Here is a 72,089-nt window from a genome sequence, read left to right on the forward strand (position 1 = left end):
TCTGACTCGCAGGCTCAGATTTTACTTACAGCACAGTGCGCTCCTTTTCTCTCACTCCCTGTCAGATATGGCCCCTCATAGCTTCCGTCTCATGTGCTCCCCCTGCTGATCCCTGTCTGCTCAGATACCCCTCCCCTTGTTGTTAGTGCGGGGAAATTCATTGGCGAGGGGGAGGAGTAATTATCAAAGGGGTGACAAGCGGAGCGGATTGCAGCAGGAGCAGGTATGCTGGTTTTCTGTGTCAGTCCTTGCTGGCTGACAGGCTGATTGTAGCTCATTCCCATTTAACCAGTACTGCTCTGGTGCTGCTTCAAAATTCATTGCAGATGGGGAGAGACTAGCAGGAGGGGTGTGAAGCATCTTGCACTGACACAGTCTGACTTTTGACTCCCTGTATCTCTGTGTCCACTCTGTCTAACCCCCTCTCTGGTCTCTCTCCATTCTTTCTCACCAACTCTCCCAATTTTCACATAACCTCCCTCTTAACTTACACACCCCCTCCCACCTCAGTCTCCAGTCCTGATTTAAGTTTCCCTACTTCCTTGGCCTTTCCCCTATGACATCACCTGTGGCAGGCAAGAAGGCAAAGGCAGAACAGAGCCAGACATCTTTGTAGATTATAATGCATAATGTACCCCCTGCTATAATTTATAAAGATATTAGAAGTCACCTCGGAGTTATGTGACCTGTATAAAAGCACTCGGCCTTCGGCCTCGTGCTTTTATATGGTCACATAACTCCTCGGTAACATAATATCTTTATAAATTACAGTAGGGGGTACATTATCCACTATATATTACACAAAAGCCATGAATATCTTATAAATTATATCCTTATAAACGGTGAGTTCTGATGTCATCAGTTATAAAGGTGAGTTCTGGTGTCATTTCTGTCACATGACTCACTGAAATTTGTGTATTATAATAAATAAAGTACCTGCAGTTGCAAAATATGAGGATATTAGAAGACACACACACACACACCTATTGCTGAGGGGCCTCAAACCTTATGCCCCAAATGCTGCACTCACTCGTTTGCACACAAAATGGCAAATACGACAAGAGAGCAACCTGTGTAGAAGGGATCAGTCAAGAAGAGACTTACGGGTGTTGACGTCTGTAAGCGCAGCCACAAACTGAAGGTATTTCTTCATTAGTGTAGTTTGGTCGACCACGGTGGGCCCTGCCGGAGGTACGAAGGCCATTTTTCTTGGAAGTTTTTAGTTACAGACACAAACAGAACTCAGTTGTCATCTCACCTGCAAAGAGAGAGGAAAGTTTTATATCAGGTGAAGTTCTGTAAATCTTTACAGGGAAACAAACATAAGAAAATGAGAATAGATAAACTCCATGGAGAGGGGGTACAACTTATTGTGGGTCATGGCTCACAAGCAAAAAATAAGAAAAATAAAAATCTTTCCTTTCTGAAAAGGCACATCTCACTTAGTGGTTGAAAAGGCTTTTAGGATGAATTAGTATAAGATAATATAGAGGGCCAAGGGCATGATTATGCTCTTTCATGTTCTCCTAAAGCCATAAAATGCACCAGAACTCTTTTCACGGACTGTGACTCAATGTGCCCTGACTATGGACCATTTAAAGGGCAAGTCAACCACAAAATAAAAATTCAGTGCTATTAAAGTTATGTATAATAACAATTGCTATTGAAAGAGGCATTTGTTTGACTCCTGGTTGTAACTTTTTAAACAATGTTGCAAAAGTCTTAGTTCCCCAACTGGTTTGTTTGACATTGTTTCAACAGTCTGAGCCACGAAGACAGAACAGAAAGGGACAAACACTGCTTTCAATAGCAACACATACACACATAACTTGTTCACTTAGCGGAAACATTTAGTGGATACATTTAGTGGATACATTTAGCGGATACATTTAGCGGATACATTTAGCGGATACATTTAGCGGATACATTTAGCGGATACATTTAGCGGATACATTTAGCGGATACATTTAGCTCTGTCCCTGCTGTTGGGAATCCCTGGGTTTCATTAAAGGCAGCTGTTATAATTGATACAATAGTTGCTAATACAGCAGAGATGCTGCTGAGAAATGTATCAACTAATGTAGCAAATTGTAACAGTTCAGAGTCTGCACCTGAATTACTGAGTTGTCAGACTGAAACACCAGAGACACGAACATTAAACTTTAAACTTAGACTTTGTAAAAACAGTAAAAATAAATAAATGGAAAGTAGTTGAAAAAACTTTTTCTGGAGAAAATTTTGAAAACAAAGTGTTTGGAACGTGAACAACTACTTTAAACAACATAGAAAATTGGTAATGAATGTATATTGCAAAGTGGCTTAGAATGATCTTTTCTTGTATTGGGCAAAACATTATTTTTTGGATTGACATTCCCTGTTACCCTCATGCGGGTTTATTCCAGTTATCTGTACTGAAAGCATAGCAGCTGCTGCTTTTCATTAATAAATAAAAAACAACAATTCGTCCCATTAGGGCAATGGAAAATGGCTCATCTCAGCGATGCAAGCTTGTATCTCAATTTGTGGATATTTTTTGGGTCAGTGGAATGTTGCTTTAAAACACTAAAACTACAATTTTTGAGAATCTATCACCTGATCTATGAGCACACAAGTCCAAGATGACCATTTAAATAAGTGCGGAGTGTTTCCAAGGTTTTATTGACTCCCCAGACTTCGGCAGACTTCAGGAAAACAAATCGCCTTGTGTGCCTTCCCCCAGGCGATTTTCATTTTAGCCGGCGGAGGGCAGGGGGCAGTTCGGGGGAGATTGTCGCCCCGAAGAATCATCATCATCATTTATTTATATAGCGCTGTCAAGATACGCAGTAGCAGGGTAAACTATAATAGGAGATTTGTAGCTGGGGCAACTTATCTCCCAAAATCTGCTCAAGTGGCCTGACCCTAAAGATTAGAGGTAAAAGTAACAGCCCCACTGGCAGGAAGTAATTAGACTGATTTTCCTAAGTGATTTATATTTTTTAAAAAAAAAATCAAATGTCAAAGTATTTTTTTTGAAAACTGCACACTATGGACTTGATTTGGGCATTTCAATTAAGCTTTAAAAAGGACTCTGCAGCGAAGAATCGACTTTCTAATACCGTAATTGGACTTCCATTTGATGTGAAAGGCTTTTGGGCAGGGTTTATGGGTATAAAGGTGATTGAGCACTTGATTCTCTATCCTAAGGAAGGGAGGGTTTACCCCCCCACATGTTGATACTGTTGATGTCTAAATAAAAGGGGTAAGCTCCCCAACTGCAGGAAAAATAGCGTGTTTGCTGATCCATAAAAATCCTACTGTGCCCGCATAGCTGGACATCAGTGGGGTAATAAATTGCTCAAATATGAATATTTAGATGGCCTGGAAACTGAAGAGGCCATAATCTGATCAGGGCACCGGAGCAATCTGAATTGCATGTGGCCAGGTATAGAAACTTCATAAGATTGGACCCAAAACTAGAGCCTCAAATGGGCTTGTGGTCTAGTTTGGACCTGTTCATTTCGGGAAACTAAAAAAAAAAAAAAAACAGCTTATGACCTTATTGATCAGATGTCTAAGAGGACCAGCAATCTATGCCATGCTTAAAAATATTTTTCTTTATTTACTCCTCGAGCTTTACTAAAGCCTGTCATCACAATTGGAACTTTTTTGGAATTTTTTTTCTGATAATGCTCTGAAATATATCAGCTATTACCAGTTTAGAATGTGTGCATACAGTGCTTATATGGGGGCAGGAATATGAAACCAATTTCTTTTTAAATCATTCATTGAAAAAAAAAAAAAAAGAAAAAAGAAAGAAAGAAAAATTAGAAACAGGGTTGAAAGTGTCATTATTTGCAAGTGGCACTCAGCTCTGACTGGCAGGTGTATCCATTGATCAGTCAAAGCTCAAAGGCTGTGCAACAGAGGAAAGGCAACATGAACACACTGGAGAACAGATAGTAAACTCTGCATGGAGAAGTATCAGGGCTTTGGGAAGCCTGAAAAAGTCTTATAGAGCTAAAAGCTGATTACATATAGATACACAAAAGACCTTTTACAGTATGACATACCTTACACAACCATTGCAAGTGCGTATTTACAATGTGCCATATTTCAGTTTGTGAAATTATATATTTAACTCCATTTCATTAAAGCGGTTGTTCACCTTTAAATTAACTTTTAGTATGATGTAGAGAGTATATTCGGAGACAATTTTGCAACTGGTTTTCATTTTTATGATTTGCGGTTTTTGAGTTATTCGGCAGCTCTCCAGTTCACAATTTTAGAAATCTGGCTGCTATGGTCTAAATTACCCTAGCAACCATGCACTGTTTTGAATCACAGACTGGAATATGAATAGGAGAGGAGTAATACAAAGTAGCAATAACAGTAAATGTGTAGCGTTACAGAGCATTTGTTTTGAAAGTTGCAAAGAAGAAGGTAAAACAATTTTTAAAAAATGAAGACCAATTGAAAGGCTGCTTAAAATTGGTCATTCCTACTAAAAGTTAACTTAAAGGTGAACCACCCCAGTAGGGATGCACCGAATCCACTATTTTGGATTCAGCCAAACCCCGAATCCTTCGCGAAAGATTTGGTTGAATACCGAACCAATTCCGAATCCCAATTTCTCCAAATTCCCAAATCCCAAAATCTCAAGACTCTGCCAACAAACAGCTTCTGTTTTCTTCTCTTCATTCAGATATTTATATTGTTAAGGTTTTTTAAATATAGTTATAGAAGTTCTCTTATAAATCAATATAATATTTAAGTAATATTTTCCATGGAACAGAATTGATATTATGGATGTATTGTAGATCATAATGGGTCAACATCACTAAAAGTAGACCCCCGCATAAGTAATGTATGGGCACTCCTGATCTACAACAACAGAAATAGAAAGCAATAAAACATCAGCATACAAATGTTAGATTGACTCAAAGGCCGTCTCCAATAGACTGCATTTTATAAAAAATAATGCAAATTTTTAAAAATGATTTCCTTTTTCTCTGTAATAATAAAACAGTAGCTTGTACTTGATTCTGACTAAGATATAATTAATCCTTATTATAAGCAAAACCAACCTTTTCGGTTTATTTAATGGTTATTGTTTACATGATTTTCTAGTAGACTTAAGGTACGAAGATCCAAATTACGGAAAGATCTGTTATCCGGAAAACCCCAGGTCCCGAGCATTCTGGATAACAGGTCCCATACCTGTACTAAAAGTTCATTTAAAGGCGAACATACCCACATTGTTGGATCCACTTGTAAAGGAAGGAATACCTAATATGAATGAACTAAAAGTGCATTTGTAATGGGAAATATAAACATCCTGTGTTTGAATGACTCTAATTTTGAACGAACATGAACCCAAATCACATTTTGTAGACCCTTGCAATTAGAATAGTTTACGGGTCCAATGCAACCTCAAACCACATCAGAGTTGAGAGAAAGCGAGACGCAAATATAATTAAAAGACCAACTGCAACATCCATTCTCAGAGTCCCTCTGACAGGCAATGCATATACAGGTATGGGAACGGTTACCCAGAATGCCCAGGACCTGAGGTTTTCCAGACAACAGATCTTTCTGTAATTTGGATCTTCGTACTTTAAATCTACATGTCAGAATTCCTGCCATAAGCTTAACCATGAGATCTTACCTTCAGGCAGTAAGCTACAATCAACAGGGCCCCTGTTTATCCCCTGTATATTTTGTATATTTGTATATTTCAGTACAGGTATGGGACCTGTTATTCAGAATGCTCATGACCTGGGGCTTTCTGGATAACCGATCTTTCTGTAATTTGGATCAGCATATTTTATGTCTACTATTAAATCACTTAAAACACATTAAAGAAACCCAATAGGCTGGCTTTGCATCCAATAAAGATTAATTATATCTTAGCTGGGATCAAGTACGAGATACGGTTTTATTATTACAGATATAGGGAAATTTTTTTTTAGAATTTGGATTATTTGGATAATATTGAGTCTATGGGAGATGGCCTTTCCATAATCCTGAGCTTTTTAGATGACACATTTCTGGGTAACAGATTCCATACCTGTTACAGTATACTGCAACTAGTTATAACTACACTTGGGGGCAGATTTATCAAGGGTCGAATTTCGAGGGTTAAAAAAACCCTCAAATTCGACCCTCAAAGTAAAATCCTTCGAATACCGAATTCGAAGGATTTTAGCGCAAAAGGTCGAACGATTCGAACGATTTTAAGCGATCGATCGAACGATTTTTATTCGATCATAAAAAGTGCCCAAAACCTATATACAATGTCCCCATAGGCTAACATTCAATTCAGTAGCTTTTATTTGGCGAAGGATTGAGTCAAAGGATTTTTTAAAGGGACAGTACTTCGATTATCGAATGGTTTTTACTTTGAATCTCTCGAATCATTCGATTTGATCGAAATTCGAATATTTTTGGATTCAAACTATTCACTCGAGCTTAGTAAATCTGCCCCTTGATGTCCATTTAGTGGACCCCTCTAGTCTCCGTCCAACCATAACCCCTAGCATCCAATTCAGATTAGGGGGGGGGGGGTAATGGAAGTTGTAGTGCAATAATATAAGCAGCATTACTGCTCAGAGATCCTTGACCTGTCAGCATAATAACATGGAGCTTTACAGCACAGGGACTGAATGGAACACATAGCAGCAGCCATTGGCCATATCCACAGAATTGCCTGTATGAATAGAGAGGCTGAGCAGCAGGAATGGCTGGGATACAATGGGTACATGCTACAGCTGGGGCTAATGAGGCCATGGAATGAGAGGGCACTTTCCCTGGGGCACCTTAAGAGTAGATCTAAGCACAATGGACTGGTTATATTATATATTCTCAGGCTATATTACATTAGGCACACAAGTGCAACCTCTAGCACTAGCTGCACTCACTTCGGCTGTGAGGGGATGATGGGAGCTGTAGTTCTCCAACAGAAGTTCAGTTTGTGGGCCTGGATGTATGCCCTATGTGCTATGTGAATGTATCCCCCTTTAAATAAAGCCTCTGCCTTCTCCTACTGCCCTGGGTTCCCTCCATTCCTACAAATGCAGCCATCCCATTCCCACCTGGGATTAAGCCTCAGACAAAAAACAATCCCTCCAGCCCTGAACTCACAGCGAAACCCAATTGCACCTTATTTCCCAACACGCACCGGCATTCTACGCTCGCAGCAGCTGCAACTCACCGCATCCGCCACCTCCCGCTCTGCAGTGGGCCCGTTCCCAATCCCATCAGCCCTCGCGCCAAGAAGCCTCCTTTACAGCAGCTGAAAAAAATCGGCATCGCTACAGAGAAAAACCCCAGCCATAAATTGCGACCGCGTCTGATTCAATGATTAAAATGCCCCGTGTCCTTAAATTGGCTGGATTAACGCGTGATACTAAGGAAAATTGCCATGGACTATTTTGTAAAGCGCAGTGATACGGTTATTATGACCATAGCTTTCGATGGTCTTCTGACGTCACTGTCGAGCGTCCGCGCTTACATACGAAAACAATGGGTTAGATGAGATCCGCTTCCGAATCAAGTGTGGTTGAGCGGCTTTGTTAGAAGAGTTTATCATGGAAAGGAAACGTGTATGCAAATTTGAACTAGAAATGTAAAATATAATGTACCTAAATTATCCATGTGGCTTTTTATTTTCCACCATCCTGTGTAATGATCAAATGGCATGTGAAATGTAATATTATGGTGCTTTCTGATGTCAGAATTTCATACCCTGATATAATTACTACCAATTAGTTATTTATATATATATATATATATAATTATATAATTATTATTTTTATGAATACAATTATTAAAATGAATGAATACAAATGATATACACAATATGGGCAAAAGAATTAAGAACTCCCATCGAAAATGACGGTTGCAACTTTTTCTGGCAAAAAAAAATTCCTGCCTTCCTATATTTTTTGGTTATCAACTTCCTACTTTGCCTCTGCTCCCCCCCTCGTTTGACTGTAGCAGATAATATTCATTTTTATTAATTTTAAAACCAGCACCATATATTATTCATTATTGCTTACAAGATTAGGGAGGGTTTTCAGCAATCCTATATGTCTCCTTTAAAGGAGAAGGAAAGGCTACAATTAAGGAAGCTTTATCAGAAAGATCTATATAAATACACCAGTAAACCCTCAAAGTCCTCTGTCAAAAGAAAAACTGCATTTGTTTCCTTCTATTGTGTACACATGGTCTTCTGTATCAGACTTCCTGTTTTTAGCTTAAACCTCCAGAGCTAGGGATTGAGCATGCTCAGTTTGCTCCTGTCCCCTCCCCTCCCTGCTGTAACCTAAGCCCAGAGCTATGAGTGAGCTGGGGAGACTCAGGCAGGAAGTGATGTCACATCAAGCTAATATGACAGCTGCTATCCTAAACAAACAGAGAGCTTCTAGAGCTGCATTCTGCAGAATAAATATAGTGTTCTAGCTAGCACGATTGTGGCTAATCTATTGGCAATCAACTGCTTTGATAGCTTTCCCTCTCCTTTAAAAGTTGCTGATTCGTTGCTAAGGGTCACTTTTATGGTGGCAGCATTGTTATTAAATGAGGATTCGAAACATGTTCATTAGTGAAGAGCGAATCTGTCCTGAAAATGCATTGAAGAATTGAATGGGTGTCAAAAAAAAGTTTTTCGTGCTACAGTTTGTATACATTGTTTATGCCTTTGTCTTTGTGACCTCAGGGTTGTGATTGGCTATTCCCCTCCTACTGTGCTTCTGGCAGGTACTGTTAAGACACGTCCACCCCCTCATTTGAAACAGGACAGGGACTGTAGCACATCTATAGGGAGCTCCAATAAAGAGGCCATTTTAGAAGATAATGATAATTTTTAGCCCAGTGTGAAACCACTACCATAGATTATTCATTATTGCCTACAAAATTGGGAGGGTCCATATATCCTATATGTCTCTTTTATAGTTTCAATCCTTCTCATTTCTCCCTGAAGCAGCTCTGGGAAGGGAAGGGGGGTCACCGACTCTTTAAACAGTTCTGATTTGATACCTTGAGTTGATACATATCTTGGCTTAAACCCTGCTGAGCATAATCCTTGAATTTCATTAAAGGACCAGTAACATAAAAATGTGTTTGTATTTAACAAAAAAAACACTAAGACACTTTTAAATTCACAAAGTCTTTATTAAGAAATAACTTACCGATTTTTCGCTTGCACTCCTATTCAGAAACAGCGTCAGGGCGACGATCCATTGTGCGGCACTCGATTTCTCCTCCCTGGCTAGAAGGCAGAGAGGAGAAACCGAGCGCCGCACGATGGATCATCGCCCTGTCGCCGGTTCTGAAGGGGAGCGCAAGCGGAGAATCGGTTATTTCTTAATAAAGACTTTGTGAATTTAAGGTTAGAAGTGTCTTGGTGGTGATTTTTTCATTAAATACAAACACATTTTTGTTACTGGTCCTTTAAAAGCAGGTTATAATTGATACAATAAATTCCTAAGAAAATACTGAGAAATGTAACTAATGTAATGTAACTAATGCAGCAAATTGGACCAGGTCAGAGTGCACAAGGATGGCTGAGCTGCCAGACTCAAACACCAAAGAGAGGAAACATTATTTGGAAAAACGGTTAAAGGGATTGTCCTGGTGTTAAAGCCTGGTCTGTACAGAATAAGTCTGCAGAGATGGTAGATGAAGAACAGGACTGGTCTGCACAGAGCTCTGACCGTAACCCAAATGAAAACCTGTGAGATGAATTGGATGATGACCGCAAGCCAAACATGATCCCCAATGGAAGTAGATCACCATCTATGTTCCTTAATCTAGTGGAAAGCCTTCCCAGAAAAGTAGAGGCTGTTGTAACAGCAAAGGGAAGCCCAACTTATTATTCTTGATACTTTTGGCCATATAGTGTACAAATTCTGATACTTGAGGTAATAAGGGCCTTGCTCACTAGAGCATACAATCTAAAAAGGCAGGAGGTTAGAAGACACAAAATGTTGCAATGGGTAAAATAAGTCCGCAAACTGATAAATGTGGCAACATCAGGGCACATCAGTGTTCTGTGGGCCCTAATTTCTGTTCTACTTTTATTCCACCCACAAGTCACCTTGCGGTGCCCATACTCCATTCCTATGCCCTACCTCTACTCAATTACACCAACAGTCCAAAAAGGACTTATGGGGCACCAACCACTGTCTGGCACCGAGTATTGTGCTTAGCAGGTGGAGTGGCATATGGTTTATGGTAAAGGAACGCTAGGCTTATTGACCTCACATGTATCTAGGGTAGACAACTCGCTGGTATTTTTCTAGGCCATATGTTAAAATTGACAGATAACATACAGAACAGAGATGGGTAGGCCTTGCTCAATAGACCATACAATCTAAAAGGAAAGGGGGTTAGAAGACTCAAGATGCGGTGATTGGTAAAATAGTCAGAGTCAGCAAACTCAAACTCAAAAATGTGCCAACCCACCTTATGCCACCAGAAACCTCAAACAGTAAGCATTATCACATTCATCAAATATTGTACTCTCTATTTAGTACTAAGGGCCAAAGTGTTGTTTCAATCTATGTTTTAATCTTTGTTTAAAACATAGAAGCTTTCAATTGTTATTAGGGTGATAATGTGTAGCCCAATATGTGAGCCCAGGGTTTTTTTTAACCTAATTCCAATTGGCTAAGCTTCTCTAAATTGTTATTATTCTCCGCCTATGATTTTGAAGTGTGAATCTAGCCCTCCCACCTAGAGTCAAACTGACCTGTCAGGGCACTACATGATTCTTCATGGGTCCCCTAGGGATATATTCCTATTTTACGACTTCAGAGCACATTTAGCATTTGAGGGGCTGAGAATCTCTGCTCTCCTGGAGAAAATTGTTGCATTTAATCTCTAGCACATTTTTAACCTGTGTATATGTGGCAACATTTTTTATTAGACTGTAAGCTCTTGTAGCAAAGCCAGTCTTTTTATTTTTTTCTGATTCTCTCTTTATGGGGAGTCTATTATTATAAATGCAGGGGACCGGTCACTACTTATTAAACGTGATGCGTTGCATGCAAAGAAGCCTGTGGGGGACACAAAAGCCGTTTATTGGAAAGCAGTCATCTTTGTGTAGTACCGATAATGTTCCTATAGGGGACAGGAGAACACCCGGTAAGCCCGATGTGCATAACAGTGACTTGATGCTTTCATTTGCTGGAAGGAATCTCATTGCAACCCACACCTTGTATCTTGCTCTGATGGCTTCGGCCTTCATCCCACGGTTCTCCAGCTCCCTACTGCTGTCTCTTCTGATTTGTGTGTCACCTACAAGTGAGTACTTTGCTTATATGTCCATTCAGATTAGGTCCCAGACTCCCAGGGACAACTAGATGCCCTATTTGTTCAGAAAGGGCAGAACTGCAATGTAATATGCAATGTAATAAGTAAGGACTGAAATAGATATAGATGATGATAAAAAGTTATACAGATAAAAGATAGATAAATAGATAGATAGATAGATAGATAGATAGATAGATAGATAGATAGATAGATAGATGATAAATGGATAGATGGTAGATGACAGCGAGAGAGGGGGATAGATGATAGATATAGATGATGATAAAAAGTTATACAGATAAAAGATAGATAAATAGATGAGAGAGAGAGGGGGGGATAGATGATAGACAGGGGTGATCCTGGCCTCTCCGCCACCTGAGGCAGCAGCATTTGCTGCTGCCCCCCCTCCCCTGGAAATTCGATCTTAAAGTACCAGTAGCAGCATTTTTGCTGCCTCTGGTACCTAGTGGGGCGCTGCCGCCTGAGGCGACAGCCTCAACTTGCCTCATTGGTGAAGCACCCCTGATGATAGATTATAGAACATCTATAGATTATAGGTGATGATAAATAGTTATACAGATAAAAGATATATAGATAGATAGAATGATAGATAGATAGAGAGAGAGAGAGAGAGAGAGAGAGAGAGAGAGAGAGAGAGAGAGAGAGAGAGAGAGAGAGAGAGAGAGAGAGAGAGAGAGAGAGAGAGAGAGAGAGAGATAGATAGATAGATAGATAGATAGATAGATAGATAGATAGATAGATGATAGATAGAATGATAGATAAATAGATAGATAGATAGATAGATAGATAGATAGATAGATAGATAGATAGATAGATGATAGATAATAGATAGATAGATAGATAGATTTAAATAGATAGATTTAAATAGAGATAAATAGAGAAAGAGAGAGAGAGAGAGAGATAGATGGAATATGGTGACAAGCTTGTGCCTGTAATACACGCAATCATCACCCTTTAAAATATAACCATACAAATTGATGTTGGTATCTGATGACTTTATATTTCTTTTTTATAAGAAATAATATGATGTACTTACTACAGTAAACGATGAGGCTAAAAGATGTAACATAGTAACATAGTAAGTTAGGTTGAAAAAAGACACACGTCCATCAAGTTCAACCTTTTAACTTTTTTTAACCTGCCTAACTGCAAGTGTTAAATTTGGAAATCCAAGTTACTCCTGGATGGTCCCTTCTCGTCTTTAGGGCAAGATCTAATGTGACTATTGCCTCATGTGGAAGTTAGGGCAACTTCAGAAAAATGCCAGTGATTCACATTGTAGCTGGCCGGAATGCAAATATAAAATATCTTTATATTTGTATTACTTTAAAACACTTTAATTTTTTGATGGTATTGTTTCTTTAAATAAAACTCATGGCTTCTGCTCAGCCGGGACAAAGATAAGAAATGTCTCAACTAAATGTATCAATTTAGAAAAGTTTACTGGGTCTGCGACCCCCCCTCCCAGAGCTGCTTTAGAAAGACAAAACAAGGTGAAAAATTAAACTTTACACTTCAATATTAGAAAAATGGTCACACATAGAAAAAAAAAGTAGATCGGAAAAAAATCGTTATCTGAAACCATCTGAACTGAAAAAAGTGTTGGCAGCTAAACGGGTTGTTCACCTTTAAATTAAACATTTAGTATGATAGCGACATTAATATTTGCAGTTGTTTTTTTTTGTTTTTCAGTTATTTAGCTTTTTGTTCGGCACCTCTCCAGCTTGGAATTGTAGCAGCTATCTGGTAGCTAGGGTCTTGTTTGCCTTAGCAAACAGGCAGGGGTTTAAATGAGAGACTGGAATATGAATAGGAGAAGAACTGAATAGGAAAGTAAGTATTAAAAAGTAGCAATAATAATAAAATTGTAAGTTCACCGAGAAATAGTTTTTGGCTGTCGGGTCAGTGACCCCCTTCCCATTTAAAGGCTGGAAAGATGTAGAAGTGGAAGCATAATAATGAAATATAATAAACGAAGACCAAATGCAAAATTGCTAGGAATTGGACGTTCTATAACATACTAAAAGTTAAAAGTCACTGCAACTGCTGTTAACCTATATAGTTAGGGTCTCCAACCTGCAACTTCAAGTTGATTTTGAATTACATCTACTTGTATCCATAGTAGCTAAAGGTTGTAAGTTTTGCTAGAGAATACTGGAAGGTGTAGCTTTATGAAATAGGGCACACAGAGGCTTTTTCACTACATGCCCAGTCTGGGCAGAACTTAGCCGCATACACAGAGTTATTTGATCACAAATTATTTCTCTATATATATGTAAATATGGACTGATTTCACCCTCGCTCTGCCTCACACTGGTTACTCTCATTATACTGTGTTTATTCTAATAATGTTCATGGAGTTTATTCTAATAAGGCCAAGAAAGGGGTTAATGCATATCAAATGGAAGAGCCTCCTCTTTTCCTTTAAAGTGGACCTGTCACCCAGCCACAAAAATCTGTATAATAAAAGTCCTTTTCAAATTAAACATGAAATCCAATTTCTATTTTTTATTAAAGCATTCATAGCTGTTATAAGCTCATTTAAAAATCTCAGCTGTCAATCAAATATTGTCTGCCACTCCTCTATGCCACGGGCATAGAGGCGGGGCAAACAATTACTTTCACTTTCCATTCAGCACTTCCTAGATGTCACTGCTCTCCACATATTCCCCCGTTCTCTTTACCATTTAAATCTGTAGCCAGGGCATGGGGATGGACATAAGGTCCCCCATTCTGGTGCATAAACAAGATTCTGAGATTATGCAAGGCTTGTCTTAATAACAATGCCCACAAAATGGCTCCTGCCTGCTTGCTATAATTTTGAAATCCCAGACTGAAGGAAACAAGATTCAAATAATTTATATAGTGTAATTAAAGTTCATATTGCTTGACTAATGTGATAAAATAGGATTTTGAATAATTTTTTTTGGTGACGGGTCCCCTTTAATATTTGGAAGGGTGAACTTGGCAGCACTGCTGCCTTGTAGCTCTGGGGTTCTTGGCACCTTAAATTGCAAGCTACACTGGGGCAAGCACTGAGGTAAAAGCTCTGGGTAACATGTTAGTGCTTTATACAGGAATGGGATCCATTACCTGGAAACCTATTTTCCAGAAAGCTCCGAATTATCGGAAGTCCATCTCCCAAAGACTCAATTTTAAGCAAATAATTTAAATTTTATGATTTCCTTTTTCTCTGCCGTAATAAAAAAGCACCTTGTATTTGATCCAATCTTCAATATCATTAATCTTTTTTGGAGGCAAAACAATCCTATTAGGTTTAATTAATGTTTTAATTTTTTTTTTAGTAAAGTTAAGGCATGGAGATCCAAATTATGGAAAGATCCTTTATCCAGAAAACCCCAGGTCCAGAACATTCTGAATAACAGATCCCATACCTGTAAAGGTATAAGGGATGATTAATCAATGTTTAATAAAACATTTTTGGTCCATGTGTTACATTTCTCCTTGGTTGAATTCCTTTTGCTAATTCCTGTTTCGTTTCAGGTTCCTATTATGTGCTGGAGATTTCCACGGATGGTCCTGTAACATCAGGAGCCCAAGCCTATGTAAATGCCACCTTATTTATAACCAATGGAAGTGCAACTGTAGCCACTGACCCCAAATTCTATCATTTTCACTGGATGTACTCCCCTCTGCTTCTTACCCACCAGTCAGAGAATGAATCCAGTTCATCCATCACTGTGCTGGGAAATGCCCCTGGAAACTATTCCATATCAGTCTGGGTAACAGAGAGGCATTGCCAGTCATGTCAGCCTGTTGCTAGGAACAGCACATATCTCAACATTACAAGTAAGTCTTCTGTAAAAAGAGATGCACCTCTTGGTACTGCCACTGGGGATGAACCCGCTGTTCTCCTCACTGGGTTATAGCCTCGGTGCTATATTCCTAAAGCTGCACAATGTTGGCATCAGGAGAATATAAGAAAAGCACACACTGGTATATAATAGCTGGTGCCCTGAGTTTATCTACTGTTGCAAATAACATTCAGCCTCCCATTTATTAACATACCTGTAAATCTGGAGCAACCAATACGACATTTGCTTCCATTATTCTAACTGCAGTAGACTGATTTAAAGGAGACATATTGTTTGAAAAGTATCTATCAGTGCATTTTAGTCCTGTAAGTATAGAAAGAATGTGCTTAAAAAAGTATTGTTTCTGATTTATTGAACATTTCTGCAAAAAAAAATACTAGTCCCGCCCATCTGTTCCACTTCCTGCTGCCTCCTTTCCCAGGCTGTGCAGGGGAGCTGGTGGCACTCAGCACACTGTACTGTAGGATAGGAACCAATCAACAGCTAGGCTGACCTGATAGAGAACTGAAGCCTGTCTTTGCTTGTGTGACTGCAGGGCTGTGATTGGCTGTCCCCCTCCTGCTGTGCCTCTGCCAGGGAATGTTAGGACATGCCCTCCCCTCATTTGAATGTAACAGATAATATTGATTTTTAACCTGAAAGAAGAAAAAAAGAGAAGTTGTTTACAGCTTTGCTTCACACATGCCTCTCATAATAACTAGACATTTGGGCCCCACTCTTAAGACAACCTAAGGTGTAGGACTCTTGTGGGATTGTGGAGCAGGAGGAGAAAAAATCCTCCTGTCTGTCAGATCTGCACACCACCCATTAGCAGCCGAAGGGAGAAATTGCTACCTCATTCAGCCAGGAATTCTTAATACAAAAAGGAAAGAGTTGTGTGATGTCCATACTTTATGGCCAGGCATGTGTTTTCCAAGAACTGGATATGGAAAAGCTATCTCAAAGACAAATATACTGCCTCCATATTGGGTTGATCTGTGTTTTTAGGGGAAGGAATTGGAGCTGGTGAGGATGGTGACAGAGAGATGCTAACTCTTGTTACATTCATCTACAGATTCTATAGTTGGGAATCTCGCCGCCAGCCAAGCAGAAGGCACCAATTCCTCCATCAGAGATGGCTTTATTGAGGCCACGGACTCCGATGTCTATCTGTCCTTCAAGATTCATGACCCAAGTGACTTTTTTAAGTCAGCTGAGTTCAGATACATTTGGACACTCGGGGATGGGTAAGTCCATGAATACAGGCAAATAGGGTCAACTAATTTATTATTCACTGATACTCTGTTGTACGTTGGGCTCCGGTGAAAGAAAACTGACTAAATTCAATGTGAACATTTTCCTTCCCATGCAATGGCCACATTTAAATGGAGAATATATGTTAATTATCAGTAGGACTTAACAAATAGGCAATGTCGGAATTGTGCACAGATTGCCTATTTCCATTAATACAGAAAAGTTGAAGCTAGCACTGGCACGTTAGGCAAAAACTGAACCTATTTTAAAGCTGTGGGGCTTCACTAGCATAACAACATAATATGTTTGTGTATATGCAATGCATTCATTTAACTTTATCTTTGATCTAGAACTGAACTGGTGATGGCTGATCCATACGCTCACCATTACTATTCTAGTCCTGGGAAGTACAAGGTGTCTCTCTACATAACCGCTGAGGTCCCAAGACGTGGTAGACAAGCAGAAAGGAAAACAGGCAGTTTTGCAGTGGAGCTGACCTTACTGGGTATTCATTTTACTGTACTTAACTTTTGTTCTTCACTGACACCATTTCTTTATTACTTTTAATATCTTTGTTGATTTTTGTAGCTGTTATTTTTATAGACAGAATGCCCCAATGCACAAAATCATGACCCTTACTGCTCATTCAGTAAGCATTTGCATTGAGGGTATTCCTGTCCTGTCCTCTCCACATTAAACCAGTGGCATAACTAGATGTTACTGTGCCCCACAGTAAATTCAATTTAGGGCCCCAAAACATTGGCATGTTGACCTATTTTAATAAGATGTTGATGTTGCTTGTTACTTATGGCCTTCCTGGGTCCCCCTGCAACCACAGGGTCTTCCCCCTCTGCAGTAATGCCCCGAATCTTTGATTGACACAAGGGAGCGAAAGAGAGGATATGTAGGTGCCTTCCACTTCCCTCCTCTCTGGAATAGGGCTTTTATAAGCAATCCATTCAGGAGTTTAAAGGAATGCACTATTAACTGATGTGTTTTGAAAAAATAAATTTTCCCATGACAGTATCCCTTTAAGAACTTGTGCTTGTGTAAGCTGACGGAGGGCTTTCAGCTGTTTTTCTCACTTTGCACCCTCATCACTGATGCAGTTCCTTAAAAAAGCAGGAATGTGTTGGTAAAACACGTTAACCCCCTTATGTAATAAAAGGCCCTAAGGCACTAAGTTTTCCCAGGAGCAGTAACACTTAGCAACCAATAAGATGTTTGCTTTTAAACAGGTAGCCAATAAATGCTGATTGGTTACTATGGGTTACTGCTCCTGGGCAAATTGAGTGCCTTTTATTGCATTACCCCATAAATATAGCAAACCCACCCACCCTGTGGGAATGGATCAAGGTATGTGGCAGAAGTGTTTTAGGGGGGTCTGTAGGAATGGCCAACAACTCAATGGATCTGGTTCCTAGAAGATTTACATCTCAAGGTATTCAGATCCCTCCTGATAACTTAGAGCATTATTTTTGTTATTTAAAAAGCTCTCAGTCATAACTAGTCATATAGAGGAAACCACCTTATAACGCAGTTACATGCAGATCACAGAAATACAAGGTGTTGCCCTATTTTCCCCCTTAACAATTTGAAAACATTGCTAATGTTGTAAATAAAACCTACAGACAATACATATCATTGGTTTTGTGTTTTCAGATGCCCTTAGAAATATCACTGTCGTTGGTTCTACAGACGCCACTGTTAGGCTCAAGTACAACGTGTCGCTTCATTTCTTTGGCAGGTAGAAAAATGGAAAAAAAAAAATATATATACATTAATATTGGGAATATTGGTCCATTAGGAACTGCTCTTGAGACCCATGTTACAGATATAAATGCATGCATATTTACAGCGCAGGTTCCTTGTAGTTCAGAGACACCAATGTAGTGTTGAGTAGTTGTCCTCTCATGCTTCATGCAGTTGTCTCATTTTGATTGGGTGAAAATTTCTTGTTCTCCCAGTATCACCAAACTCCCTCCCAGACTGTTGCACCGAATGCATGCACTATACCGTGACTGGTTCTATGCAGCCCCCATGATTATGCTAATTTGCATATGCATATTAGGGTTCGGAGTTTGTCCAGGATTTGTACTAATCCTTTGTATTCAGCTGGATCCTTAAATTGTGGATAATGAGCATCTCTATTTGATTCACTCTCCTTCATATCTTCTCCCTCTTTGGTCTGCGTTTTATATGTTTGGTGTCTAGATAGAAGTAAACATTTTCTTTTAAACATTAACCATGGCAGAGAGACCATTTTGAAGAAATCCATAACGGAGGTGTTATTTCAAGATCCTCCTGATCCATACAAATTAAGTTACACCCAAATAGATTTATGAATCTGTATATCACGAGTCATTGAGTTGTGCTTCCACCTCTTTGCCTCAGTCGGTCGAGGGAAAGATGGAGCACCCAGAATTGGTCAACCTGTTGTGCCATTTGATGCCCAAGCACTCACAGCAAACACTGATGCAAGTTAACTCTGGTACCCCATTTACAGCACCCTACTACTGATTCATGTGTACAGGGCGCTCACTTTTCCAAGACCCATCTCATGCCATGCACTTTACTTCCCAAGCACTTTACTTCCCTACTTTACATCCCTACATCAAATGGGATCCCACAACCACAATTGGCATTTCCAGTAACGAAAAATCCCACAGTAACTGAAAAGCAGAAGGTTTTGCAAGATCACAAGATTACATTTCTAGAAGTAAAAAAAAACGAAAAAAACTAATGGGATATGGCAGTGCTTGTTACAGTCACTATTGCAAAAACATTCATGACAATAAGAAAGTTTCTAACTATAATCAATGAAAAATTCAGAGTTATTTTAAAAGACAGTGGGGCTCATTTATAAACACTCGCCAAATCTGCACCTATATATATATATATATATATATATATATATATATATATATATATATATATATATATATATATATATATATATATATATATATATATATATATATATATATATATATATCTTTAATAAAGGGTTGGAGGGCTTACAGGGTTGTGAAAGGTAACTCATAGTATCATAGTACAAGTTGATGTGTGCAATTAAAATGTGCATCGTGCCTTGCTCTTAACTCACTGTAAAGTTCTGCTAATATATATAGATGTTAATGCAGAATTCTAAAAATTAAATTAGCAGAAAGATATAAAAATGCAAATGATCTGTCTGTTTTGTCTACCCATGTTCTTTTAGTCCCCCGCTAATGGTTTGCTGGCTAATTAAATCAGATTGCGTGTCCTTGGATGGACACGAGTGCCCCCTAGTGGAAATTAATGAAACCACTTACAGCATCGGGCATGTATTTTACTCTGCTGGACATTACTGCCTGAGTGTCAGAGTGGAAAATCAAGTCAGCACCCTACAGAATTACCATAGTATCACAGTATATTCCACAAGTAAGTAATGCCTTTGCTGGTGGGAGATAAAATGTTTTTTTGTTTTTTTTTTATAGGCTGCACTGAGTTTGAATGTTTAATGGTTTAAATAACCATGGTGTCATAGTGTTGCGTGTATGAATGGGACAAGGAAATTAAATTGTAGGCTCCACTCCAGCCACAGCAACTTGATGCAGTCTTGCAAAACATTTATTATCCCCTGCTAATGGTTCTACTGAATGACATGCCTCCTGCTGTTTAATGTTGAAATATGTGTGTCCAGTTCAATATGTATGCATTAGTATGCAGCATTGCCTTGATGAATGGTGGGGCCCCCCTATATCTGCCTGGCCATGCTAAATCAGCCACCAGTCTCCTTAAACCTCACCTTCAATCTATCCAACCCCCACACCCTTTATAGGAAGCTCCAGCCCAGCAGTCTGGGTCCCTTTATCTGATTGGACCCTTGACTCTTGCCTGTCCCAAGAGTGTCTAAGGATGAAGACACACATAGCTACCAGTAGCAGCTACTTGTTGTGGCTACAAAATACCCTGCCATAGGCAATACTGAGAATCGCCTCAACTAAAACAATCGTAATGTCTTAGCAAAGCCAGTTATCACTATTAATAACTTTTGTAGACAAGTAACTGCTACTAGTAGCTTTGTGTCTTCACCCTAAAATTCCTATGGACTGCTTTCTAGTTTTTCTAGTTATTTTCCCTTATCATAGGCCGAGAAGAGCTAAATCAGCGGACATTCCAATATAGCTGCTAGCTAAGGAATATTTTGCATTTTCTTGGTCCACTAGAGAAGAGCCCAGGTTACTACAGACTGTAAAGTGGCTGATTCTGTACAAGCTACTGCTCTCTGGGGCTGATTTATATTAATCAAATTCTCAAATCCTTATGCTAATTTAATACTGTTTGCTTCCTTACTTAGGTATTTACCCACTATGGTTTGTTTTGCCCTGCTGTGCGCTTATCACAACAACCATTGGTTTCATCATCTCCATCCTACTCAAATCTGGCGGCAACAGTTCACAACATAAAATGCCAATTGAGGTACGTTGAAGAGTTCATTATCACCCTATGAGCCTCTCTAGCCACCAGGTACCCCCATTCTGTGCTTCTTTGTCTCCCTTGAAGGCATTATACAAGTTTAGAATCTTTTATTGTCTTGTTTGCCTCCATTAAAATTCCCCATTCCTTCTTTACTTATGGTTTCCTTCCATGTGTCTTTCTCATTTCTCATTTCTTTGAACATATTCTTTTCAGTGTTTGCTGGGAATAATATGAATGTAAGTTTTGCTCAAGAAATTGTGACTGCAGTGTACTTTGGCGTGTACAGAGGATTTGGAACATCATCATTAAAAACAAGTGCTGCTTGTGTGTGCCATTCTCTGCTTGCCCAGTGCTGCTTGTGTGTGCCATTCTCTGCTTACTCAGTGCTGCCTGTGTGTGCCATTCTCTGCTTGCCCAGTGCTGCTTGGGTGTGCCATTCTCTGCTTGCCCAGTGCTGCTTGGGTGTGCCATTCTCTGCTTGCCCAGTGCTGCTTGGGTGTGCCATTCTCTGCTTGCCCAGTGCTGCTTGGGTGTGCCATTCTCTGCTTGCCCTACGCTACCTGTGCAATGTAAGCCTGTTAGGGGTTTGTTCTTGGGGTTATTAGCATTTGGAAATTGTTGTTAAGGGCCCCTAAGGTGTTTAATCATGTGTTGGGGGGTTGTTGTATTATCCACAGGGGAGGATGAGGCATATGAATTTAAGGGTATGTTTTAACATGACTTCAATTTTTCACATATGAGTGATGAGGGATTTCCCTGCAGTTTGGTTTTTTGGTGTGCTACCACTGTTAATGTGGATATGATCTTAAAAGTTCTTGTGGTAACGTTGGGGTGGTTTACAGTGGGTGTGGTTTAAAAGGGGGAGTGGCCAACACTGACTTCTATTATCGGCCCTCCACCACATAGGCCAGTAAAATTTTGGTTCTCGGTACCACAGAAGTTGGACAGCACTGCTCCAAATCAAATTAAACCATTGTCTGTTACATCCTTAAGTAATGTATGGGAACCATGATCTTCTCTACCTGCTTCTGACCTGTGTGGCACTAAATTCATAATATGTAGCTATATAACTCACTAGTATTTGCAACCTCTAGTTTTGCTTCACAGTGAATGTCATGTAGTATTACCTAGTTACACAGTGGGTTCAGCAAACTAGAAGGGCCATATTGCAAATCCACATACTCCTGTAGACTTGGGTGTTGGTTCCTTTTTGAAATGGAAGTTGAAGAGGTTGTCTGCTATTTAATACTCAAGCAATTGTAGATTGGAAGTGGTTGTTCTGATCTAAAACTCAGTGTTATATTGGGCCTCCTAGGGCCCACCAGAGAACCTGACTCTTACTCTAATTAGATGTAAACAGTGCTAAATCTAATAGGTGCCATACAGACTTATGGCAGAAAAAGGAAAGGCTAGATGGGACCCACTAGGGCTGAAGCCCACTGGGAGATGCTGCAATACTCAGGCAGGCCAGCGTATACTATAAGAGTAAAATGTAGTTGTCTGCCAGTATCATAACGATCACTGGCCCAAGTGCAATCGCAACCCTGATAGTTCCACCACTGGTGTCTGATCTTCTGATTTTAATGATTTTAACTTGGAGTGCTTAGTTTCATCGTGAGGCAACTTTGGGCGACATCGGAAAATGAAGAGCTCCTAGTGCCATCCTTTTCAGCGATTTGCATTCTAGCCGGCGGAAAGGCAGTTCAGGGAGATAAGTCCCCCAGAAGAAGAGGAGATTTGTCGCCAGTCGACTAATCTCCCCGAATCTGACTGTGTGTCTCTGCCCTAAATCTGCAGTGAAATCAGAAGGATTGCTAGACTATGTGTCTTTTTCTCTGTAGAAATCCTCTAACTTCTGTGTAGTCAGGAGGGGGCGAAGCAAATTAATAGCAGTATTGGTTACTAATGATGTTGCTAAATATAACACCCATCTATAATTATTTTGTTCTGCAGCCATTTATGTTTGATTTCCACGTATAGTCACGAGCCAGCATTGCCTGCTAATGGCATTACCTACTATATCATAGTGACGGGGAAAAGCCAAAAGCTTTATACTTAGGGAACAATAGCAAATTGTCTGCCTTTATCACAGAGAAATTGTAGTGTGCTGCTGATTGCATGGTTTGTTACCCGGCCTAGGATCTGTGGAACGTCCAACACAGAGTACACTATTTAACCAAAAGGCTGAGCATTTGGGCTCCTGATTAACTGTGTTGCTGCACATTTATCTGTAGGATCTTTTGCTTTGATTATTGCCGAGATTAAAGGCACAACCATTCCCCTGAAGCAGAAATCAATTTCCATGCTTGTGTTGTGTATTTCTAGTAGCCAATTACTGCTGACTTCATGATGGCTCTGTCTTGATTTGCCTTAATCTGATTTCTTTGATGTTTGTAAGATAGCGTTTGTACATCCGGTGTTTGTGCCATTGATTTTACTGAGTTTTAGGAAAGGTTTGCGCCCCCTATACAGTTGAAAGGACCTCGTACCTTGGAAAACTGTTAGAAGGAGCAATGATGGAGTATTGTGGATGGTTTAGGCACATGTAGTTAACAAGAATAGTCAAGAAAATAAATATGAGTATTTAAATACATGCCTGTGGTTCCCATTATCTTGTATAATAGAGCTTCCATTAAAATGAGGCAGAGTGGGAAGCCTCCTAATTGATATCTAACAAGTCTGATTCATCCCCAGTGGGTACCTGATGGCATCTTGTCACTTTCAGAGATTAAAGGATTTCACACATGTCCATATATTAAATTGCTTAGCTGTTTCAAACTTCAAAATAGTCTAGCGCTTGTTCAGGGTGGTGGGTAGGCTGGAGGCAGGTGAGATTTATTTCCCCCTTTATGCCAGTGGTTGGCACAGAATGGTACCACGCAGAATAATAGGTTATTAGCTCTACCCGATATGCAGTCCTATACAGCTCCGTAATATGCTCCACATCAAAGCCATAAAGCTGATCCTGAGAGATCACAATCTGCTTTTCATTATCTGGAGCGGCATGTGTGCTGGCACAGTATTGAGTGGGCTTGATGGGACCAGTGACGGATTATGGAGAAGCTACGTGGCAGGGTTCTAAAAAGGAAGAAAGAAAGCAAACAAGGAGGAAGAACAGAGGGTCTGGGCCTTTAATTCTCTAATGAGCATCGCCTGTTCCAAACTTCAAAATGGTCTAGCGCTTGTTGGGGGGGGGGGAGATGGGGCTTGAGGCGGGTGAGATTTATTTCCCCCTTTGGCACAATAATTAGGAATGGAAGGTTGCATGAAAGGTGGCACAGCTCAGCTTCTTTTTTTACTTTCTGCCATTCCCTTGAGTATAAGTGATAAAATAAATTTTAACATCTTTTAAAATATATATTATTCCTTTAAAAGGAGAAGGAAAGTCCTGTTATACTTGGGGGTGCCAAATGTTTGTTTTCTGCTGATAGGAGCACCCACCCGGGGTATCAGGTAAGTAAATTCGATCACTTGGGGTGCCTAAATTTGGCACCCCCGCGCAGGTCCGCCATTAGAAATCACAGGGCCCTAGCCCTGGCCCTGCCCCCACGTATAACAGGACTTTCCTTCTCCTAAAAGGAATGTTCACCCTAAAACTGTATTTCGCTGTTTAGTAATTGCTGTTGAAAGCATTGTTCTTTGCACTGCTGGTACTGACTTCTGCTACACTGTTTCAAGAGTTGGCACCAGAGAACCGGAAAGTATAAACAAATCCTGCTGTCAATTACATTTACAAGTAACTGTAAAACCTTTAAAACATTTTAATCACTGAATAGCGGAATTGGTTTGGAATGACATTTACTTTTTGGGCAGAGATCCCCTAAGAGCTGTTATCCAGAATGCTCGAGACCTGGGGCTTTCTGGATAATTTTTGATACTTGGACCTTCATACCCTAAGTCTGCTGGAAATCATGTAAACATGAAATAAACCCAATAGGCTGGTTTTGCCTCCAATAAGGATTAATTATATCTTAGTTTGGATCAAGTGCAAGGTACTGTTTTATTATTTAGAGAAAAAGGAAATCATTTTTAAATATTTGGATTATTTGGATAAAACAGAGTCTATGGGAGATGGCACAGAACTGATTTGGAGATTAGAGCACAATGTATGAAATGGCACATAGCACTTTGTAAAAATTGTTGCACTAATATTTATTAATTTCAATAATTCTGGGAAATAGTTGGAGAGTGTGGGGTTTTACTGCTGTCCTTCCTACGAAAAGAATTATAATATTGTCCATCGCTGGAACAGATCCCCTTGTCTTTTTGTTGTAAAGTTTTCATTAAAAAACATAAACAGTCTACTTAGGTGTGGGAGCTGCAAAAATTGCTTTAGTCAGCTGAGGCAATCTTCAGTGATGTCAAGTCGACAGAATACCCAGTATGTATTCATTGGGCTTGTCCAGGAACAGCCTTGCCCTAGATTTATAATTGTGGTTTTAGGGCTCTTACACACACGCGGTTTTTCCTGCGCTCTCCTCTGCGTTGCGCTTTCTTCCATTCAGCCGTTCAGTAGTAGACGCACTCAGTTATTGTGAAGGGGGCTGTATTCACACAGATGCATGTAAGCGCCAAACCCAGGAAGAACGCATCATGTTGCATTTCACCTGCGTTCGGTGCATACATGCGTCTGTGTGAGTACAGCCCCCTTCACAATAACTGAGTGCGTCTACTCCTGAACGGCTGAACGGAAGAAAGCGCAATGCAGGGGAGCGCAGGAATGTCACGCTCTACATCATGCTAAAACTTCATTTAAAGGGGAAAAACCCCTTTAAGGCTGGAATACAACTAGGATTTTTCATCATATAATCAATGGTTAACACATGCTGAGATGGAGCTTTAAAGCAACAAGGCTCAAAAGAACTTTTTGTCTTAGCTCTTTAGGCCTAGCTGACACACAGGCTTTCATCTATAAACAGCGACGCACCTAGATATTATTTGGCCCCACAGCAAATTATTTTTCAGGCCCCCAAAATGTCTAGCTCAGTATTCCCCAACTAGTAGCTCATAAGCAACACGTTTCTCCCCAATCCCTTGGATGTTGCTCCCAGTGGCTTCAAAGAAGGAGCTTATTTTTGAATTCCAGGCTTTGAGGCAAGTTTTAATTCCATAAAAACCAGGTGCCCTGCCAAACAGAGCCTCAATGTAGATTGACAATCCACATTGGCCAATAACAGCACTTATTTGACACCCGAAGAGCATTTTTCATGCTAGCGTTGCTGCTTTGGTTCTGAATGTTGCTTACAGGTTCAAAAGGTTGGGGACCCCTGGTCTAGAGGTTGGCCTGGTTTACAAATAGTTATTGAGATTTTATAAAAATGAGGGCTCATGGGCACCTACTGTATACCTCCTGGACCCCCCTGCAGCCGAAGGGTCTGCTTCCTCTGTAGTTGTACCCCTGCCTATAAACTATAAAGTGCATATAACACCCACCTTCCTACCCACCCTCTATTCTCTGCTATGATTCTCACTTGTATCTGTCCTTCTCCTCCTTTCTCCTTTTATAGTGTCTCTTTTAAACCTTTGCCTCCCCATTTGTTCTCAGGTTGCAGATTTTGACTTTACTCCAAGTGATGACAAGCGCTCTTCACTTTCAACATGTCAGGAACCTGTCCCAGGATTCTGTGCCCATTGTACAGCTGACCCGAGAACTGAGGAAGAGGCACAACCACTATTAGAGGGATGTGCTCCACCGGCCAGGCATTATATGCTGTGAAGATTGAATGGATTCTCCCTAACTCATTCATGAGTCTGATGTTATTGAACACACTGGACTTAATTATGCAGACTCATAGGTCAGTTCTGAATTAGAACAACATTGTGAGGTCAGATGAAATGAAAAAGTGCCTCTTGTGTTGGTATATATAACATGTTTATTCCATGGTTCCATTTGGCCAAAGAAATTACTTTATTTCCTATAATGGGAGTATTGACAAGTTACTTTTTTTAAGAAAGGCATTCTGGGCATGATGGGAATCATGGCAAATACGAATATCCATATTTCACTAGATAAATTTGCACATGCTGGCTTGGGCAACAAAGGAAAGAGATGAGCAACTTCATGGTTATGAAGGGGAATTTTACAGGCCAGAAGGGAGATTCATTGGTGCTGAGATTGTGATCAAAGCCACTTTCAAATTGGAGTATATATCTAGTGTAGCCACTAGGGATACACTGGGGGAATCCCCTAAAGGGTGAATTTTCGCCAGCGCATGCTCCGCCACACATTGCGCCACTTCGCCAGGTCTAAATTCGTTACCACTACGCCAATTCACTAAAATGCGAAGTTTCGAATCTGTAGCCGAACGCTAGCGTTAATTCGTCAGCGCGAGCATTTCATAGCGAACTTTCGCTAACGTTCGTTTCTGCCTAGCGAAACTTCGTTAGTGCTCTTGCATTTAGGTCAATTTGAATAGAGCGGTTGGTGCAAATGCTTGAAGTGGACACTTAGGGGCAGATTTATCAAGGGTCGAGTTTTTAAACTCCTATCAACTTGAAATTCAAATAAAAAAAGACCAACCAATCTAATTTTTTTTAACTTCGAGTGAATAGGCTGTATTCGATCGTTCAAATCGAAAAAAAAAAACTTTTTAAAGTCCACCAAATGACTCCAAATGGGTTCTAGGAGGTCCCCCATAGCCTAAAACAGCAATTCGGCAGGTTTTAGATGACGATATTCAAATTTTTTTCAACTCAAATCAAATTTGGACTATTCCCTAGCCGAAGTACACTAAGGGGTAGATTTATCAAAGGTCAAGGTGAATTTTCGAATTTAAAAAATGTCAAGCTATTTTTTGTGTACTTTGACTAGGGAATAGTAAATTGTCCTCTACACCTGTAAATTGGAGATGTCCCTGCGGATGGGATTTCTGGTGAATTTTTACTAGCGACAACCACTTTGCCCTTTAGTAAATCTGCCCCACTGACTATAATAAACACTATTCAATGCTTCAGGCACCATAAACAGAGTGACAACAAATGAAACACGCTTGCTTATAACCACCTCCCTAATTAATGGCATACCATTAAACCCCATTTCAGAGCACAGCATGGCAGAAAGTGCCCATATTTATATTGAAAGAATAAAAAGTGCATAAAGCAATAGCAGTGATCACCAGCATTTACACACAGGGAACCTTTTACTTATGCTTAAACATCAGTGATACAGTGTATAACACGTACATATGGGCACCATCAGAGCTCATAGTGTAACACTATTGACCCGTCACCCAACTCTATGACTGCCCATCAGTTGTATTCCAGGCTTTATCATAGCTCATAATGGACATAAATCTTTGTGCATATGGCACCTCACCTGTGTGGCCCTTCTACTGAGCGCTGCTCTCACAAACACCTTGCACAAGGAAAGAGAACCCTTACAACACCCAGGGGGTTATTTATCAAAAGTCAAGGTTGTTTTTTTTCATGAGTTTTTGATGGTATTTTTTAGTCAAAAATCAATTTTTCGAGTAAAAAAAAAAAAAACTAAAATTTTTCAAGATTAAGTATACCACGATACTGGAAAAAGCTCAAATCCGAAAATACACCATCTAAAACCTGTTGAGGTCATGTAGAAGTCAATAGCAGAGGTCTCTTGAATCATTTTAAGATGTTAATAGTCTTCATGATTAGTGATGGACGGATAAATTTGGCAGGAAAGAATTTGTGGCGAATTTCCACGTTTTGCCGTCGCGTTTCGAGAAATTGGAAGCACGTCGGAAAAGTCGCTCACGTCAAAACCGTCGCACATCAACATTATTCGGACACCCATTGACTTTAAGACTAATGTCAAAATTTGAGTTTCTCGAATTTTTCGACAAAAACAGGACACATTCGCCCATTCATGATGTTTTCACAAGTTTTTTTCGGTGGGTTTTGCTCAAAAACTTCAATCCGTTTGTTTTGCGCCAAAGACTTGATCAATTCGAGTTGTCGGGTTTCTCGCCTCTAATTCACTTACAAGAAAATACTTCAGCAGCACTCCGATTATGGTGAAAAAATTGGTACTTTATTCGTGCCTCAAGCTAAGCGACGTTTCAAGCTTTTCCAGCCCTTTATCAAGCTTCAAAAGTAATTTTTTGGATACTTCGACCATCGAATAGGATACTACTTGGCAGATTTATCAAGGGTCGAAGTGATTTCGAGGGAATTTTCTAAGTAAGAAAATTCGAAATTCAAAGTAATTTTTTGGATACTTCGACCATCGAATAGGATACTACGACTTCGTATTTACTTCGACTTCGATTCGAAGAAAAAATCATTCAAATATAATTTGATAATCGAAGTACTGTCTCTTTAAAAAAACTTCGACTTCAATACTTCGCCAAATTAAACCGGCGGAAGTGCCATGTTAGCCAATGGGGACCTTCTAGAGCAGTTTTCTAAGTCTTTTGAGGTCGAAGGAAAATCCTTTGATCGATCGCTAAAATCGTTCGATTCGAACTATTTAATCGTACAATCGAACGATTTTCGTTCGATCATTTGATTGCCAAAAATTCTGTAAAAAATCCTTCGACTTCGATATTTTAATTCGATGGTCGAATTTCAAAGTATTTTTTACTTCGGAATTCGGCCCTTGATAAATCTGCCCTTATGACTTCGAATTTACTTCGACTTTGATTCGAAGTAAAAATCTTTCGAATATTTGACCATTCGATAGTCGAAGTACTCTCTCTTTAAAAAAAACTTAGACTTCAATACTTCGCCAACTTAAACCTGCCGAAGTGCTATGTTAACCTATGGGGACCTGCCAGAGCATATTTCTAAGTTTTTGGGTATCGAAGGAAAATCGTTAGAATCGTACGATTCGAAGTACGATCGTAGTACGATCGTACAATGATAGTACGATCGGAATACGATCATACGATTAATAAAATCCTCAGACTTCGATTTGGAATGTCGGAGGATTCTATTCGATGGTCGAATTTCGAAGTATTTTCCACTTCGAAATTCGACCCTTGATAAATCTGCCCCTTACCTTAGAGCTACGCCAGGTAAAATACTAGCAGTGCCTAAAGTTGCAGTCGGGTTTCATTGCCCTGGAGAAGGGATCATGAGTAAGAGGCTTGGCTGTAAGCTCAGAATTCTGTGTCATGTAACATCTGGGCTCACAGCCATTTTCTATAGCATTGTGGACTCCCAGTGATTCTTATAGAAGGTATAAAAACATTAGTGACTTTTGGCAATTTTACTTTTGCTTCCATGAGAGCCAACTGAGCAGCAAGGAGCTAAGCAGACAATTGAAAGAACACGGTCACGAAGATACAATTTACAGACCATAAACCCTCAAGGGCAAGTACTGCCTCTTATTAAAACACAAGTCCTGCCATTTCTGAGAGGTGCTTCATTGTAGTTCAAAACTAGTATTGAATGGCAGGCACCACTATAATGGCCAAGAAGAAATCCTTTGCATGGTGTAAAATCAGGAACTCTTGTTAACATCCATCGGGAACCTGTATATAAAAATATGATTTTTTTACACAAATCTAGAGCTACTAGCGCCTACAAATAGGGTTGCCACCTGTTTTTTTCACAGGCCTGGCCGGTAAAAATGATTGTTGATCCCAATTTTATTAATAGGGAAAAAATATAGGAAGGCCGGTATTTTTTTCCATTAAAGGTATCAACCCTACCTACAAAGGAGACATCTCATTACTAACTTGGGCCCACTGACATGGTGGACTAATTGTGCCTCCTGGGGCTGAAAGAGAGCTGCAGCAGGTTTCTCAACTGTCAGGTTGGACATGGACACGCCCACAGGTATGGGTTGTCCTTTTATACCATTGTATGAGAATGAATTCGCCATTATATTCATGCAGCATGGATTTGCAGTAGGGATGCACCGAATCCAGGATTCTAATTTGCATATGTAAATTAGGGGCAGGGAGGAAAATCACGTGTCTTTTTGCCACAAAACAAGGAAGTAAAAAATGTTTTCCCCTTCCCACCTCTAATTTGCATATGCAAATGAGGGTTCGGATTCGGTTCAGTATTCGGCCAAATCTCTCACAAAGGATTCGGGGGTTCGGCCAAATCCAAAATAGTGGATTCGGTGTCGTAATCATGATCCTCAAGCTCCACCTTGCATTGATCTTATTCAAGCGGCTATTGGCTTCACCCATAGGCTGAACTGATAACGTTCATATCCAGTTACAATATATAACTGTTTGCTTGCAAATTACTGGACATTAATGAGGATTAGAAATCTGACCATAAAGCACTTTGCAAATTAAATGCTGAGAATACCCAAAAGTATAGGTAACTCTCATTACCGCTCAGTAAAATATCACCCCTGTTGTGATGTTAATCGTGCCCTACAAGGTGTAAAATGTGTTCCTGCTTTTATCGAACTTCATTCACATACTGTGGTTTTTAATGATCATTAATGCTGCAAAATGAAAGGTGCTAAGAAGGAAACAAAAGCGACAATGATGGGGAAATAAATACTAGCCAAACTGTCGGCGTGGGCTTAATAGAAAATGTACAGAAATTGTTTATTGTCTCTGGTGCTGGAGAACTAAACCCTAAAAATGAATGTGGCAAAAATTCTTTATTTTATATACTGAACTTATTGCACCAGCCTAAAATTTCAGCTTGTCAATAGCAGCAATGATCCAGGACTTCAAACTTGTCACAGGGGTCACCATCTTGGAAAGTGTCTGCGACACTCACATGCTCAGTGGGCTCTGAGCAGCTGTTGAGAAGCTAAGCTTAGGGCTCGTCACTAATTATCCAGCAGAAAATGAGGTTTGTCTGTAATATAAGCCGATGTACAACATTTCTAGCTACTTCTTTAGTTAAGCTTTAGTTCTCCTAGAACCAAGAACCCCCCATGCGCCTTATCCCTTTAATTTGTGGTGGATATTGGCCTGGAGCAACCTGTGAATGAGGAGCAAGCAGGAGGTGTGCAGAACTGTAACTGTATCCAGTTAAGCCTTTACATACACCACCCCCACACATCAGTGGGACTGCTAACTGGGATATGCACCCTATTTTATCCTTGCTGGGTTTCCTGATGGATCAGCAAATATCACTACTGGCTTGCAATGCTGAGTCTTCGGTTTGACTGGCTAGGCTGCTATTTGTATGGAGTGTGTATGGTCTCCCTGTGTCTGGGTGCGTTTCCCCCTCTACAGTCCAAAAGCAAATAGTCATGTTATCTGCTGATGAGGCTGACTCTAGTGTGTATTAACTTAAGCTGGCCATAGACTCAAAGATCCGCTCGTTTGGCGACACTGCAAAACGAGCGGATCTTTCCCTGATATGGCACTAACGGCATGGCTAGATCGGACCTCGGTGGTAATTCGAACGTTCTGCCATATGGTCGAACGATCGAATTACGATACGCCAAGGGGCTCCGACAGGTCGGTCTGGTAAAAAACAAACCTTCCCAATCGATATCGTGGCCAGATATAGATCGAGAAGACCCGTCGGAAGCCCCCAGATAAGCTGTCAAATTGGTCCAAACGACCGATATCGGCAGCTTTATCTGCCCGTGTATGGCCACCTTTAGGTGTAAAATGGTCCCCTTATATGAGCAAAGGATAATAAACAAAGAACAATTTGTCATAACTCACTCCATTCGAATCCAGTATCCAGTGCCATAGGCAAGGTTAAGAATTATAGTTCAAGTGGTACCAGGGGTGGAAAACCAACAATATATAATAATATATAAACGTATCAAGTAGGATATCTACTGATTTATTCTATAGCTTTAACTGATGCTGTCCTAGGAGGGCTTTCAAAAGCTTTTACTATGCATTGTTGCTTTAAATATCCATCTCTGGGGTTGCTGGATGTCTGCTGCTATCATGCTTTTATTCAGCTGAGAGTTGTAGTCCAGCACCATGAGGACGGCTTATTCATATTTGGGCAGTAACATTACCTTAAAATTACCTTTAAATTAACTTTTAGTATGTCATAGAATAGCCAATTTTTCAATTGGACTTTGTTTTTTTTTATATAGTTTTTGACTTCCTCTTTGACTCTTTCCAACTTTCAAATGGGGTCACTGACCCCATCTATAAAACAATGCTCTGTAAGGTCACACATTTAGTGTTATTGCTACTTTTAATTACTTATCTTTCTATTCAGACCCTCTCCTATTCATATTTCAGTCTCCTATTCAAATTAAAGCATGGTTGCTAGGGTCATTTGGACCCTAGCAACCAGATTGTTGAATTTGCCTACGGTTGAGCTGCTGAATAAAAAGCTAAATAACTCAACAACCACAAATGATAAAAAATGAAAACCAATTGCAAAATGTCTCAGAATGGTGCTCTCTACATCATACTAAAAGTTCATTTGAAGGTGAGCAACCTCTTGAACGACCATACAGATTCCATTAGCATGGAGAGCACAGCAGTGAGAATCGACTCTTTGTAAAGTAATACTTCCATAGTTGTCCATTGTAGGATTCCACACGTCACTTTAGTATATTCCCACTCTCTATAACAGCAAATGAAGCAAGATTCACCCCATATTACTCATTCATGTGCGACATTCCTTCCGCTGTGCATTCTCTGAGCTACGAGGATTTTAGCAATGGGGGTTTGTGTGGGTGGTTGTGTATATTGCTGTGTTTGCAACAACAAAGTAGAACAATGTTTCTTGTGTGTGTTTGTATGTGAATTTAAATGTTTTACCCCAAACCCTTCTATGTTGATGGCTAACCAGTTTTCCAGTTTGTGAGTTTCAATATTGAAATGTTTATGGGTATGTTGGTCCAAATTAAAGAAAAGAAGATCCCTTATACCTGCACAATACCCATTGGTCATTCTGCTGTAGGTCCAGCAATATCCAGCATGACAAATTGGAAACCCCTTCTATAAGAGCCCTTACACACGGGAGTTTTGAGCTGTGCTCCCCTGTGTTCTGGTTTCATGCGTTCAGCTGCAGGGGAGCGCTGGAGTAAACACACGCCATTACTGCCAAGGGGGCTGTACGCATGTAAGCGCCGAATGCAGGTTGAGACGCAGCATGTTGTATTTTACCTGCGTTCGCCGCTTACATGCGTCTGTGTGAGTAGGGGGGAGCGCAGCTCAAAACTCCCATGTGTAAGGGCCCTAAGGATTCAAAGGATTCCCAGCTGCTTGTTCTAGTTGATCAGTTCCAGTCCTGTAAGAAGATTAAGGGCTCTTACACACGGCCATTTTTGGCAATTGTCATTATTTTGAAGGGGGCTATACTCACACAGACGCATTTTAACACCAAACGCAGGTTGGGACGCAGCATGTTGCATTTCTCCTGCATTCGGCGCATACATGAATCTGTGTGAGTACAGCCCCCTTCAAATTAATTGACTGCATCTACTACTGCACTCCCCTGCGGCTGAACGGAAGAAAGCACAATGAAGGGGAGCGCAGGCAAAAATGGCCATGTGTAAGAGCCCTAAGGGTAAAATTACACAGGCGCTTTGACATCCAATACCTTCCGTTCCGACGGGACGCGAGGAAGCGCAGGCGTCTCTTTGGATGAGTCGAATCTAAGGTAAGTAATAGGAATGTCGGACGTTGCCACCACCTGCATCCGTCATGACACGACTGTTGCATGCGAACACTGCATCTTTATCCGACAGTCGTGTCAAATGCACGCTGCGACAATGTCCGACATTCTCATTACTTACCTTAGAATCGGCGCATCAGTCGTGACGCCTTCACTTCCTCAAGTCACGCCGGAACAGAAGGTATCGGATGTCAAAACGCCCGTGTAGTTCTAACCTAAGGTTAACTTTTTAGTATGATGTAGAGATTGGTATTCAATTTTCAATTGGTTTTCCATTTTTATTATTTGTGCTAAGATATTTGGATTTTTATTCAGTAGCTCGCCAGTTTGCAATTTTTGCCCTAGCAACTCTGCATTGCACGGCATAAGGGCAGGAAGTAAGTACAAGGCTGCTTTGTGGCTCTCCAATTTAAAACTCAGACACCTATGGCAATTCTTCAAGGTGCAGGGCACAAAAATAAAATGTATTGGATCCATTTTTTCTACTTTGCACTGCACTTAATAAATACCCCTAATAACCAATGGAGCAGAAATCGTAATTATTGTTTCATTATACTATCTCTTTAAAGTAACAGTAACAACAAAAAATCAAACCGTTTTAGAGGAGTAACAATATAATGTAGTGTTGCCCTGCACTGCTAAAACTGGTGTTTTTGTTTCACAAACACAACTATAGTTTATATAAAAAAGCTGCTGTGTAGCCATGGGGGCAGTCATTCAAGCACAGGATACACAGTAGATAACAGATAAGTGCAGAAGAATCCCATTGTATACTATAGAGCTTATCTGTTATCTGTGCTGTATCCTGTGCCTTTTCTCCTGTTTCACCTTTGAATGGCTGCCCCCATGGCTACACAGCCGCTTATATAAACTATAATAATGTTTCTGAAGCAAACACATCAGTTATACCAGTGCATCGCAACAGTACATAACATAAACATACATACATAACACTTCCATTTTTTGGTGTTACTGTTCCTTTAAGAGGGGGGGGGGATTAAACATTGCTAATACCTCATCTAGTCAGCAGAGGGCATACAGGTCTTTGTTTTCAGGTCCATGGTATTACTCCATTAGTATAGATCAAGCAGGTTTGAACATGAATTCAAACGTTTTGGTTTGCAGTAGTTCTAACGTTTCTTTTCATTGAATAAAAAGGAATGTGAAGTTCAAGAGCAACCACGAGTGACAAAGCAGGAGAGGAACAGGCTGTGATGTTTATGAACAAATATTTCATGCCATTTCACAAGGCTAGAGTCATAATAATTGATTTTTCACAGGGGGCTCTGGATCTATATAGAGTGGTACTGCTGAAATGCTTGCCTTAGTTCCATGCTTATTATAATCATTGGGCATGGGTGGGCATTAGCTGGGCCATTCTTTGTTCTATTGGGTGCTCAACAAAGTACACTTTGCACCTCAATCACACTAGCCACATAAGCTATTCTAATTGCAGTCAACTGGGGAAAATCTAAACCCTGCAGAAAAATGTCCTGCCCCGTGGTGGCCCTAATAAGTACCCACCTTTCAACTAGGCACCCTGGGTTGTGGGTTCAGCCAACAAGTGAAATGGGGACCTAATGAATAAATAATGGCCACGCTTGCCCCCACCCCTGATCTGCTGTGTCCACACCCCAGTTGTGCCAAAATCCTTCCCATGACCAAACCCCACCAACAAGGACCTCTCATCTCATCTCAACCTCTGCTACAGGGTCCCTGACTGCAGTACCACCTGTACCTCCCCTTAATTTGTTAGTTAATGTAATTTGCCCAAGGTCAGTCGATGATAAAGCAGGATAAATTGCAGTGCAAGGGGTATATTTACAAAAGTGCAAAGTTTCTTCTCGTCTAATTTTGACAAAGTTCATGCCAATAAATCAGATTTTTTTTTTGCGGTGATAGCAGGGTTGAACTGGGCCGGCAGGACAATGGGGAAAAAGCCCAGTGGGCCCCATTGACCCAGACTGTTCCCCTGCCCAGGCTGCACCATCAGAGTTGAGGAGGAAGGAGGTGAAAGGCACTGGTGGGCATACTGGTGGGCATACTCTCTTTCTTTCTGGCGCACACGGAGGGGCAGACGTTGCCAGGAGGGCTCTAGAGGTTGCGACATTGGCCCTTGAAGTCCTCGTGGGCCTCTGATGCACCTGTATGACACTATGTGGTATCATCGATTTATTTATAATTGTAACCATACCCAGAAAAAACCCTGGTGGGCCCTCCCAGCCCACTCCCAAGAGCCGCTCCCCATGGTAGTATTAGATTAGTGCACTGCCTAACCTCCATCTTGCACTAACCATGACGTTCTCTTGCCTGAACTTTGTGAAAGTAGTTGGATAGGCTGGAAGGAGGTTGCCCTCCAGCCTATCCAATTCCCGCACAACTGTACCAGGGGTTAACTTTGTGAAAGCAAAACAATCAGTACTGTCATAGCATTCCTAAAGCAGGGAACTAAGTAGTCTCAATATAGCTTCCTATGTTAGCCATTAAAACAGATGTCTGTATTCTCCAGTGGCTGACACCAAAAGGGTTAAACCCTTGCACCTCTCCAGTATTAAAGGTGAAGTAGTGCTTACTGTTTCTTTAACATAACTGAACTGTAATTCACCAGGGAAAAGCTATGAACTCACCCGGTTATTATTAGAGCATTGCCATACCTATCCTCATATTTCCTTTATAGAAAAAGACGTAATCATTACAGACATCGAGACCCCTAAAGCTTTGCAGTGCCAACTGGGAGCAGCTGTGTGCCCTAGTTATTTCCTACAGCAGATGGCTCTCTAGCTCTTGGGAACGTGCCACAGCAACTTCCAGGGCTAACAAAGAAGCTCCGTATACTGTATATACTGTATGTTCTCTCAGTCCCAGCCACATTCATACTCACGACAAATGACTTCATGTCAGATAAGATTCCAGATCTCATTAGTCTGGAAGAGGGACAAGAGATTGGGTCATTTAAAATTCACTTATGGAGCACCAGCTGCTGGAATGAAAGATTCCTAAGGGCCAATGGGTAGGAAAGGACACTTTTATTGTTGTTTTGGGACACAATAGAGGATACACATGCTTTACATTGCAGGGTTGCTCCACTCGGATGTCGTTGCACTACAACTCCCAGCATATTTCAGAATATTATCAAGTTTTAGCATGATGGTAGCTTTAGTTCAGCAACCATAATAAAAAAAATAGAAGTTATGTCAACTACATGACCACATGTACTGCTTGCTTTGCTTACAATCAGTGTCGGACTGGCCCACCGAGATACCAGGAAAACTCCCGGTGGGCCCAGGTGTCAGGGGGCCCTTGTGCTGCTAAACTTTTGGCCTATTTCATGGCCATTCCCTATTTCTATGAGAGCAAAGTGTCTAAATAGGTGGAATAATAGATTAAAGTATGTAAAGAAAAAACATCGTAACATAGTAACATAGTAAGTAAGGTTGAAAAAAGACACATGTCCATCGAGTTCAACCTGCGACTAAGCGGGGGGGGGGGGGTCAGGGGTAAGCGTTCAGTTTTCTCATTTGGCGGAAATTACGTCATATTTCTTGCATGATGTCATATGCACAACATCACTTCCATAATGGGGGGCACTCTGAGGTTCAATGCCTAGGGCAGCACTGGACCTAAATATACTACTACTACCCAAGACTCCACCTTCCAGATGTGCCACATTTGGAAGGAGGCAGCCCTAGCCGAATCTCAACTTACCCTCGTCATTGAAATTTATAGACGTTTCACCCAAATCCTTAGAAGCAGTTAGAGTTATGTTGGAGGGCTGGACCTGGGTAAAACGGGGGCAAAGCCTGGGCAGAACAGGGGCAAGGCCTGGCAGAATGGTGACATGGCCGGGGCAAATTAGATGTGACCAAGAAACATCTGATCAGAACGGTTTGGGTTCCCTGTTGGTGTCCTATAGAAGTTGGCTGGCAGTGGCAAGCACTGGCAATCTATACAGTTATACAGTAGTATCAGTGTATCTGACATGACATGACTGTGCCAATAGGGATGATGATCAGTGATCAGCTATCAAAGTAGAGATTTCTACTATATAATCACATATCAGGGATTATTTCCCATAGTACAGCATAGGCAATCCATCGTGTCTATAACATACACACATATATATATATATATATATATATATATATATATATATATATATATATATATATATATATATATATATATATATATATATATATATAATATATATATTTTATTTAGTCCAGGTATGTATCCACACTCTGACTTGTCCAAGTGGGTGCTATATCAAAACATGATAAATAGCGATAAGGAAGATAAGCACTCCAATGTTACTGGTCAATAATCTTTTATTCCACTGTGCATACCAACGTTTCGGCCCAAGTTTGGACCTTTATCAAGGATAACGTTGGTATGCACAGTGGAATAAAAGATTATTGACCAGTAACATTGGAGTGCTTATCTTCCTTATCGATATATATATATATATATATTATATATATATATATATATATATATATATATATATATTTCATATAGCAGAAATCTATCATTCAGGCAGGCAGAAAACATTTTTATTTGTGCTTGTTGATACATAAACAGGTAGCGAACAAACAGAGAAACTTTCCTGCTCTCATGATTTAACAGGAGCTGCCATAGTAACAAAGAGCATCAGAGCACAACCATTGAGCCGAGCTTCAAAAGGCTCCCTCTTGGTTCTGCATTTGCGGATACCTTGTTCCTGCTTTTATTAAATGCAGCTGCCAAAATATTGTCCTGGGCCTTTCTGTCTTTTTCTGTATTTTTTTTATACATTTTTTTTTATATTTAATAAAGATACTTTGTTTGCAGAAAACAAAAGCAGATCTGGATTAAAAACAAACACATACAGTATCAGTGAGGAGGGAATGAACTGCAGACAAGAACGAACCTGAAACATTAGATCACTATAATAAATCTATATAGAAAGATCGTCCAGCAGCAATTAAGGAACTGTACCTTAGGGCAGAGACTATTATCCTAATGCTACTGTAGGTACCATCTCTCCCTACTATACCTTCTATCCCACAGCCACAGTCCCTTCCCAGAGACTATTATCCCACTGCTACTATAGGCACCATCTCTCCCTACTATACCTTCTATCCCACAGCCACAGTCCCTTCCCAGAGACTATTATCCCACTGTTACTATAGGCACCATCTCTTCCTACTATACCTTCTATCCCACAGCCACAGTCCCTTCCCAGAGACTATTATCCCACTGTTACTATAGGCACCATCTCTCCCTACTATACCTGCTATCCCACAGCCACACTCCCTTCCCAGAGACTATTATCCCCATTGCTACTATAGGCACTATCTCTCCCTACTATACCTGATATACCACAGCCAGAGTCCCTTCCCAAAGACTATTATCCCCATTGCTACTATAGGCACCATCTCTTCCTACTAAACCTGTTATCCCACAACCACAGTCCCTTCCCAGAGACTATTATCCCACTGTTACTATAGGCACCATCTCTCCCTACTATACCTGCTATCCCACAGTCACACTCCCTTCCCAGAGACTATTATCCACTGTTACTATAGGCACCATCTCTCCCTACTATACCTGCTATCTCACAGTCACACTCCCTTCCCAGAGACAACAATTAACAATACTAGTGCCCTTAAAATTATTCATCGTGTATGGTCAGACATTGGGGGGCAGAAGTGGGACTGTATAGGCAACAAGTTCTCCTGCCTGCTTATCCAGCTCCAGTGCTGCTCACCAACTCCCAGCAACAATATGTTAGTAAAGAGTGCATTGTGTATGCAGGGCCCGTTGCATCCCTCCCCCATGTACCCCCTAAAGCTCTGCTTGCCACTTGATATTCTAACCGTGTCTCCTTAATAGTTCTACTTTTTAATTTGATTTCTATTTATCTAGCATCTCATGCATTTTTAATGCTGTAACTTTTGTGGCTTCATAAATATGAGGACGAATTGATTCAAAGGAGAAACAAGTGAAGGGAAAACACTGAAATCCAATGAATTATTAAAGGAGCTTAAAAACAGTTTCCTAAAATCTTAACAGAGTATTCATTTCAATAAATAGCAGCCGGCTGTGTGCTGTGCTCTGTGCGCCTAAAGTCTAGTACAGTATCAGAAAGCATGGCTCTACTATCTACATATCAGGTAAGTCTCAGGGGCTCAGCTGTCGGCATTTCCAACACGGTACTTGTGGTACATGGCAGAATTCAGTGAGATGGTAAAGAAAGGATAAATCATATTTATTTTAAACTCAAAATAAAGCCTTGCCTAGAGGAAGCACAAAAGAAAATATGCCTGATGTAAATTATATCTACTTGTTTTCTGCCATTGTCATGATGATACCAGGATGCTGGTATCATCAATGACTCTGGACCTGGGGCTTTTCATATAAGGGATCTTCCCATAATTTGGATTGCCATACTATGTTTGCTAAAGAATCTTTTAAACATGTAGGGGCCGATTCACTAATTTCGAGTGAAGGATTCGAAGTAAAAAAACTTCGAATTTCGAAGTGTTTTTTGGGCTACTTCGACCATCGAATGGGCTACTACGGCCTTCGACTACGACTTCGAATCGAACTATTTGAACTAAAAATCGTTCAACCATTCGACCATTCTAAGTACTGTCTCTTTAAGAAAAAACTTCGACCCCCTAGTTCGCCATCTAAAAGCTACCGAAGGTCCCCATAGGCTTGGCTAACTTTTTTTGATCGAAGGATATTCCTTTGATCGTTGGATTAAAATCCTTCGAATCGTTGGATTCGAAGGATTTTATCGTTCGATCGAAGGAATAATCCTTCGATCATTTGATCGCACTATTTGCGCTAAAATCCTTCGACTTCGATATTCGAAGTCGAAGGATTTTAATTCCCAGTCGAATATCGAGGGTTAATTAACCCTCGATATTCGACCCTTTGTGAATCGGCCCCTAAGTAAACTTGATAAGATTGTTTTACCCCCCAAAAAGGATTAATTATATCTTAGCTGGGATCAAGTACAATGTACTGTTTTATTATTACTTTGAAAATCATTTTCAAAAAATTAGAATTATTTTTAGTAAAATGGAGTCAATGGGAGATGCCTTCCTGTAATACAGAGCTTTCTGGATAACGGGTTTCCGGATAACAGGCCCCATACTGTACCTGTACCTAATATCTAAAACTCAAATAAATAGCCGTTCACATATCTAGGGAAACAATAGATACTTTAAGTTACGTGAACTTAAAGTATAGAGATCCAAATTATGGAAAGATCTCTTAACTAGAAAATACCAGGTCCCAAGCATTCTATATAATAGATTCCATGCCTGTACAAAAACACTATGGAAAGTTCAGTTTCTAAAATATAATTGAGGATTTACAGGTATATATATGGGGAGAGGGCAAAGTGTTGAAGAGGAGTGCATAAGCAACGTCAGAATTTGTGCCTTACGAAATGATACTACAATAAGCTGGCTGTGCATGAATCCCAACTTGGATTGCTTAGCAAATTGGCAGCTGATGAACAGCAGGGCACCCTACACTTTGAGAACAAGATTTTTATTTTTACATGTTGGTGCTGCACTAGCATCCATGCTTCCTTTATCTTTACACCCCTGCTGAAGAAAATGTACTACTACAAGTGCCAGGGGTGTAACTACAGAGGAAGCAGACCCTGCGGCTGCAGGGGGGGCCCAGGAGGTACAGGGGGCCCCATGAGGCTCTCATTGATGAGCAATTTCAACATATATTGTTAAAACAGGACACTGGATATGTTGGGGGCCCTAGAATTAATTTGCTGTGGGGCCCAGCAACATCTAGTTACGCCACTGACAAGTGCCAATATCACCTTTGTGATGACTTTCCTGCCCTGGTCTGACTGCTGCTATTCATGCAAATGTCACACAATACCTCACTGTCATAACATCATGGATAGATGCTCACTACCTGAAATTTAATGGGGTTATTTATTATTCTCCAAATATCCGAAATTTAAATACTTTGGGTACAAATTATTTGGTATTTATTAAAGCCTGATGGTCTTAAAAGTCTGACTCCGAAAATCCGGCATCTCAAAGCTCTCAAGGTCCTGTATAAGTCAATGGGGAAGGTCCCAGTGTCTGCGCTGCTGCCGTACAGATATCCAATAATTTCAGGGATTTTGGACCAAAAAACTCCGAAGTTATCGGATTTTTGCCCAACCCAATTTTTTCAGACTTTTTTTTAATGATAAATAAGGTCCATTTGGGCAGTCAGAATTGATCGGATTTTTATGTTATAAATACTTAGAAAAATTAGGACCTTGATAAATAACCCCCAATATGTCCGAAACCAAACTGCCTTTATTTCTGCCTAAACATGACCTTTCCTTCCACTTAACATTATAGTTAACAACATAATCCGACATCCAGTTTCTCAAGGCAAATATCTAGGGTCAGTTTTGACCCCTCCCTCATTTTCTTATCCTACATTGGATCCCTGACCAGGAGATACCATTGCTTTCTCAGGAAAATCACAAAAATACGTCTCCCTCAGCCCGTCTATTGCTAAGGGTCAGACGACACGAGCAGATTCATTGAGATTAGTCGCCGCACCGACTTCTTCGGGTTGACAATCTCCCCGGACTGCCTTCCCCCAGCTCTCTGCAGGCTAAAATTAAAATCGCCTGGGGGAAGGCACACGTGATGCTTCGTTTTCCGGAGTCGCACGAAGTTGCCCTATGAGAAAACTTCGGGCGACTTCGGAAAACCAAGCACCGCTTGTGCCTTCCCCCAGGCATCTTTCATTTTAGCCAGCAAAGGTCAGGGAGAGGGCAGTTTGAGGAGATTGCCGCCCCGAAGAAGAGGAGATTTGTCGCTGGGGCGACTAATCTCCCCATATCTGCTCGTTTGGCCTGACCCTAAAACATGTAACAAGGCCCTTATCCTCTCCAGGATAGATATTACTAGCTGGTATCTCAGAATTTTATCTTCACCTGCACCTTAATCTTTCTACCCATCACAACTAAAGTCCCTCTCATGGTTCCTGGACAAGAAGTGCATAAAGAATAAAATTCATACCTTTAGAGCCTAGCATTCTCCTGCTCCTCTCTATGGGGTACAACTTTTTTTTTTTTAATTTTTGCTTCGGAAGCCTCCGCCAGACTTTGCTCAAATACCTTAAACGTTATTTCGTGACAAATACATATATACATCAAAATGCGCAATTAAGTCTCGGCAAAAGAACATTCGCTTTTGTCAGCGATGATTCGTTGGCGTGAAAATGTCATAACAAATTTTCTCTAGCATTACTTTCTTCCTAGCGAAACTTTGTTAACTTTCGCTTTTATCAATTGAATTCAATGGGTAAATAAAGATCATATGTATATATTTATTATTGATGGTGAAATTGCTGTGGCCAATTTTTATTAAAAATTCCAAGGAAGCAAAATGAAGACAGAGATCCTCTATTGTCCTAGGCCATGAACCCACCCTAAAACAAATGTGGTATGAGCTTCAAATGTTAAAAATAGTGTAAATAAGATATTTTTAACAGTTACAACTTGTAAACAATCCCACTTTAAATATGAAAAATGTCAGTGTTTTGACTTTTGTTTAATACTTTATTTTTTTGAAATACAGGAGATGATGTCACTGACATAATAATATTGAGGATGCAGCTTCATTGTACTAATTCTAGGGATGCACCAAATCCAGGTTCCGGGATTCCGCCAGGATTCTGCCTTTTTCAGCAGGATTCAGATTTGGCTGAATCCTTCTGTCTGGCTGAACCGAATCCAGATATGCAAATTAGGGGAAAGAGGGGCAGGGAGGGAAATCGTGTGACTTTTTGTCGCAAAACAAGGAAGTAATAAATATTTTCCCCTTCCCACCCCTAATTTGCATATGCAAATTAGGATTCTGATTCTGGTATTCGGCCGAGTCTTTTGCAAAGGATTTGGGGCTTCAGCCGAATCAAAAATAGTGGATTCGGTGCATCCCTAATTAATTCACCTGAAATATATTTTGGTGAAAAGGATAATGTATTGAAATTTTCACACTTTGATAAATTAGTGGATTTACAATCATTTGCCTGAGCGAAAAGTCACCTTGTGAAACGCAGCAAAAGTTCTTCAGCGACAAGGTAATTCGCTAGCAAAGTGTATTGCTTGTCTTTTAGTAAATAGGCGATGTAATTACGAATTGTCTTTTTAGTGAAAATTTGTCAGTAAAACACAATTTGCTCTTTAGCAAATGTGCTCCTATTTACAGGGGCGTAACTACACAGGAAGCAGACCCTGCGGCTGCAGGGGGCCCAGGAGGCATAGGGGCCCCATGAGGCCCTAATTCATATACAATGTCAATAATATTGGTCAACCTCTATACATTTTGGGGGCCTGCAAAATAACTTGCTGTGTTGCCCAATAATAGCTAGTTATGCCACTGCCTATATATATCTGCTGTCATCTACCCATACACTCCCTCCTGGTCCCAAGAGCTTATAAAATCTTCTCCTGATCATCCCATGCCTCTGGAATGCTCTACCACAATGATCCCCAACCAGTGGTTTGCGGGCAACATGTTGATCACCAACCCCTTGGATGTTGCTCCCAGTGGCCTGGCATTAGGCATGTATAGTTGCCTAAAAACCTCTTGTAGCCTCTTGTAGGCCGCCAGTCCTCACAGAGGCTACCAATAGTGAACCAAAGCCCATATTTGGCACGCTTGGAACTTTTTGCATGCTTATGTTGCTCTTCAACCTTTTTTACATTTGAATGTGGCTCACAGGTTACAAAACAGTTTGGGGACCCCTGCTCTACCACCTTGCATCTGAAAAGCTTCTACTAACATTTTTCTCAAAGCTCATTGAAAGGGTTGTTCACCTTCCAACACTTTTTTCAATTCAGTTGGTTTCAGATAATTCAGCAGAAATAAAGACTTTTTCCAATTAATTTCTATTTTCTATGTGTGACCAGTTTTCTAATATTGAAGTGTTAAATTTCATTTTTCACCTTCTAAAGCAGCTCTGGGAGGGGGGAGGTCACCGACCCTGTAAACTGCCCTAAGTTGATATATTTTATTGATACATTTCTTATCTTTGTCCCTGCTTTAGTTTCATTAAAGGCAGCTGTTAGAATTGATACAATACTTGCTAATACTCTAGAGGTGCTGCTGAGAAATGTATTAAATGTTGCTAAATTGTAACAGTTTAGAATCTGTACCTGAATTACTGAGCTGCCAGACTCAAACACAGGAACATCCAACTTTAAAGGATCAGTAACATCAAAAAAAATTAAAAAAAAATTGTAAGTATACTATGAAAAAAAAAAAGTCCAACACATATTAAACTTTAAAATCGTAAAGTCTTTATTTCTAAATAACTTTGCTTCTTTATCAGAAACTCCGCTTGTGCTCCTCTTCAGAAAAGGCGATCCATCGTGCGCACTCGATTTCTCCTCCCTGCCTTCCTTAAAGCAGATAGCCAGGGAGGAGAAATTGAGTGCCGCACAAAGGATCGTCGCCCTGTCGCCTTTTCTGAAGAGGAGCGAAGCACAGTTTCGGTAAGTTATTTCTAAATAAAGACTATAACAAACAAGGGAAAGTTGTGCTCACCACTAGTTTTTAAAATCATTAGGCGGGGGTGCAATGAGGCTGTGACCACAAAATACATATAGACAAATACAAGATTCCTCTGCACTCAACCCATTATCAATATATTTAAGACAGAGACATTTTGTGCATACTGCTACTAACAAATTTTTTTTTTTTAAACATTTTTTTTGATGTTACTGCTCCTTTAAACTTAGATTTTGGAAAAACTAATTGAAGAAAGTCTTTATTTCTGGTGAACAGTCTGAAAATAATTGAACTGAAAAAAGTGTTTGGAAGGTGAACAACCCCTAAGAATCACTTTCTAGAGGAAACTAATTGTCTGCCACAAAACACTCCTGACTGTCTGTCTCCTCTTCCTAATAGATTACAAGCTTCTTGTGGCAGGAACTTCATTTCAACTGTGTATTGAAGCTCCTAGCACTAAAGACTTTATACTCATTATCTAATTCGTAATAACTATACCCTCTTTGTGTTTAGGCCTTGTAAATCACTGCACACATTTGTGGTGCTATAGAAATAAATAGTTGTACTCCTTCCATTGTTTGCTTGTGGTCACACAAAACACAAAATAGAACCAAAAAATGCATTGTGTCTGGAACTTGTACTAATGTCCCCTTTACTATTGGAATTGTCAGTGAATGGAACATGGCCAAAGAGTTGCATGTGGAACTCTTAGGGAGAAGCTGGCACGATTATTCGTTGGAGCAATAGCTGAGCGCTACTAATGAGTCCCACAGAGACTGCTGCTTGACTGTGGTTTAGGTTCTGGCAGATAAATGAATTAAAATGCTTCCGGCAACTTGTATTGGCTTCCATGGATCATGAGCCTTCTCATTGCTTATGCTGAGATGCCGTTGCCTATTAAATGAGCAAGCAATATGCGTCTTTCATTTAGCTCTTGCTCTGCTGAAAGACAACATATATTATATGGCATATTTAACGATTTGGAATTCTCCAGAGGCTGACACTGTGCAATGAAGAGTCCAAACCAATGCTGTAGGTGTAAAATGTATTAGTTAGCTTTTATTCAAGATTGACTTTGACAGTGAGAAGCAATGGGCACTGGCAACCCATCTATTGATCTCCACCTCAAAATATTTACTAGAAGTAAATTGTGAGCAACTATATTCAATTCTACTAGATGTACCATGACCTGGATCAATGAAAAACTTCAAAGACCCAATACAAATTGCATGTGAGGCTACAGTGCAGCCATTGTGCAGGAGAGACACATGACTACACACACTATGCTGAAATATTATGATTATGGTACAGTATTATAGAAGTGCAGGAAGATTGGGAGTGAGAGGACCAGTCATGGGGTAGGCGCCAGAGCAGGTATGTGCCTGGTGCCCCCTCAGCTTTGCACCCTAGGCACGTGCCTGCTCTGCCTACGCCTAGTTCCGGCCCTGTGTTTTATGGCCCAAGCTCAGACTGCGAATGTGCCCATTTTATGTGGCCATGCTCATTTTATGGCCCCCTAATTACCATGTCCATTTTACAAAATGTGTCAGGTTATGAAAGTTTGAACACATTTCTGGGAGTTGGGAAACAGGAAAACAGGATAGTTTGGAGGTATGGCAATAGCACTTCCATGGAGGCACCCATGTACCATCTCCGGCATGTCCTTCATGAAAACAGTCCTGCCAAATGCAATGCTGAAACGCAAGGACCTGTGCCTGTGGGTGTCAAGAGCGGAGAAGTTTGCAAAGTGCAAGAAACATGTCATTAGCACTGATACTGGCTGATGGTAAATGAGGTCCAAGGTACCTTTCTTATCTTCAGTAGTAATTTTGTATGTGTCCAATGGCCTCGCCTTTTATAAAGCTCACACTATTCCAACCCTAGGTCTCAGAAGTAGGTATCATATGTGCATCAATGTCACTATTAGAGGATAGTTTTGATAAAATATCTGACGATCCCTTTTCACTTTGTTTATTCATTTGGTTGGACCAATTTCATCTACTGAAGTGGCAGAGCCTGGTAATCACTATTCCTCTACCTCTGGATGTGACATACCTCCCAATGGTTCTGATTTCCATTGGCGAGTCCTCAACTAAGGACAGCAAAGTGATTTGGGATTATCTGGGTAAAGTGGGTGTGACTGAGGAAGAATAAAAATTTCACTCTTTTTCAGTTTTAAATGTTGGGAGATATGGTGCACACTTGTTAGTTTATGGCAAGTTCATTTGTTGAAACTATACTCTCCAAATTTTAAATTTCTAACCTTGTCAAAGGCATCTTTGGGAGCAATAAATGGTATCTTATTGCTCACACCTCCTCCATTATCCAACATATACTCACAATTTGTAATGCTGTGTATTCTATAAGGAGCCAGAAAAAAAGTATAATATCAGTCTTGGAACATTAGGTTAAATAGGGGGACTGTAATTTTCTCTTTAAAAAAAAATGACCCCATTTACAGCTAATAAACGAGATATACGGGGCTATGATTTCCTCTGCTGCTATTTAATGACCTCTTATTTCCCGATAATATTTATATTTATTACAACAGGTAAGGGATTTGTTATCCTTGTAGCAGGGAAAAGCTATTATCCAGAAGGTAATGTACAAAGTACAAGCAGTAATAAAACAGATAAAGTTATTGCTATGTTTCTTTTTTCTTCTCTTTTGTTTTTACCAGAGTCATAACGCAGCCACACATTTACCAGAGGACCAAGAAAAGAAAACAAACGTTCTAAGCAGCAGAGGACACTTGCAAATATATTAGAGCTCATGAATACATGGCAATGAGCAAAGTGCAGAATTTGTGTTGTTGTGTGTTTTTTTACTCACAATTCAGGATTCCAGAATAATGATGGGCACCTGCTAAGTAGCATCTGCCATAATTTATATGCCGTGCACCAGATTGGATACAAATTAGGGTCTGTTTTGACAAGTGATTCCATGCGTTTCCAGCTTTGGACTGGGCCAGCAGGGCACTGGGAGAAAACTTTGTGGGCCCTGGCCTTCGTGGCCCAACCAGCCTAAAACTGTGGTGTACCCTGCTATGAAATATGGTTGCAGCAGACACAGACAGCCTTTTGGCATGGCTCAGATTTACGAGTTTTGGAGGGAGGTGCAGTGTGGAGGTACATCTTGTGGAGGAGGTTTGGCTGGGGGATTATATATGGTGCCTCCATGGCTGGGGTGGTGAGCTTTCTAGGTGGCAGCCTCGACGGGCCCCACACACCCAAACCGACACTGCGCGTTTTATGTCTAGTTGACATTACTTCTGGTTTGGTATTGGGAGCATTTTAAAAAAAATCCAGTTCCCTTGCAGCCATGGATGCAGGCTGCTATGGAAACCCTGGAATTCCAAGGTTCATTAAAAAAAGCTGAACGGACACATTGGCACCCATACAGGTACCTTTTTGAACAGCATCCGTACAATTCATAGGCTTCCTCTGGCCTAGCATAAAAACACACATTGGGAGGTCACTTATTGATGCCACTGATGCTGATTGGGTGTATCTCTCATATTAAAGGAGAACTTAACCTTAAAAATTAATGTGGCTAAAAATGTCCTATTTTATATAGTGAACTTATTGCACGAGGCTAAAGTTTCAGCTTGTCAATAGCAGCAATGATCCAGGACTTCAAACTTGTCACAGGGGGTCACCATCTTGGAAAGTGTCTGTGACACTCACATGCTCAGTGGGCTCTGAGCAGCTGTTGAGAAGCTAAGCTTAGGGGTCGTCACTAATGATCCAGCAGAAAATGAGCTTCCCCTGTAATATAAGCTGATGCTACAGGTTTGCTGATTATTAAATTCTGATGCTAATTGCACTGGTTTCTGTGCTGCCATGTAGTAATTATGTGTATTAATTACTAATCAGCCTTATATTGTGACATTTCTATTCTATGTGTACTGTATATTGTGAGTGGGTCCCTAAGCTCAGTAAGTGACAGCAGCACAGAGCATGTGCAGTGAATTAGTAGAAAAGAAGATGGGGAGCTACTGGGGCATCTTTGGAGATACATATCTTTACTGCTAAAGGGCTGTGGTTGCCTTGGGCTGGTACAAAAGCACAAAACATCATGTAAGATATTTCTGGCTACTTCTTTAGTTAGGCTTTAGTTCTCCTTTAAGCATTACAAACCATGCTGAACATTTCAAGGAAAGTTGCTAAATGCAATATAAATACAAAGTGAAAAAGAGAACCTCTTTGTATATTATCATTTCATTTCCCATCAGTCAGCAAGCTTGTACATGACTGAATCCCATGGGGCGTCTAATCTCAGAGACATCATGTTGCCTGGAGAAGCCAACACAATGAGATGGATGCCCGAGGCAGTTCCTGGATATTGGGTCATGCTTTGACCATATCAGAATGTGGCACAACGTCAGGCTACCTTCCTTTATTTTTATACCTCAAATGCAATAACAGAGTGTTCACTTGTGTTTATACTGGAATTGATTAAAGGATAAGTAAACCTTTAAAATAAGTGAATGTAAAATTGATGAGAGTGCTATTCTAAGCACTTTTGCAATGTACAGTCATTATTTATTCTTTTTTCATTCCAAGATATTAAGGGATACATGTAGGGGCAGATTTACCTTGGGTCAAATATCGAGGGTTAATTAACCCTCGATATTTAACTGTCGAAGTTAAATCCTTCGCCTTCGAATATCAAAGTCGAAGGATTTACCGCAAATAGTACAATCGAACGAAAAATCTATTAAATCCTTCGAATTGTTCCATTCAAAGGATTTTAATGCATCGTTTGAACGATTTTTCTTCGACCTTCCCCATAGGCTAACATTGCACTTCAGTAGGATTTAGGTGGCGAAGTAGGGGGTCGAAGATTTTTTTAAAGAGACAGTACTTCGACTATCGAATGGTTGAATAGTCGAACTATTTTTAGTTCGAATCGTTCGATTCAAAGTCGTAGTCGAAGGTCAAAGTAGCCAATTAGACGGTCGAAGTAGCCAAAAAAATCATTTGAAATTCGAAGTTTTTTATATTCTATTCCTTCACTCGAGCTAATAAATGGGCCCGTAATGTTAATATGAATGAATTTTGTTACAACAGCACAACCTACTGGTCAGTTTCCCACCAGTCTGACCACCAAGTAGTCAAGGAGGTTGTCAGGAGAAAGAAAGAGGCTGCTCTGATGTTCTTCTGCTTAGTAAAAAAAAATTAGAAGCCTTTCACAAATCCCTTAATAATTCTCGTATCCCTTAATATCTTGGAATTAAAACAAAATGAATAATTAATGTTAATTACAAAAGTGCTTAGAATAGCACTCTCATCAATTTTACATTCACTTGTTTTAAAGGTTTACTTAGCCTTTAAATAAAGCCCCATATAGAAGTACAGTAGCCTGACCTGGGACAGAACTTGCCCGTATCTATATGTAATATATAAAGTGCATGTTCTGGAGCTCTATTGGGTACAGAATTGCTTGTTCTGCTCATTTGTCACCATCCAGTATCCAGCAGTGCCACGTCCAGACTGCTGCAGAGTGAAAGAGGTCAAACTCTTTGCATTCTATTCGAGTACAGGTATGGGATCTGTTATCCGGAAACCCTTTATTCAAAAAGTTACGAATTATAGAAAGGCCGTCTCAAATAGACTCCATTATAATCAGATAATTCTGATTTTTTAAAATGATTTCCTTTTTCTCTGTAACAATAAAACAGTTTATTGTACTTGATCCAAACTAAGATATAATCAATCCTTATTGGAAGCAAAACCAGCCTATTGGGTTTAATTAATATGTAGACGATTTTCTAGTAGACTTAAGGTATAAATATCCAAATTATGGAAAGATCCATCATCTGGAAAACCCCGGTCCCGAGCATTCTGGATAACAGGTCTCATAACTGTAGTGCAAAAGTAAATAATTGCACCTAAAGGTGCAAATTGAATCTGAGGGTGGAAGGTGCATTATGGCCATTTTGCACCTTCCAACCTCCTATACAATGAGCCCTATATACAGCATTAAATAAGTAACCAAAGCTCCTCCAGCTTATGGAATGATGGAAACACCTTTCCTTTACCCTACTACATATGCATCACTGTATCAAGCTTAGTTCCAGGTATATCTAAAGCAGCAATTACGTGTTTGACTCCTCATTTCATTCACACTGACCTTCAGTTGGGCATTCTAGAAATATGTAAGGGAACATATAGGCATTGGCCTTAAACCACTACGAACTGGCCTTTGTTCTGGACTCCCCTTAGCTCTAGGCTCTAGGCCACGGCCCCATAGTTTTGGAACGACTGTTCTAGTGTTTAAATACTACAAAAAAATGTGTTAATGATGTAGTCCTTGACTCATATTCAATAGGAACATCCTCAGAATTTAGACATATCAACTCATGGATTTTTTCATTTCAGTGAGTTCTTGTTCTGTGCCGAAAAGGATTAAAGTGACAATCCCTAAGCAAACAGACTTCATCTCTCGACTCAGTTTCCAGTGATATTGCTAAGCTTTACCAGTAATATATTCTTTGAGTTTAATACATACATGGCTTCAAATTAGATTTTTGTTTGGATTCATAGTCCCCCTGTTAAATCCACTAGACATTTCTGTTTGGTGGGAGTTGCCCGAGAGGAAATGGCATAATCCTCTTCTCAAGTCTTACGATAAATTAAAATGTATTATATTGCAACTACGTGATTTTGGTAGGCAGGTACAGGTATGGGATCGGTTATCTGGAAACCCATTATCTGGAAAGCTCTGACTTACTGAAAGGTCATCTCCCATAGACTCATATTTCACATTTCCTTTTTCTCTGTAGTAATAAAACAGTAAATTGTATTTGGTCGTAACTATGATAAAAAGGAATCCTTATTGAAGGCAAAACATCATATTTTGTATAATTAATATTCAAATGCTTTTTAGGAAACTGAGGAGCCCATTTATTAAACCTCAATCAGTCAATCGTACGATTTGATGTTCGATTTTGTTGTGGCGTTTTGACGCTCTGATTTTTTTTTTACAAAAAAAATGATTGACAAAGACAAGAAATCCTCTTTAATCAGATAAAAGGAGTGTAGGACTGGCCAGACCAGGGATGACTTTGATGTAGAGTGGAAAGCTTGAATATATTGCAATATATGGACAATCAGTGGATTGCAAACAACTAGTTTTCAGATAGATCACCAGAAATAATTACTTTCTATAGTCTATGGGGCACATTTACTAAGCTCGAGTGAAGGATTAGAATAAAAAATACTTTGAACTTCAAAGTATTTTTTTGGCTACTTCAACCATCAAATTGGCTACTTCGACCTTCGACTACGACTTCGAATCGAACGATTCGAACTAAAAATCGTTCGACTATTCGACCATTCGATAGTCGAAGTACTGTCTCTTTAAAAAAAACTTCAACCCCCTACTTCGCCAGCTAATGTTAGCCTATGGGGAAGGTCCCCATAGGCTTTCCTAGCAATTTCTGATCGAAGGAAAATCGTTCGATCGATGGATTAAAATCCTTCGAATCGTTCGATTCGAAGGATTTAATCGTTCGATCGAACGATTTTTCCTTTGATCGTTTGATCGAACGAATTGCGGTAAATCCTTCGACTTCGATATTCGAAGTCGAAGGATTTAACTTCGATGATCGAATATCGAGGGTTAATAAACCCTCGATATTCGACCCATAGTAAATGTGCCCCTATGTGTCACCGTTTTCCTAATATTGAGGGAGTCGCCGACCCTGTAAACTATTCTAAATTGATACATTTAGTTGATACATTTCTTATCTTTGTCCCTGCTGAGCAGAATCTCTGGGTTTCATTACAGGCAGCTGTTAGACTTGATACAATAGTTGTTAATACTCCAGAGATGCTGCTGAGAAATGTATCAACTAAATGTGGCAAAATTGTAACAGTTCAGAATCGGCACCTGAATTACTGAGCTGCCAGAATGAAACACCAGAGACACGAACATTCAAATTGAAACTTAGATTTTTGGAAAAACAGTAAAAAATAAATAATGGAAAGTAATTGAAAAAAAAATCTTTATTTCTGGGGAACAATCTGAAAACAACTGAATTGAAAAAAAGTGTTTGGAAGGTGAACAACCCCTTTAAAGGGGATTTCACTTTTAGTAGCTTTGTGCAAATGTCATTGGGGCAAATTCACGAAAGGGCGAAGTGACTAAATCTGGCTTTAATTTGCTAGCGAAGGAGATAAACTCTAGCGCTACTTCTCACTTTAACACCAGGCGAGTTTTCTCTCTGGCGAATGGACGTAACTACGCAAATTCACTAAGATGCGGATTTTACTGAATGTTACCTCTTGCGCCAGACTTGCCTTCACCACCTCAGACCAGGCGAAATGCAATAGAGTAAATAGGAGTTCCTCAAAAAAAAGTCCCAAAAAACGCTTTTCAGTTTTTCAGGGTGATAGGCTGCAAAAGAGCTTACATTTATTTTTTAGGTAACCGGCTTCCCCCCTTAATTTCCTAACATATGGCACATAAACTATACACTGGACTCATGTGTAGGGCAATATAACAGCTCTATGTTCTTTTATGAAGCTTCCCTGGGCTTGTGTAGTGTAATGTATTTGCTGCAACATATACGTCCACTGAAATTTAACTTCCCGCCGAATGCAAATTAGCCAACACTAGCGCAACTTCGCTTTGCTTGCCGAATTAACGGTAGCGAAAATTCAACATAGTTTGGCGCCCTGGAGGGAACTTCGCATTTTGGTGAATTAGCGTGGTCCTGGCGTATTTCGCCTGGCGAAGTGTTGCAATGTGAACAAAGCCGACGCTGGTGAATTTTCGGAGGTTAGTGAATTTGCCCCATAGAGTGCAAAGGATTTCTTGTCCTTGTCTGTATGACTATTGTGGTCACATACTTGTTGCACCCCTTTCTAACCTCCATATGTAATATAAGGCACTATGTTTGCCCAGGTGTGGCAACCAATAAGATGCTTGCATTTGAAAAGGTGACTAGTAAACTGTACCTGCTGATTGGATGCTATGGGTTACTGTCCCTGGGCAAATTTAGCTCCTTTTATTACATAACCCTATAACTGTTTAAATATGATCTTTTTCCCTTTAATACACATTTATTTCCAGTGGTAACAAATCAGCATTGGATAGTGGGATGGGGAACACCCAGGACACCCCAGTCTGACACGGTGCACTTGCATTTGGATATGAGCCCTATTATTCTCCCTTTTATATTAATATCAAAAGATTAACGGAGTAATTAAAACATAAAAGTACATTTTCAGATTACATGCAGAAATAGTGTCTGGCATTGCCTACTTCTAATGCTTAAATCCTTAAGTGTTGTGAGAGCTTTAATCCTGTAAACACTCAGGCTATGCAGCTATTCTATCTCACAGTTAATTATGTGAGTTCATGGCGACTTATATAATCATAGGCTAAAAAGAAATCACCAGATCCTCATCCACAGTGTGTCATTTTACCCCTCTGTACACAGTATACATAGGATTTATGCACTTCTGTATGCCTGTACCTCTTCAGTTTTTACACCAAACAACAATACAGAATACTCTTCAGCCCTATAAATGCACCAGCATAATCTATAACACTAAGGGGCTGATTCACTAACTTCGAGTGAAGGATTCGAAGTAAAAAAACTTCGAATTTTGAAGTTTTTTTGGGCTACTTCGACCATCGAATGGGCTACTTCGACCTTCGACTACGACTTTGAATCAAAGGATTCGTAGTAAAAATCGTTCGACTATTCGACCATTCAATAGTCGAAGTACTGTCTTTTTAAAAAAAACTTCGACCCTCTAGGTTGCCATCTAAAAGCTACCGAAGTCAATGTGGGGAAGGTCCCCATAGGCTTGCCTAACTTTTTTTGATAGAAGGATATTCCTTCGATCGTTGGATTAAAATCCTTCGAATCGTTCGATTCGAAGTATTTTATCGTTCGATTCGAAGTATTTTATCGTTCGATCGAAGGAATTATCCTTCGATCGTTCGATCGAACTATCTGCGCTAAATCCTTCGACTTCGATATTCGAAGTCGAAGGATTTTAATTCCTAATCGAGGGTTAATTAACCATCGATATTCGACCCTTAGTGAATCGGCCCCTTAGTACCCCTAAATCTGCCCCAATTTTCCTCCCTATCAGAAGGGAGTATGTCCTTCCTTTTAATAGTTGATAATGGTGTAATACCATAAAGCCAAAACAATATACTGTAATACTCTCCTTATTTCATATAACAGCAGGAAAACTGTGCTTATAAGCTGCATTCACTTTGTTAATTATCTTACTTTATTGCTTTAAGCATACAGTCCTGATGTTGTTGGACTACACCTCCCAGCATGCCTTAACCTCATTTATGTCTCAAAGTATGCTGGGATTTGTAGTCCAGCAACATTTGGGTATCTTCTGGTTTATCAAGAGTGTTTTGATCCCCTTTAGTAACAAATAAAACACTACCAACTGTACCATACTAGTATTATAGACATTATAGCATCACAAAAGCCATTTCAATTTTTATTATGCGTAAGTGTGCTGCTGGGATAAATCAGTGCAATAACAATGACTATAGATTGATATCACTATTACTTTTATTGCTTTTCTTTCATGTGACGGGATCCTCAGTGCTGGTATATATGTGTTGCATTTGGAGTATTTATGACCAGATTACTATCACGGCCCATTGCTTGCAAGTTCCCTTTTCTCTCCCAGCTGTAATAATAATTTAGTAATAACTGTGTCAATACACTAATCTGATGAGATAATTCAGACACACAGCTAAAGCTGCTTTTCTAAACCCTTTTAAGGCGCTTCCATTAGAAAGCCCCCAGGAGGATTTAAATCTTTTTGCATGCTTTCTGCTGATGAAACCAGATTAAGCTGTTATGATCACAAATGTTTGCACCCTATGAAAGCCTGCAGAATTATAAAGATCACACTTGCACAGTATTCAGCCAGGCAGTGTTACCTGATATTATATAGGGATGGAATGTAGCGGGTTCATTTATCATGGCCTTAATGACTGCACTAACGGTGGTCCCATATATCTTGTACCTTGTGAATCAATGAGGACACACTGTATATACCAGATATACTCAGATCAGTGTGTTTTGTACTTTGCAGCAGCATTTAGCACAGAGCTCTTCTGTATAGTGATGGGCAAATAAATTCGCCAGGTGCGAATTCGTAGAAAATTTCCGTGTTTCGCTGCCAGCGAATAAATTCGCAAAACTGTGGCTTAAAATTCACCGGCGTTGTTTTTCTCTGACCCAGCCATGGACTTCCTTAGTAGATATTATTAGATCAGATTATTCAGCAGCTCTCCATTTTGCAATTTCAGCAATCTAGTTGGTAGGGTCCCAAGTAGGGTTGGTAGGGACCATGCATTGATTTGAATAAGAGACTGGAATATGAGTAGGAGAGGCCCTAAAAGAAGAAGGAATAACATTTTCTACTGGCCCAGAGTGTCAGGTAAGTAAAAGTCGTCACTGTCGGGTGCCCAACTTTTGGCTCCCCAAATGCAAAATGGCATTCCTTCTCCTTTAACATTTGTAGCCTTACAGAGCATTTGTTCTTTTCTATAGCATGCTAAAAGTTAACTTAAAGGTGAACCACTCCTTTAATATAACCCTCTGTCCAGACTGCAAAATGGCCTTGTCATCATTCCAATGTAACACTGCCCCAAGCAGGAGGCATATTTATCAAATGGTGATTAGTTTAAGATGGAGTCAATGGTGTCTAGGTGGGCCAGTGATAATTTCAGTTCTAGTCAGGTCACCCAGTCTTGCCCAGTGTTAAAATTTTATGCATAATATACAGTATGCCCAAATCCCTGCTAGAACCTCCTCCCTTAATCCCTGCTAGATTAAAGGGACAGTTAACCTTAAAAAGCAATCATACTTCACTCAAATGTTCATTATGGAAATTGTCTGGACTACAGAACATCCTGAATTGCTCCGTGCTCCATTGCAAACAAAGTACTCCAGCACACGCAGGGCAGCCATCAGGGGGGGACAAGGGGGAGAGTTGTAGGGGGCCCGGCCATGCCACACTTTCTTGATTAGCCGGGCCCCCCTGCTTTCTGAGAGCTGCTGACTTCGGGAAGGCACAGCGGGAGCACAAGGGGAGGTATCTTCTGTTCATTACTTCCCCTTATTGGTCACAGAGTTTCAATTCCGGTTGAGCTGCTCAGGGATTGGATAGCTGAGGTTTGAACTTCTCCTCCAGCTCATCCAATCACCATGCAGCTTTACCAGGACTTGAAATTCTGTGACCAATAAGGGAAGAAAATGCTGTCACTGGAAGAAGATGCAGCCACCTGTGCTCCCCTCCTCCCTTCTGTAGTTGGCAGCTCACTGACAGCAGGTGGGCCACGCTAATGAAGTAAGTGTAACATGGCAGGGCCCCCCTAAAGATAACCCTTTGTGGTCCCTGTTGTGTGGTGGGGCCCTGGGCACCAATTTTTTTTTTAACTTCTGGGGGGGAAGTTTTTTTTACATGGACGTTTAAGGGGGGCCCTGGCCACCAATTTTCTTATAACTTGGGGGGGGGGCCCTGGCCAACAATTTTTTTTCCTCATGTGGGGTCCTAGCCACCAATATTTTTTAATGGGGGGTCCTGACCACAAATGTTTTTTTTAATGGGGGGAGCCCTGACCACAAATGTTTTTTCAATGGTGGGGCCTGCTCACCAATATTTTTTTATTAACATGTAGGAACCATTGCCAACATATTTTTTTTTTTTTAGTGTGTGGTGGTGGGGGGGGGTACCTGTAGGTGGGGCTTGTGGTGGGCGCAGACCAGGGGGCCCAGGAAATTTTTTCGTATGGGGCCCTGTGATTTCTGATGGCGGCCCTGATGCACACATATCCACTTAAGGGTCTTAAAACGTGTTTAATGTCCAGCCAAAAAGGTTAGAACATTTCGGGGGCATACCCTTTTGTCAGGTACACCCCTGAAATGTTGTAACCTTTCTGGCTTGACATGAAACACGGGTTAAAACCGTGTGCTGGAGTACTTTGTTTGCACTGATTGGTGGAGGTGCCGTCCTCCTACACCCCAAGCACCGTACGTGGAAATTGAGAGGCCAGGTGGGCACTTGCTATCATTTGCTAATCTCCGTGCGCCATTGTCCTTATGATACTGATATTGGAACTTTTTAGGCTTTACATGGAGGAATTCATTTCTAGTTGCTTCTGTGACTATTCTGCTTCCATTCTGGCCAACAAATACAGCTTTACAATGCTTTATGTCAGGGATTCTAGTACTCTCCAGACCAAGCAGGATCACTTACCCTTTATCTGGAAGTCCCATCAACATTTATTCCACTGCTGCACTGAATGCCTGTGGCTGAATTTGCAATGAGAGAGAAAGGAGGCTTAACTACAAAACAAACAGATGCACTGAATTTATACATTTCTAATAGGAAATCTGATCTTCTAATGTGACAGAATATAAAAGAACACAAACTGTGAATTATACGGTATAATAAAAGGGGAATTATGTGACAGCAGTGCTATTTCTTAGTCTGTTTCAGTTATAAATGGGGGTTACTTCTCACATACTCATTGATACATGTATAATAAATTATTAGTGGTTGTGTTGACGTATGTGCCCTCCACAAAGGGCCAGGTTAAGTGATTCTCTGGAGTAGATGATTGGCATAATATAGACTGGAGCCATTCCCATTAGTGCTTTCATCCACTTGGCATGATATCTGCTCCCAGTCCATTGAGCTGTCACATTATACTAAATAATTCTAATTCCATTACACTTTTTTCAAGCAGGAAGTTTAGCAATAACGCCCCATTTGCGTCATTTATTCTAATGTCCTCTCCTTCGACACACACTATGTTTCCCAGCCGTACACATACACACACACTCTTTATTTATGATGAGGGAGACGTTACATTCCCATTCTAGAGGCATTAGGCTCATGAGCATTGCCATTAACCAGAAGACAGATGGAAGTGGTTTTGGCTGAGAGTTCTGATTTCATTTGGGCAGACAAATTCACAGATTGGATTAAGTGAACATGTCGGCTCATTATATAAAGAGGAGAAAAGGTGAAACATTAACCCCCTCCAGCCACGCTCTGTTTATACCCTATAGCACATGCAGCTTCTCCAGAAATAAAGAACAATCTATCACTGCACTGTGGATTACATTTCACATTGGGTATATAAAATATGATGGCTACAGTGGCATAACTATAGAGGAAGCAGACCCCAAAATTGCAGGGGCGGCCTGGAGAAAAGGGGTCTGCTTCCTCTATAGCCAAGAACAAGAACCCCCCTTCCCCAGTCAATCTCTTACCTACGGCTGGGAAGCAGAGCACATCGGCACAGGGCAGATAGAGGGCAGAGTCTGGATGGGGTGGGCAGAGTCAGGGCAAGGAGTGGGCAGAGTCTAGGCGGGAGTGGGTGGGAGGATAGGGATCGGTGTGTGCTGGGCCCCACTGAAGATTTTTTGCACGGGGCGGGGGCTTGGCGAACTCTAGTTACGCCACTGGATGGCTCGCTGGGTTGGGTTAGAAGAAGGTGGGTTAGGGTTGCACATCGCTAACCTCTTAGCAGGAGGAGTTGATTTCTGCATGCAGTCAGAACAAGCAGTGCATAAAAGGACAGACAGGGACTGCTATTAAGTGCAATTAGCATGTATAAACAACATTAAACTAATGCCATTGTTTAATAAATGTTAAGGTGGCCATAGATGTTAAGATTTTGTAAAAGATGTTTTCATTATCGAAGGACCTGAAACGATTTGTCCATCAACATAAATGACCATTTCAAGCAATATGGTCTAGCTAAAGCTAGGGAACTGTGGGTAGCTGCCTGTCTGGCCCTGCAAACAATTGGACAAAAAACTTTTTGAAATAAAAAAAAGCTCAGAAAGTATCAACTATGGGACACGTGAATGTCTAAAAAGTTTCTTCTCTCCATACTAAATGGAAGTACATAAGTATTGGCCACTGCTGGGGCAAGTCTACAGCATGAACTTCATCTAAACAGCTTCTCTAGTGGTCTAGTGGTCTGGGGGGAAATTTTTACATGTCACTACCTTGATATTATATTAAAGTACTATATGCTGGGATTCGTAGTCCAGCAACATATGAGTAAAGTGTGGTTGAACAGTGCAGTATAGTAGGGTCTAATGCCCCTTTAAAGGGGCCCTGTGGGAGGAAATAATTTGATCTTTCATCATGGGTCAAGTAAAAAACTTGCATGATTGGGCTCAGTGTCGGACTGGGATGCCAGGGGCCCACCAGAAAACCTTAGGCTGAGGGCCCACTTTCCAAACTATTATTCCTCCTCTCCTCACTCAACCTCTTTATTTTCTCAGTCTTTTGTCTCTACATACTATACTCTATTCTTCCATTATTAGGCCTCTTTTCCCCATTCATAAATAGGGAATGACCATGAACTAGACCAAATGGTTAGAGGCAAGAGGGCCCACTGGGAGTTTTCCTGGTATCCCGGTGGGCCAGTCCGACACTGATTGGGCTTTTGTACACTCTTACATTTAAAATGGAGGGACATGGGAGGATTAAGGACATAAAATAAAAGTAGACGGTCACTAAGGTTCCAGTTGCTTAGTGGGATCCCCTGGGACAAGCCCATCTGCTTTAGTGGATACTAAAGAATTTTTTCCATGAAGTTTAATAATCTGTAAGTGCAGTGAGTGCAGAACTTCCTCCAGGAGGTGCTGATATTCTTCCAGTGCTTATTACACAGCAATCCCTTCCCTGTTACTCATATCTCTGCAAAGGATAATCGTTCAGAAAGGAAATCGCTGCCTTTATATTAAGACAGATCAGTGTCCGCTGTAAATTATTCCCTTGTTGTTGAAATGGCCTCAAAGTGTCTGGGATATGAAGAAAGAGAGTTAAAGCAATGGTATATGAAAGACCATTTTCCAGCCTTCATAAATAGTATATGTGTCTGCTGTGCATTAATATGAATGAGTTTAGTGGTAGATTTAAAGTCTCAGGCTACAGGTTCTTGGAACATCAGGAGCATATATTTTGCTATACTTTGCAGTTTCAGTGGAGAGTTCTGCTCACTGGGTCAGATTGATTTCTACTTAGCCGAAAGGTATTATTTTTGTCCCTGGAAATTCTGGCTGCTGGTGGTAAAAAGGTGGTCCCGCAATATTCTCTGACGAGAGTAAATGTCTCTTTAACAGATTGATAATTAGAGCTGCTATTGCATTTATTCTGCTTTCTGGGAAAATCAAAGCCGGTGCAGCCAGTTCCCAATAGGGCTTGTTGCATCATGTAGCAGATTTGCAGGATCATCTCTCCTTTGGGGAGTTTTCTTTTACAGCAAGAGCTGCAGAATAGGCATCTAACGGCGTTATCTACAGTCAGTGAGTCTGCGTCCCCAGCAGTCTTTGCTCATCTCAGTAGTATACACAAGAGTACACTAACACAGTCGACTTTTCCTAGCTGGATGCTGTACTGATATAACACCCTTGCTTTGGGCTGCCCCAGGGATATTTTATATGTAGTGGGTACATTTGCCCTGTTACTTATTTTAAAGTGGTGGTTCACGTTTAAGCTAACTTTTTGTATACCATAGAATGACTAATTCTAAGCAACTTTTCAATTGGTCTTCATTATTTATTGTCTATAGATTTTTTTAATTGTTAGCTCTCTCTGACTTTTTACCATTTTTCAAATGGGGATCATTGACCCCATCTAAAAAAAACAAATGCTCTTTAAAGGGATACTGTCCTGGAAAAACATGTTTTTTTCCAAAACACATCAGCTAATAGTGCTGCTGCTGCAGCAGAATTCTGCGCTGAAATCCATTTCTCAAAAGAGCAAACTGATTTTTTTTATATTCATTTTTGAAATCTGACATGGGGCTAGACATTTTGTCAGTTTCCCAGCTACCCCAGTCATGTTTGTGACTTGTGCCTGCACTTTAGGATGGAAATACTTTCTGGCAGGCTGTTATTTCTCCTAGTACAGTGATCCCCAACCAGTAGCTCGTGAGCAACATGTTGCTCTCCAACCCCTTGGATGTTGCTCTCAGGGTCCTCAAAGCAGGTGCTTATTTTTTGAATTCCTGACTTAGAGGCAAGTTTTAATGGATTAAAAACCAAGTCTAGTGCCAAGTAGAGTCTTTTGAGGCTGCCAGTCCACATAGAGGCGACCAAATAGCCAATCATAGCCCTTGTTTGTCACCCCAAGGGACTTTTTCATGCTTGTGTTGCTCCCCAACTCTTTTTACATTTTAATGTGGCTCACAAGTAAAAAAGGTTGGGGACCCCTGTCCTAGTAAATGCAACTGAGTGTTGTTCTTAGATCTACCAGGCAGCTGTTATCTTGTGTTAGGGAGCTGCTATCTGGTTACCTTCCCATTGTTCTTTTGTTTGGCTGCTGGGGGGGAAAAGGGAGGGGGGTGATGTCACTCCAACTTGCAGTACAGCAGTAAAGAATGATTGAAGTTTATCAGAGCACAAGTCACATGACTGGGGAAATTGACAATGTCTAGCCCCGTGTCAGATTTCAAAATTGAATATAACAAAATCTGTTTGCTCTTTTGAACTGAACTGGTGTTGGGGGGCCCCAGGGGATATGGGGGCCCCTGAATTAGCAACCCCTGTAAGCCTATGGCCCCCCAGTGTGTCTTGAGTCTGAGTTTGTATCCCCTATAATACTTTATAATACAATGTGGAATACAACGATGCTATAAAAGTGATGGAGTAGGGATAAAAACCCTGTAATTAAGCTTGGCAATAAGCATGCTAACCATGAGAGCTGGCAACATATTTTGGGTAATCCCACAACAGCAATAGCAGGAGGATCTAGTCCCACAGTGTATCAGAACCCAAACAAGCATTTCGTCATGCACAAAGGAACACTACAATATAAAACAAATTCGATGGCAAGAGCGCATATGTGAAACAGACACGGGAAACATTGTATGGATCCTAATAGCTATAAAAAAATACTCTAAATTGTAACACTTGTCAAACACATGGAAGTATTAAGAAGTACATGTCTAATTATGTTCTTTTTACTAACTCTTCATCATCTGTAAAGGTGTTTCTGTCTCAATTTGCACCTTTAGCTTTATCTAATCAGCCAGGCTGAATACAACCGTGCTTATCACAGGACTTGCTATTGTAGTCAGAGCTGCCTCTATAGTAGGCTGTGTGCTTTAGTAGGTACATACAAGTTATGACTTCAATGGTAAATAGTGATGGGCGAATAAATTCACCTGGCACGAAATTTCACTGGGGTTGAAAATTTTTGGACCCCCATTGACTTTAACGCCAGCGTCAGCTTGGACGCAGGCGTCAGTTTCCGATTTTCTAGATTTTTCGGGAAAATGTCAGATTTTCATGATTTTTTCGTGAAAATGTCAGACTTTCATGATTTTTTTGTGAAAATATCAGATTTTCACGATTTTTTCGTGAAAATGTCAGAATTTGAAAAAATTTTCAAGAATTTTGTGAATTTTGCAGGAAATTTTCGAATTTTTTGGCGAAGCAAAACGGGAGAAATCACTAGTGGTAAAGTGCTAAAGTTGTCAATTACACAGAAAAGTTAGTATGCACATATACCTAGTTTAGAACTTGCTCAGTCCCACTCCGAGCACTGTACTCAAGAGCATGAGAACTCAAACAGTGCTGGATTCTGCAGGGCATCTAGGGTGGCACCGGATCTCTTCATGCCCATTGGCACATGTGTAAATGATGTAGGTGGCAACACAACGTATCATCCATGTTTGTGATGTCACGCACCATGACCTGCACCCAATACCCCCCCAACCTCTGCCACTAGATTTCATTGAAATATATCTGGTGGCAGGGGAAAAGGTTATTTTTTTTTTTTGCACAAATAATATTTTTACCATATAGGCATCCGAGGGCCACCCACTTAAAGCTGCCGCCCTAAGCACAAGCATTTGAGTGGCTATACAGTAAATACGTCTCTGGGTGTAAGAACGCGCCCTTAGTGCTCATTAAGGCAGTGCCTCAGCCTGGGGCATGGCTATGTTGTGCGACCTTTGCTGGGTAAAAAAAATCCTGGGCAAGGAGTATCAGGAGTTGTCACACTTGATAAAGGGCCAACGCCCGAAACATGTTGTGGAGCATTTTTCCCCAATAAAAGCACTTTGCAGTCATAGCTACTGCCTTGGATTTGTCCTGCTTTCTATTATAATACTGACTGTATCAGGAGTTGTCGGCCAAGCCTGTCTGGCGGTAAAAACAGGGCCCTGTTGTAACCTGCATCCTTTGCCTCTCCCTAGTTTGCACCTCTGAATTTCTATGTGATTCTCCATGTCTACCCCTTCAACAAACCACTGACAAACACAGAAAGCTCTCTATTCAGTTGGTTAATTGCAGGTGTCTGTTCTCCAAAACAGAGTTCATGGGGCTCTGTGACAATAACAGAAGGCAGTGTGCAAACTGCAAAACACAGGTGCAATGGCCCCTTTTGTTTTAGCCTGCAAAATATAGTGTTATAGCCAGATAGGCACACAGACTAGCAGTAGTGATGGGCGAATAAATACGCCTGGCACGAATTTGCGGCAAATTTCCGTGAAAATTCTCAGGTGAAAATTTGCTGACGTCAATTTCCGATTCTTTGGTGAAAACGTTCAAATTGCTCGATTTTTTTGTGAAAACGTTCGAATTGCTCGATTTTTTTAAATGAAAACATTGGAACTGCTCGATTTTAGTGAAAACATTCGAATTGCTCGATTTTCCCATGAAAACGTTAGAATTGCTAGATTTTATAGTGAAAGTGTTGGAATTGCTTGATTTTTTAGAGAAAATGTTCGAATTGCTAGATTTTTTCGTGTAAATGTTGTAATTTTTTGATTTTTTCGTGAACTTTCAGATTTCATGATTTTTCGCAAATTTTTTGCCGTTTCGAAAACGTTAGAATTGCTCGATTTTAGTGAAAATGTTAGAATTGCTAGATTTTAGTGAAAACTTTCGAATTGCTCGATGTTTTTGAGAAAATGTTCGAATTGCTATATTTTTTCTTGAAAACATTTGAATTTCTCATATTTTTTTGTGAAAATGTTTAGAATTTTTTGTGAACTTTCCGATTTCACGATTTTTCTCAAATTTTTCGCAGTTTTGTGAATTTTGCAGGAACGGGAGAAACTGGAGAAACGGGAGAAATTCGCCCATCACTAACTAGCAGGGATCTGACATTATGTCATTGGAGATACAGGCACTGAATAGAGTCATAACAGGAACTCTCTATAGCAGCAGCCAATGACCAGGATTCTTTACTTAGCACCGGTATATCATTCTTATCAGTCCCAGTGGAATTTGCAGTCCTACCACAGGCAACCAACATCATTTTCTTCAGGAGCCAACTAACCCATCAGCATGTTCTTCAACTGTGGCACAAAAACAGCTACCTCAGTTTTATCATCCCTGCAAAATATTTGTTTGACAGAATAGTCATGGGAGTTGCTACTTTCCCTTTAATCCCTGTTGTCCTTTTGATGCATTTTACGCAACCTCCTCTTCTCAAGGTTTAATTTATGACTGATTAATTGATTTTCAGACTAATTTTTATGCGCCGCTGACATTTTGTCACATTGTTATGGAAGTCTTCCATGATTTGCAGATAATCAATGATGTGAGAGCCAAATTGCTGACATTTGCTGGGAACAAAGCAAAATAGGATTCTGTTTGTTGCAAAGCCCATGGAAATAGTTGTGAAGAATACAGTTAAAGAAGTTTTGATTGTTACAGATTGAGCAAAATAAAAGTTTGCTCCAGTTCTAATAACCTATAGCAACTATTCATCAAATTAAACTGAGTGGGCCCCTGCAGCTATTCCTATCCTCGGGTTGTAAAATCCTAGCCCAGCCTCTGTGGGAGGGATGTCCAAATATAATATCGCCCACCTGTGCTCACCATAGTGTGTGTATTCATACCCCCGTCGTGAATCCGTGACATTTCCACTGCGCTGACACACTCATTCAAAGTTATCTCTAGATGTATGTGACCATTGAGCCCATAAACCTATAATATATGTGAATATTAAAGGTATCTAAACCATGTGTATCAACCCATAAATAGATAAATAAATAAATGCACCCCCTGTTACCCATAGCTCAATATTGTGTGTTAACCACCCGGTTTCCCAAACCACTGTGTCTCACATATATAAGTGCTTAATAAGAAATCTCCCCAAAAAAACCATAATCAATATCAGATGGACAGAACTTCAGAGCAGGCCTCTTAATTCATTTTTTGACATAACTTTTGTAACATTTTTGCAACATTGTTTTATTCAGAGATAAGGGAATGAATACTAGCAAAGGTTACTTAATTTCGTGTTTTTAGCAATAGTTTGGTTTTACTGTTTAAAAGTTGATATTATGTATACATGCTTTCTGTGTATGTACTATGCATCTTTAATACATATATATGCAGGCCATTAGTGGCACTTTTAAGGCAGTTACGTTTCAGTGATGCAATAATACGTCAGTTCTAATTTGTCTATGTTCCCGCCAACTCTTGTATTTAAGGCATTCATGCAATCCTTTAGACACTTTGAGAAAGGCCTCGGAGGAGGCCGAAACATTAGTCTGGCATATATACACAGGGAAGACAAATCACATAATACATATATACAGAATCATATCAGGACCAAGAGCTTAAAGGAGAAGGAAAGGTATTTTTTAATAGCTATTGTAAACTGTTATGCCCCCCTCCTGAAACGCCATACTTTAATTACCCAATTCGCTAAGGATCTCTTGTACAGTCACATTGAAGTAACTCCCCGTTGTGGACTTTGCGGCCGCCATCTTGGTGATGTACCCGTCACATCCTCTGTCTATGTGCCGAAAAGTGCGCATGCGCAACATATATTCCTCCCCCAGGCCCCCTAGCGTCATGCTTTCAATGCCCCCAAACAATCCAATGCACATTCGCTAAGAACGGTTGCATTGCTATGGCAACCCAACACAATCATTGCATTGCATTGTGGCTTCAGTTTGAAGGGGAGGAGAAGGAGAGGCCAGAGATGACTTTCACTTTTACCACCTGACCAGAAAATCATCGCTTGTCTGGGGGAAGTACAGTAACTGTTTGTTCATGCGCAAGGCTTGGATGATTGAGTCTGCACATGTGTAAGCCCTGATATAGCCGATTTCTATCAACAGAGGGATGTCTTCTATATTCTATGCACTTTACAATATTTTAACATCGCTCTTTGAATACAGCTGAAGGGGAAATCGTTTAGAGTCAGTATTATTGTAAGTAGTTCTTCACTTAAGGGGCAATATATAGAACTGTACTTGTAGTTTACCTTTCCTTCTCCTTTAAGTGCTATGTAGTAAGAGACATAGTGGGAAGGAGGTCCGTGCCTCGTAGAGCTTACAGTCTAAGTGGATGGGAGGCTGACATACAGGCACAAATTGGAGATGAAAAAGTGCACAAGGTAAGGCATAGTCAGTAGGCACAGGACTAGGCTAATGTTCTAGTGCTCCAAAAGGTAGGCTCTTAGTTTTTTCTTGAAGAGATTGAGAGAGGATTCCTTACAGAGGAATTCAGGGATGGAATTCCAGAGCTAAGGAGCAGCAAGATAGAAGGGTTTGAGACAAGAGGTGGCAGTGGATGTGGAAGGTGTGAAGAGAAGGTGGCTCTCAGAAGAGCGGAGAAGAGGACCAGGAACGTATTGTGAGACAAGAGAAGATGAGGCAACTTCATGTTTCTGTACCACATTGTTCTCCAACCCACTCCTACAGAGCTGAAACCATAAACAGTACTCCAACAATTAATATTGATTCAAGAAAAGGTTGGATCAGAAGCAGTACTAGATACCTACAGGTCCAGAGCAATATTTGGAACCAGTCTTCCCCTCCCCTTGCTGTCCCCTACTGATATCAATAGAGGCAGCTCACTGGTGACTAACCATCATGCCCATGGATGCGCTGTTGCACTCCCTACACCCCCCGATAGTTACACTACTGGGTTAAATGCTTTTTACAGTCTGTTGAAATGAACTCTTAATACTGGTCCGATTGTCAGGATATGGCTTAAGCTACAGGATTGGCAGGTTTTACATAAATAAAAGGTTGACCTTGATTTTGTTTAATTTTTCTACTAGGTTACTTGTGGAGTCACAATTTTCTCTCAACCTTGGCATAATATTCTATATTCAAACCCCAATAGTATTTCACACCCACCCAATTAAGCAACTGTAAGCTATAAGTATCTAATTTAAAGGGGAAACAACAATCTCATCTGGCTTTGTGTGCCTGAGTCATCCAGCCTCCTGTTAGACTGTGGGCTCACGCATACAGTATTCAAACGCCTGCTGCAACAATGATTACCATAAAGCCCTTTAGTGCATTGAACATTTCTATTGGCCTGTCAGATTAAAAAAAACTATATTTCCATATATGTACATTCCTTTTTTTCAGGGAAAGCAAAAAAATATACGGGGAACATCTTTGTTGTAGGATGCATCCTCATACATTTGTGCCCACAAATAAATGGCAAGGCTGGTGACTCACAAATAGACAACAGTAAAACAGGTGCCCACTGATTAGAAAATGCTCCTAAACTTTAAAGGGAAGATCTATTCAAGAGCTGTGATGTCCAAACTTTGCAATGACAGGTTTATGCATTTGAATAAATTATAATCATAACATACTGAAGAGTACACCCCCCCCCCTGAACCTCAGGACAAACCTGCTCTAGAGGTTTAAGGTTGCCTTTAAGAAGTGTGGTTCTCTGACCAATTGAACCCTAGGATCAAAAAATGTGATCTGAGTTTCAAAAATTGCCTATTGTAATTGGCATTAGTTACAATTAATCAAAACATTGACCATAGACAAGTGATCCCCAACCAGTGGTTCATGAGCAACATGTTACTCACCAACCCCTTTGAATGTTGCTCCTAGTGGTCTCACAGTAGGTGCTTGTTTTCAGATTCGAACTGGACACCTGGAAAAAAACAGGTGGGCCCCGTCTGCCTAGACCCCTGCTCTAGACTCTGGTGAGAAGAATAGATGATGTGCAGCCAGCAGGAGACTTGAGTGACGATGTATCTATGCTAATCAGAATAACAGAAGGATGTGGGTACAATTTGCCTATTTGACCCATGTGCATATACCTAAACCATGAGTATGTTATCTACACTGCCTGCTAAGTTGAACAGAGCACAACTCAACTAAAAATTAGAGAGACCTATGTAACCTTTGCTCTGCATGGAATTTGGTCCAAAAAATTTTTAGGATCACAATTCTGCTTTAAAAGCTTGAAATCTAACTCAAGTATAGGAAACCTTAGACTGGGGATCTCCATCCTTTTTTACCCATGAGCCACTTTCAAATGTAAAAAAGTTGGAGATCAACGTAATCATGAAAAAGTTCCCGGGCTGTGATCGGCTATTGGTAACCCGTCTGTGGACTAGCAGCCTACAGGAGGTTCTGTTTGCTTTTTATGCAACCAAAACTTGCTCCCAATTCAAAAATAATCACCTGCTTTGAGGTTACTGGGAGCAACATCCAACGAGTTGGTGAGCAACATGTTGCTCATGAGCCACTGGTTGGGGATCACTGCCTTAGACACTCCAGTTGTAGAATTTCAACCATTTTGCATTCTCAAATCCACATGACTGTTGAGAAAACTGTAGCTTGATTTTTTTTTTAATTTCTATAGCTTTTTTTTTTTTATCTCGGCATTTCACAGATCAAAAAGAATATTCATAGTACAAACATCATAAGTGAGAAAACAAAATAATCAAAGAACATGATGGGGGGTATGTAATAAAACACACTAAATTTGCCCAGGGGCAAAAATCCATAGCAGCCAATCAGCAGGTAGCATTTCCTGGTCACCTGTTTAAAAGCAAACAATATCTTGATTTTTTAAAGGCTGTCAAATTTAGAGCGAGGAGGAAGGGATCTCAGAGTTGCAGTTCTGCAAGAATTGCAATGTTCCCTATCCCTGATCTACAGTTTTACCTAAGGTGGTCATAGACATTACAATTATGTTTTTTCCTGGAAAACATCTCTCCAAGAAAGATCATCCGAGATCTCCAAGAAAGATCACATGTGTAGAGCTGGATCGTCAGATATACAAGTAGAAATAATAGAATTCTACCTGTATCTAACAATGTCCGATGTTCGGGTGCCTTCAAAGGCGTTTTTATGGCAGCCTAATCGACAAGCCGACTGATTGACAAGTCTTCTGCTGATATCGGTCGGCTTGTATCCCACCATACATGCACCGAATATTGTACTAATCTTTTTTTAATGATATTATCGTGCGTCTATGGCCACCGCTAGTCACTTTTGGTTTATTTCTATTTCACACTCCTGTATGTTCATGTGTACCCTCTCCGCCGGTTCCATGGACACTTGGCTTCCTAAATATGTGTGTGTGAGCAATTGTACAGCACTGAGGGTTTTTAGGGGTCCTTATAAACTCCTCTATAATAAGCAGCACTAAACAGAGGCGTGCCAGTACTTTCTATCAATATTTCCACTCTATGTATGGATCTAGCCGTTTCATGATGTGCTTGAGAGCGCACAAGACAAAACCATTTTCTGCCTATCTAATGCAGCTATCAACTCACGCATACACTGTACAAACAGATTGTCCCTGGCTGATTCACTCTGTCACCACGAGGATTCTTCTTAAAGGCAACCTTCCAGAATGAGTAGGCTGTCAGAGCTGTCATTCCTCCTGACTGATGAGAAAGGTCTGTGTCAGCTCAGAAATCTGTTTTTTTCCTCTTCTGCTAAAATGCCCTGCTTTTTTGGCATTTAACTCCCTTCCCCGTGCATATGCTGTGCAGTTATCCACCAGAATAATGCGGCAGCACAGGCTGAGTTAAATTATAATAGGATCAGGGGGGAACTGCCAAAAGCAATCTGTTTTCCTCCAGAGATGTCCTAGAAGGATCCCCTTGATTATTAGTTCTTCACATCTGTCAGAGGATTAAGGAGAAAAAGAGAAATTCTTATAAATACAGTAGACTTTTGGCCTCTGGCAGGTTAACACCCAGGGAAGTCTGATAATAGGTGTAATTTAGATAATACACGGGGTAATGTTACATTAGAAAGCGCTTTTTCTTTTTCCTTTGCTGTAATAGTGTTGCTCAAAGCAAGCAGCAATCCGATTATAAAGTAAAAGCAAACCCTCAATTTAATGTGGGTGAAAACATAATTATTTAGTTATATAACAAAGCTCAATGCAGAGCAAAAGAAATCCTACCCTGACTTTCCCCTT

General features: G+C 40.4%; 2 protein-coding genes across 5 annotated transcripts in view; one reads left to right on the forward strand and one right to left on the reverse strand.

Moving 5' to 3' along the window:
- The window catches only part of trrap.L (transformation/transcription domain-associated protein L homeolog), a 132,337-nt gene extending 124,877 nt beyond the window's left edge, over nucleotides 1–7,460 (reverse strand). The window contains exons 1-2 of one of the 4 annotated variants that reach the window (XM_041575843.1): nucleotides 7,193–7,460; nucleotides 1,105–1,258 (exon numbers count right to left, since the gene is read on the reverse strand). In XM_041575843.1, coding sequence (XP_041431777.1) covers nucleotides 1,105–1,204 — 100 coding nt within the window. In that variant the 5' untranslated portion in view covers nucleotides 1,205–1,258; nucleotides 7,193–7,460. Of the gene's footprint in view, nucleotides 1–1,104; nucleotides 1,259–7,122 lie in introns of all 4 variants that reach the window. The other 3 variants (XM_041575844.1, XM_041575846.1, XM_041575847.1) reach the window with 3 other exon arrangements.
- Nucleotides 7,461–10,980: 3,520 nt separating this feature from the next.
- tmem130.L (transmembrane protein 130 L homeolog) lies at nucleotides 10,981–26,767 on the forward strand. Its single transcript, XM_018236908.2, has 8 exons — nucleotides 10,981–11,286; nucleotides 14,818–15,123; nucleotides 16,204–16,375; nucleotides 16,733–16,887; nucleotides 18,045–18,129; nucleotides 19,603–19,805; nucleotides 20,725–20,846; nucleotides 26,392–26,767. Exons 1-8 carry the CDS (start codon nucleotides 10,986–10,988, stop codon nucleotides 26,560–26,562), a joined length of 1,515 nt encoding a protein of 504 aa, XP_018092397.2. The 5' UTR covers nucleotides 10,981–10,985; the 3' UTR covers nucleotides 26,563–26,767.
- The last annotated feature ends 45,322 nt before the right edge of the window (nucleotides 26,768–72,089 follow it).

This window comes from Xenopus laevis, chromosome 9_10L (genome assembly GCF_017654675.1).
Source record: "Xenopus laevis strain J_2021 chromosome 9_10L, Xenopus_laevis_v10.1, whole genome shotgun sequence".
Lineage (NCBI taxonomy): Eukaryota > Metazoa > Chordata > Amphibia > Anura > Pipidae > Xenopus > Xenopus laevis.

Bases quoted from the DNA above. Each gene is read 5' to 3' on its own strand.
- tmem130.L (XM_018236908.2), top strand. From the start codon at position 10,986: ATGCAGGGGACCGGTCACTACTTATTAAACGTGATGCGTTGCATGCAA. The intron at 16,888-18,044 runs GTATTCATTTTA...TTGTGTTTTCAG, and splicing joins AGTGGAGCTGACCTTACTGG to ATGCCCTTAGAAATATCACT. The intron at 18,130-19,602 runs GTAGAAAAATGG...ATGTTCTTTTAG, and splicing joins TCGCTTCATTTCTTTGGCAG to TCCCCCGCTAATGGTTTGCT.